This window comes from Cloeon dipterum, chromosome X, assembly GCF_949628265.1.
Source record: "Cloeon dipterum chromosome X, ieCloDipt1.1, whole genome shotgun sequence".
NCBI classification, from domain to species: domain Eukaryota; kingdom Metazoa; phylum Arthropoda; class Insecta; order Ephemeroptera; family Baetidae; genus Cloeon; species Cloeon dipterum.
Genome location: NC_088790.1, coordinates 26048229 through 26117979, shown reverse-complemented (window position 1 = coordinate 26117979; position 69751 = coordinate 26048229). Strand labels below are relative to the sequence as shown.

At 40.8% G+C, this 69751-nt stretch overlaps 5 protein-coding genes across 17 annotated transcripts in view; 2 read left to right on the top strand and 3 right to left on the bottom strand.

Annotated features, from left to right (window-relative positions):
- The window catches only part of LOC135946092 (excitatory amino acid transporter 1-like), an 11803-nt gene extending 3173 nt beyond the window's left edge, over positions 1-8630 (bottom strand). Inside the window, exons 1-8 of one of the 2 annotated variants that reach the window (XM_065494139.1) lie at positions 8471-8630; positions 5264-5387; positions 4890-5207; positions 3332-3374; positions 3157-3271; positions 2004-2220; positions 1718-1951; positions 649-843 (exon numbers count right to left, since the gene is read on the bottom strand). In XM_065494139.1, coding sequence (XP_065350211.1) covers positions 649-843; positions 1718-1951; positions 2004-2220; positions 3157-3271; positions 3332-3374; positions 4890-5207; positions 5264-5373 — 1232 coding nt within the window. In that variant the 5' untranslated portion in view covers positions 5374-5387; positions 8471-8630. The remainder of the gene's footprint in view (positions 1-648; positions 844-1717; positions 1952-2003; positions 2221-3156; positions 3272-3331; positions 3375-4889; positions 5208-5263; positions 5388-8470) is intronic. The other variant, XM_065494141.1, reaches the window with a different exon arrangement.
- Positions 8631-11363: 2733 nt separating this feature from the next.
- On the top strand, positions 11364-14846 carry LOC135947542 (26S proteasome non-ATPase regulatory subunit 5-like). Its single transcript, XM_065496504.1, has 10 exons — positions 11364-11519; positions 11592-11768; positions 11823-11970; positions 12440-12679; positions 12735-12812; positions 13298-13484; positions 13539-13690; positions 14097-14249; positions 14302-14475; positions 14535-14846. Exons 2-10 carry the CDS (start codon positions 11593-11595, stop codon positions 14808-14810), a joined length of 1584 nt encoding a protein of 527 aa, XP_065352576.1. The 5' UTR covers positions 11364-11519; position 11592; the 3' UTR covers positions 14811-14846.
- A 445-nt stretch (positions 14847-15291) lies between these two features.
- On the bottom strand, positions 15292-44686 carry sick (sickie). Of its 12 annotated transcripts, XM_065496502.1 has the most exons (35): positions 44541-44686; positions 44016-44206; positions 38502-38619; positions 37191-37243; positions 31448-31668; positions 30474-30550; positions 29302-29419; positions 29080-29240; positions 28922-29015; positions 27663-28144; positions 26563-26764; positions 24738-24822; positions 23994-24142; positions 23717-23898; positions 23453-23667; positions 23259-23382; positions 22508-22630; positions 22037-22363; positions 20966-21104; positions 20830-20898; positions 20461-20625; positions 20311-20387; positions 20094-20245; positions 19957-20040; positions 19817-19901; positions 19269-19396; positions 18970-19211; positions 18585-18741; positions 18377-18527; positions 17791-18235; positions 17590-17736; positions 17085-17469; positions 16747-17027; positions 16495-16609; positions 15292-16013 (listed from the first exon to the last, which is right to left on the bottom strand). In XM_065496502.1, the coding sequence occupies exons 2-35, from the start codon at positions 44064-44066 to the stop codon at positions 15876-15878; spliced, it is 5742 nt and encodes a 1913-aa protein (XP_065352574.1). In that variant the 5' UTR covers positions 44067-44206; positions 44541-44686; the 3' UTR covers positions 15292-15875. The 12 variants fall into 12 exon arrangements, with proteins under 12 accessions (XP_065352574.1, XP_065352564.1, XP_065352565.1 ...); XM_065496492.1 differs by lacking the exons at positions 44016-44206; positions 44541-44686 and adding an exon at positions 40786-40909 and having other exon boundaries at positions 22508-22627; XM_065496493.1 differs by lacking the exons at positions 44016-44206; positions 44541-44686 and adding an exon at positions 40786-40909 and having other exon boundaries at positions 23259-23379.
- A 1652-nt stretch (positions 44687-46338) lies between these two features.
- Positions 46339-50817, bottom strand: LOC135946447 (uncharacterized). Its single transcript, XM_065494661.1, has 4 exons — positions 50547-50817; positions 50304-50481; positions 50099-50241; positions 46339-47799 (listed from the first exon to the last, which is right to left on the bottom strand). The coding sequence occupies exons 1-4, from the start codon at positions 50599-50601 to the stop codon at positions 47696-47698; spliced, it is 480 nt and encodes a 159-aa protein (XP_065350733.1). The 5' UTR covers positions 50602-50817; the 3' UTR covers positions 46339-47695.
- Positions 50818-58816: 7999 nt separating this feature from the next.
- On the top strand, positions 58817-61501 carry LOC135945943 (serine/threonine-protein kinase pim-3-like). Its single transcript, XM_065493894.1, has 3 exons — positions 58817-59144; positions 59424-59787; positions 60034-61501. The coding sequence occupies exons 1-3, from the start codon at positions 58992-58994 to the stop codon at positions 60456-60458; spliced, it is 942 nt and encodes a 313-aa protein (XP_065349966.1). The 5' UTR covers positions 58817-58991; the 3' UTR covers positions 60459-61501.
- The last annotated feature ends 8250 nt before the right edge of the window (positions 61502-69751 follow it).

Sequence of the window (69751 nt, the reverse complement as noted above, 5' to 3'; positions counted from 1 at the left end):
AATCCTTGTTGCCAATGCATGAACTCATCCCTTAGGATTAAGTTAAAGCCAAAATTAACCTGTTCATTTTTGGAAAAGTGGCTGAAAAGTTAGCACTGTCTTCTTATTTGAAATCCTATTTTATTTACACAACAAAGAGTTTCCCTAATAAAAGTTTTTATACGCTGTTTTACAGAGCTCGACGAGAGAAATCGAAATCTGCCAAGAAAATGTGGTCAAGCGCTGGAAAATTTGAACCTTTTTGATTGTTGCAAATTGTAGAACAAATTGTTTATCGATCAACTACTTATTGCACCCAACAATTCAAACAATTTTCAATTGTCGCCCTGCATCAATCCAATTTTTACTGATTTGCAGACCAATTTCTTATATTTAAAAAAAAACTCATCTGCAATCTTTCAATAAATTGATGGATTTTTCAGAAATAAATGGGCAGAAAAAATTAAACGATTCAAACCCTGCCAATACATTTTCCAGGAAAATTCAATTTATTTTCCTGTTACTAAATAATTCTGCACCAATCAATTTGAGACGGAGCGAATCAAGGACTTTAATATCAATATTTTCTTCCAACTTGTGAACTACGCAGGCCTCTTTCAATCAGCTTTTCATTGGGAAAACGAGCAGACTGATGTGAGAGCAGCTTACCTGACAGCTATGATGCTTCCCAGGGAGAGCGGCACGTTGCGCACCTGCGAGATGAAAATAGCTGCCACGGCCTCGTACAAAGCGGTGCCGTCCATGTTGATCGTGGCGCCGATCGGCATCACAAAGCGGGCCACTCTCGGATCAACGCCGTTTTTCTCCTCTAACGCCGCGATTGCAACAGGCAACGTCGCTGAACTGTGGCAAATTTCAAACAAATGATTAAAGAGGAATGATACTGGAAAAGCCTGGAAAATGCTTGTTGCCAATGCATAAACTCGTCCCTTAGGATTCAGTTAAAGCCTAAGTTGACCTAAGAAGCACTCTAATTTTTTGAGAAAATTGGCTGGAAAGTTAGCGTGCTTTTCAAATGGCAATGGCTGTCTGCTCACTTGATATCCGATTTAATTTCAAAACCAAGAGTTTCCCCAATAAGTGGCATACACAATTGGACAGATCTCGACGAGAGGAATCGGAATATGCCAAGAAAATATGTTCGAGCACTGTACATTTTGGAGAAAATTGGCAAAATTTGAATTTTTAATGTAGGAAGGTCATTTTTTATTATTGCAAATTGTTGAGCAGATTGTTTATCGACCAATTGTTAATGGCAACCAAAAATTCAAATAATTTCCAATTGTTGCCCAGTATCATTCCTCTTTAAATTGTGTTGGGATAAATAAAATTAATTACTGCAGCGCCTAACACTCTATTAGATTAATTTAATACAATATGATTTTAAAAACCACCTTTCAAAAACTATTGAAGTATGAATTTATAAAAAACGATGATATTCCTCTTTTTCACCTTTTTCAAGCAACAATAAACAAAGATTTTTATTTATTTGGCGTTAAAAATGTTAAAAAAACTTGATTGATGTCATTTCTTTCTCAAGAGGGTTATTATAGGTACATTCATAATTTTTTTTTCCATTCCAGTGTTTGCTTAAATTTTAATTTTTTTCCTTTAAATAACAATTTTCTCACTGGTTGTGAATGCCTTCCATATTAAAATTATTCTATATTATAGAGTGAAGTACATAATTCATTAAAAATTGATTGGCCGAGTTTACCTAGAAGCAGTACTAAAAGCTGTCGCCAAGGTTTGCGCCATGTTGCCTATGAACTTGAACGGCAGCGTCCTCGTAAAGACAACGTAGATAATGGGGAGAACGACGAATCCGTGGAAGAAGATACCGATCATGACGGTGAGGTAGTACATGCCCAGCTGGCCGACGATCACGCCGAAATTGTCCATTTCCAAAATCTTGGCGGCGATCAGAAACATGACACCCACGGGCGAGAACCTGAGAAAAATATCAATTAAACTCATAAATTTAATAAAATGAAAAGCTATACCAAATGACCCAGCCGGTGATGATCATCATGGCCTGGCTGACGCACGTGAAGAAGGACAAAAGCGGCTGGCCCTTGTGGCCCATCTTGCCCAGGGTCATGCCCATCACGGTGGAGAACACCACCAGACCCATGATGTTGGTGCCCTGCGCGTACTCGTGCGAAATCTCCCAATCGTGCAGATTCGGCGGAGCTGCGGGGGAATTTGGTGAGAATGCGGCTGAAAACAGTGTGGTGTCCGTGTCCGCGATCAGAAAAGCGCTTTGATGTAAAATTGTGTCCATTTTTTGTATTGCTCAAGAAAAAAATCACAAAATGTATTCTTTTCAGGTCAATTTTGGAAAATGGGAAAATCAAAATTGTAATTTAATGTAATTCACCAGTTGCAAAAACCCTAAGTGTTCGAAGCCGCCAACAGATGGCGCCACCGTATACTTTCGATTTTAAGGCACTTCCGCTGCGATTTCAGACTCAATCTAGCTACTGTGCATTCTTCAATTAATTTGCTATTTTTTGACGTGTTGAAAACCAAAATCGGTTCAGCCAATCCCCGTAGAATCGTGAAAAACTATTTTTTGAAATAAAAAAAATCTTTTCCAACGTTTCTACGGCGAATGGCTGAACCGATTTTGGTTTTCAGCACGTCAAAAATTAGCAAATTAATTAAAAAAAACAATATAGCTAGAATGAGTCTGAAATCGCAGCGAAAATGCCTTAAAACCGCTTAAAACAAAATTTTTAAGAAAGTCTGTGGGTGCGCCATCTGTTGGCGGCTTCAATAACTAAGGGTTTATGCGACTGATCAATTATTTTAAAATTTTAACTTTAAGTAAATTTACTGACAATTTTCACCGACTATTCCACCCCCTATTTTTTCATTTGCAAGTGAGGTATGTATAGTATTAAACTTACATTTTGGCTTTTTTATAAAAATGCCATTGAACAATTTAAATTTCATCGTTTCTGTTTATTTGCTGTGTTTTTAATTAGAAATTGTTTGGAAACAATTGTAAAATAAATCCAAAAAGAGTTATATATTTATCTCTTTTTGGAGAAAAAAAACAGGGCGTGCAAAACTGCAAACCCTTTTTTATGTAGTGTAAAATGAAGACTTGAAAACCCATGTTTTTTAGGTAAGAAATTTTTGAAATATTACGTGGGCTTGTTGGGTCAATTGCAGATCCATCCTCCGTAACTATGGCGGCAGGCAAAGAAGACTCATTGATCGGAGGCGCCGGAGGAATAACTGGAGGCTTCAGGACAGTGCGGTACTGCAAATAAAAATTTAAATTCATCCAAACTAAAACAGTTCAAAAAGGATTGAACCTTACGTGGGCAATGCAAGCATGGACGATGTTCGGCGGAAACATTTTCCTAAAAAAAATAAAACAAAGAGCACGCTTATTAACGAAACAAAAAAATTGCATTTATTTTGAAATTGGATCTCTTTTATTTTACTGCCGGCAACATTATTATTTTTTTTGCATCCCGCATAACAGCACTCGAGTTGTGTTTTCAGCGATGAATGAGTTGCTAACATCAATTGTGCCTCATCTGTCCGCCCTTCGGCTGCGTTTTTTGCTCATTAATGGACTGCAAAGTCGAGTTAGAAGCGGAGAAGAGGTGGCGTCACGCCACGAGAGCGTGAAAACACACATTCATTTGATATTACAGGGCTGATAATCCAGCTGCTTCTATTCCCAGAGAACGATAATTTCGTGCAGATGCACTTGTTGCGCTGCCAACGAGGCTACAGTTGAGCCACCAAGCGCCAACCCAACCACTCCCACGTTCATTTCGAGAGAGAGAGAGCAGCGAAACTAGACCAGCCGGGATAAGCATAAAAAACTTGAAAGGGAATTAACGCGGTTGACTCTAATTTCAACTTGGCAGCCTTTTCGGTCCCACGCCGCCAAACAAATATTGTTTTAGCAAGCTGCTCTTAGTACTCGTCATGAAATTTTCAGCTTTTTTTTCTTCTTGACTGTCTATTTTTTGATAAATATTTTTATTGCGTAAAAGAAGGGTTGCTGCAATAAAAAATATTATATTTTTCAAAGAATTAATAAATAGGACGGTAAATAATATCGTCTCTTATAACGTAGAAGCAAAGGCTAATAATACATATTATTGCTCTTCCGGCTTGAAATGTGCCAAATTGTAAACGTCACTTCGCGCACATTGTCTGGCAACATCAACAATGTTTCGCCATCTCAGAATTCCGCCGTTCATAACAGCCACGTGTGTTGATTCATGCGGTGGTAAAACGCTGACAGTTTATAATTTCAGCTTAAATTATATGCGTTAAGAATTTCCACAATGTACCAAGTGGTTAGCAAAAACTCGAAATTCTTGGAGAAAAACTGCTGGGATCCATTAGAGACAGTGCATTTCTCACACATTTTTCATTAAAATGTTATTTATTAGAATTAAAGAACGACTTTGATGCAGTTTCTGAGCACACCAATCGATTCTCGAGGGTCGAATTAGGTAAAGTGGACATTTTTCGCGACCAAAATGTCCAGCGCGACGTGCGAACTTTTTTCCCGCCAAAACAATATGAATGCGAGAACTATGCGCATGCGTCAGAGCTGACACAGAAGTCATTCGTACAGGCGGTCTCTCTGCAATTAGTGTTCAAACCAGCTCTGATGCATGCGCACTTCTCGCATTCATATTGTTTTGGCGGGAAAAATAGTTCTCACGTTGCACTGCACTTTTTGGTCAGAAAAAAAGTCCTCTTTACCTAATTCGACCCTCAAAAATCGATTGGTGTGTTCAGAAACTTCGTCAAAGACGGTCTTTAAGCTGAAAAATTCGGAACACACCAAAATTACCTCCATTTTTAAAATAAATGAAACTTTGACTCAATTTAAAATTCTTTTTCACCTGATAAGGTCCATGAGTGTGTCCACCGTGGTTCCATTGTACGATTGTCCCGACCTGGCGATGGACTCGGAGTCGCCCGTGCCAGGGTGGATGGTGAGCACGAGGAAGATGCCGAGCACCACCGCGCACACCGTCGTGGTCATGTAGTAGGTCACCGCCCTGGCGCCGATTCGACCTGACAGGCCCAGGTCAAGGGAGCCGATGGCCGAGATCAGCGAGGCCACGATCAGAGGGAGAATCAGGGACTTGAGCATTCGCAGGAACAGCTCGCCCACGAAGTTGACGTACATAATCTCGCGCGGCGTCCATTTCTCCTCTCTGAAATATCCGAGTTTAAAATTAATTTGATTCGAGGAATAAGGGTTGCGAATTACCTTGAAGCGCGAAGGCTGATTCCGAGAACGACACCGCCGAATACGCCGAGGATCGTGAAAATTGTCAGAGCGTTGGTCTTTAACGCTTTCACCACCTTTTCTCGACCCATCTCTAATCAGCTTTCTGAAACAAAGAAAATTCTGTAATTTACGATCAGCAAAATAGATTTATATTGTTAACTATGAATAGATGAAGAGCTTAAGAGGTTTTCAGGATTTTTGATGAAACGTTCAACCTTTGATCTTAATCAAACGGCGTTACTCAATTTCGAGCCTTTAATAAATCAACGCCGCGATATAAATCAGACCGAAAATAGCACGTCTCCGGATCAAATCCTCTCAAACGCAACAAAATAATTTCCTCAGTAAATGGAGGAAGGGTGTGGCTTGAAATTAATACTCCGCAGCTGCTGGCTGTTGCTAAATAAATCTGCTGACCTGAATTTTGTCCACATTTTGCGCAAATCGGCCGAGCAAGCTTGGTTTTTAGCGGTTTATTTTGACAAAGCAATAGCGTCGCACGCTTAGGGTTGCCAAATCCAATTAAAAAAGATAAATAATGTGTTTAAAAATATATTAAATCGACAAATATTAGTCTCGTCTGCTTTTTCATTACATTTGGCTCCATTTCAAAAAGGGAACGGAAGGGAACAGAAAAAAATCTACATTTTTTTAGATTTCTTTAAGGAGACAAATTAATAATGTGACTCATGTAGTAAAAAAAATTACAGTGACTTAATTTTAGTTTTGAAGTGTCTGAATTTTATGTCTAACATAAAAACGCTTCTCCAAAAATATCCCCAATAAAACTTTTACAGCCCCACTTCAAGTCAGTCTCCGCTTCTCATCTTTTTTCAGAACCTTTCTTCAACCGTTCATGATAATTCGAGGAATCGTGATGAAAAGTGGCAACCCTAGTCTTGGCACCTCGTGCGTAACACGCTTGCAAAGCGGGCCGCAGAGTTATTCCCGCGCTCGCTTGGGGTGAAAGGCGAAAATGCGTTCTGCTGCTGGGACAATGCCAGTTGTGTTTGCTCGGCCCAAAAGCCGATAATAAAACACGCTGCCTCCAACAGCAAGCATAATTAATGCTGCTGCGAGAGGGCGGACCGTGATTTGCTTTTTACACAAAAAAATATCACCTAGGGAGTTGCGAACGAAAACGAAAACAAGGACAGGACGCCAAAAAGCAAGCTGATCGATGGCACGCCTGCGTTAATCTACGCTCAATCAAGCCGAGACAATTTCAAAATAATTTGAGTAGTATTAGGTAAATCAATTTTTTTTTAGATTTTTTAAATAAATACTCGTATTCTGTTGTTAGATTATAGCATTTTCACGAAGTGGAAAATGAGGAATTAATTTTACAGTGTTTCCAATAAAAAAATAAAAGCTGTAAATTAATTATGGCATTTGTGTGTCTCAAATTTTCAGTTACCCCAAATCAAAAGTTTGTTCCTTGCAACTGCTCCATCAAAGTGATCGTCTGAATTAACTGGAGTAATCATGTCTGCTTGCACTTTTAAGTTGCGCTTTATTGGATCTTCCTATAGCCGCCTACAATGATGAAAGCGACCTGTTGACCCCCAGCGTCGTCCCTTGCTTTCAATGCCCACTGCCCTATAATGCTCCAAGTTGCAGATAAAACCAGACTAAAAAATTAGAGAAAACGAGAAACACAATTTTTTTGTGGCACTTGGCAACGCAAAAACGGTTGCGAATCAAGACAAAACGATGAAGAGATGCGAGAGAACATGTGATGCGGTTGAGCAATCGCGCTAAGAGGATTCGAACGCACATTATGAATATTGCACACATGTGACATCATCATTTTTTTTTATTCTCGCCGCACGTTCCATCAAAGAGCCTCTTTGTGCTCCGCTGGAATTTTTTCGTTTCTAATTCCGCTTCATTAACTGAGGGACCAGCATGTCAGACACCACCCTCAACAAGACGAACAATAAGCGTCCCTTTTATTTCATTTTTTATTGCTTTTTTAGAGGAATTTAAAATTTAATGCTTGATTTTTCATATAAATACTCCAGGAAATTACTCTTGCACCCAGACAAAATTGTATTATTGTCGGAGTTCAGAGTTCAAAACAAAATTATAGAAGTTTGATCGATAACTGATAACATTTAACCTCAATTTAAAATGTTGTGTCCACATTTGCTGTTCAAAGAAAATCCAAGAGTCCAAAATCAAGTACTGCGTATGAAGAATTTTTCTACAAAATAATTCTTGAGAATCTTCAAGATATACGTTTCTCGCTATAAAAAATTAGAACCTCTACAAATTAGTTAATAAAGAATTGAGGTTTGATATTTAAAAAAGTATATATCAAAATGACATATTCCAGCCCAAAGTTTAGATTACGTAATTTTCTCTACAGAAAACTTAAATTTTGACATTGAAATTAATTTAATAATATTTTTAAACGTTTCCCAAGCATTAAAACTTCGTTTTTGGGTAAAAAAAAAAACAACAAATTTAAGATAAAAATGGGGTGATGCATTTCACTAAAGTACAAAAAGAAAACCAGGGAATAGCCAAAATGTTGGAAATGCTAAATAGGTCCATGATCGAGGTATTGGTTTAAAAAATTAATATAAAATGGTGAAGTTACAATTTGACTTGTGAGAGTTATGGAACTCGGACTGGTTGCAATTTTTATACTAGCCACACAAAATTAAATACCAGAAAAAACTAAAAGAGATCTTGATAACCAAAGAGTTTAAACTAAAATTTAAAGAATGTTTTTTAGGCTTAGCATATGGATGATTTTAATTAATCGCTTGAAGAATAAATGGAAGCAATTTTTATCTGCACTGCGAAATAATCAAATTATAGAAATCTAGTTTGGCAAAATTAAAATAAATTGCCATTTTGATACGTCAGATTCCTCAAACGTTGCTTATTTTGGAAAAATTCTCCTGTTTCCAAAGGAAAAAGGAAATGCACACTAATTGAAAGACCTAATTTTTATCAATAGATTAAATTGATATTTCATCACAGCATTTAAATAAATTCTCAAACCTGCAGAATCAGCTGTATCAAAATTTAAATGAGAAAAAGAAAATTGCGATCGATGAAAATGCATGCTGTCAAGCGCGCGTCTGACCGTTGTTGCAGCACAACTTCCGCGACCTGCGCGCGTACGTATATCCTCTGGCTGAATATTATTGGAAGGGCGATCGTCGTACTTACTATTGCAAATTGGGCCTGGCTGCGAGCGAGCGAGCGTCTGGCTGGCCTGCCGCCGCAAATTAGCAGTCACAACACACAAGGAGAGCACAGCGTCCGTCCGTCGTCGGTGCGTCCGCGCCGATCGCCAGCCAACCAACTAACTAACTAAAAGCTCCCGGTCGCCCGCCCGACCGACCACTCAGTCAGTCTCTCTGCTCTGGCACACAGCAAAAATGCACATCTCTCGAAATACCACCCACCACCGCCACAGCATCCACATCAAGCCGCCGCGTTGCTCTCATGCCAGGCGGGCCGCGAGGCCAATTCATCTCGCGCACGGCCGCGACATTCACGCCCTCCTAATTCCTTTCTTCCATTTATCTGCGATGACCGATCGATCGACCACCCAAGACCGATCGACTCTGCTCTCGGCCAAAGACTATTAAATTTGATAAAGATGTTGAATCGTAAATTAAGCGTCGCTCCTGACATGGGGATGCGAAAACACACCGAGGATATTATTCGCTGCAATGGAATTGTGGTAGATAAAAAAGATGGAAATTTTCCAAAGGAATGTATAGCTCACGATAATTATCAATCTTTGATTTATTATTATGCGTGCAACTCTAAATTTATGTGGTTTAAAGAGGAATGATACTGCAAAAGCCTGGAAAATGCTTGTTGCCAATGCATAAACTCGTCCCTTAGGATTCAGTTAAAGCCTAAATTGACCTAAGAAGCGCTGTAATTTTTTGAGAAAATTGGCTGGAAAGTTACCTTGCTTTTCAAATGGTAAGGGCTGTCTCCTTACTTGAAATCCGATTTAATTTCAAAACCAAGAGTTTCCCCAATAAATGGCATACACCGTTGGACAGATCTCGACGAGAGGAATCGGAATATGCCAATAAAATATGTTCAAGCACTGTACATTTCGGAGAAAATTGGCAAAATTTGAATTTTTATTGTAGGAAGGTTATTTTTTACTATTGCAAATAATTGTTGAATAAATTGTTTATCTATCAATTGTTCATGGCATCCAAAAATTAAAATAATGTTTAATTGTTGCCCAGTATCATTCCACTCATCACATCCAAAAATCTAATAATTTTCTAATTTTCGATTGTTGCCCTGTATCAACTGACTTTAATTGTATTTCCTTTTGCCGTCTTGTGTGTATTTGTCGCGTGGAAATTTAAATTAGCTTCATTATTTTCATTATTTTTTTCCTTTAGGGAGAAGGAGGTAAGCAAGCATCGAGTGTGCACGCAAAGAATCTTGTCTCTGCTGTATTCCTGCCTCCGGGCGTTGTTTCAGGTTCACCGGGCCGGCGAGCCCACTGGCGAAGCTTTTTATCGCCCCCGCCGACCCCGTCGCGCGGAGGCGACTCCAAATACTGCCCGATTAATAGGAAAAAAGCTAATTAATTTTTTCCATTGACATAAGCCAATTGCCGGTGGAAATTCCGAGGAGCCTGTATAGAAGTGACTGAAATTCCTAGAATGCCATTCTCAAAAACGACCAGGTGGTCCCAGAAGACCCGAGAAATGTCGCCCAAGGGACTGGTATTCCTGCTGACCACCGCTTGCTGTGTTCAACTGCACGTGCTTCGCATGCCGCCGGCACACCACCGCTGGACTGCGGCTTTTCCACCAGTGAAGTCACCGAGCGATGCGTCCTGTCCCTGTGGACAGCCCTGGATATTGGCCAGGTGAGCCAAATTAGGTGGAAGAGAGCAGCAATATTTGTTCACCCTGTGAAGTCACGAATTCCGACGATAAAGTACGCGGCCTGGTTCTTGCTACTGCTCATGACCATGCATGATCATGCAGTGGGAAGCATGTTCCAAAATAGTTTAAACAGTAAATATTTTTATTTTCTTTGTAGAGGAACCTTGAAAAAATTGCTAATTTTACAATAGTAAAAAATTTATTATTTGAGTTTATTTTAAAAATAAAATTAAATTGCTATTTTCTTTATTCAAAATAACTTAAGAATATTTCATATTCTACAGTGTTCTTCTATTATTATAAATAAATGCAATCATTTCTTACATATCTTTTTGCACATATTTTGCCCCCAAATGATGTCAGTTTAACAACTTGAATCGGTTTTATAATTTTTCATAATAAAAAAGCACTTTGCTAGAGTAAAAATTCAAAATTTCTACAAAATGTACAATGCTTGACAACATTTTCTTGGCAGATTTTAATTCCTCTCGTCGAGAACAAATTATTGATCAACTGCTTAATGGCAACAATTGAAAATTATTTAAATTGTTGGATGCCATAAACAATTGATCGATTAACAATTTGTTCAACAATTTGCAATAATAAAAAAGGACCTTCCTACCATAAAAATTCAAATTTTGCCATTTTTCTCCCAAATGTACAGTGCTTGAACATATTTTCTTGGCATATTCCGATTCCTCTCGTCGAGATCTGTCCAACGGTGTATGCCACTAATTAGGGAAACTCTTGGTTTTGAAATTAAATCGGATTTCAAGTAAGGAGACAGCCATTACCATTTGTAAAGCACGGTAACTTTCCAGCCAATTTTCTCAAAAAATTACAGCGTTTCTTAGGTCAATTTAGGCTTTAACTGAATCCTAAGGGATGACTTTATGCATTGGCAACAATTAAGCATTTTCCAGGCTTTTCCAGTATCATTCCTCTTTAAGTGCATCCAAAAATTCAAATAATTTTCGATTGTTGCCCTGTATCAACTGACTTTAATTGTATTTCCTTTTTTGCCGCCTTGTATGTATTTGTCGCGAGATGATTCACGAGTGGCATGGAAATTTAAATTAGCTTCATTATTTTCATCACTCCTCCTATCTTCTTCAGCTCATCTCCGCCTCATCTCTGCTGCTTTGGTCTATTTTTCCCATTCCGCCAAATTCAGCAAATGCGAGCGCCACCGTCTCTCAACGGCCGTTTCCAACACTATCTTGCCGCCAAAACATTGGAACAGGTTGAGCAGATTTTCGTAAATTCTTTATTGCTTTTTATACGTGCCGAATTGCCCCGTAACGTGATGCATTCCAAATCGAACATTTGACCTTCAAACTAAGGTAATTGTCAGTTAAATAATTACTGCTATTGTTGTCATGAATTTTAATAATGCCCGCTGATTTGAAATTCAGGATGGATGCGGCCGGTTTTCAGAGTCGAATCGACTCCTACACAAAGTGCAAGGACCACAAAACGGTGCTGAATGAGTTCCTGAACGAGGTCAAAGGACTGAGCGACGAGCAGCGCAGACTAATTCTGCCCAAACTCGACTTTTCCGAAATGTTCAGAACGCTAGTGAAATGGAACAAGTATGTAAACAAACAATTCAAGCCACATTATTTTATTTGATGTTGTATTTTCAGCCCAATCTACGCAGAACCATTCTATGAGTTGGTCAGCCTTGTCTTTGAAAACTGCGAGGCTGGCCGAATTGTCAGCGAAAACGAGGAGTTGCTGCTGCAGTTCCTCACTCACGTCACGCCGAAATTCCAAGTGCTCCTCTTCAGCTTGGTGAGGGAATTTAATTCCATTCTTTTCCCGTTTCTCCTAGTTTGATAGAAAGAACAATGTGCAAAATTGTTTTATCCTTCAAAATACTTTCTGTCTAAATCTAAAAAGTTAAAATCTGAGAAAATCAGCTTATCAAGCGGCAAGCATTGTTAATAATTATAGTCGCCTTACTCGCCTAATTGTTAAATCACGATTTATTTAGGGAATTTGTCCTCATAATTCGCACGCCACTGTATTAATCAGGACAAGAGGGATCAAAATCAAAGGAAAAGCCATTTTAATTTTTTGAGAAATTTGGAAAATCCGAAATTTAACTTTCTCGGTACTGATTTCATTTATTGTGCATTGCCGAGATAAAAACTGTAGCGAAATTTCACAAACAGTTAATTCCTTTAGTAAAATATGCAAAATAGTCTTAATTTTTAATCTGAAAAGCTCTTCTTCAAAGCTCATATTAATTTTTCTCCAGTTGTGTCGAGCCATCTCTGAAGGAAACGTCGCCTGCTTCTCCCAAGTGCCAAACCTGATGTACGAACTGGTGAGGAGCATCAGTGCGGAAGACGCAGACTCCGATTCTCCAGTGATAAATCTGCTGGAGAAGATCATCTTGATGCCTCAAGGGGCGGAAATTGTGTTCAAATCAGACATAGGAAACTCGCTAGCAGAAATTATGTGCGAAATTCCGGAAATCCGGTTTCAAATATTAGAGGTGAACGAAACCAAATTTAAATTCAGTCGGTTTTAGTAATAAGTTTGTCTAACAGCTTGCATCAAGCGCTGCTAGCGGAAGCAAAGAAGGCCTGGAAATGGTGAAAAACTGCCAAATTTTGGAAGAGCTTGAGGTGAGTCCTTTAATAATAAAAAGGATCGGCTAATTTTGAAATGCCGGCAACAGAGATGGCGCCACCTTATACTTTCGTAATAATTTAATTTTTAAGGCACTTGCGCTTCGATTGCAGACTCAATCCTGCTATTGTGCATTCTTCACTTAATATGCTTTCTTTTGACGTGCTGAAACCAAAATCGGTTAAGCCAATCGCCATAGAAACATTGGGAAATATTTTATTTTTCAAAAAATAGTTTTTCATGATTCTATGGCGATTTTCTGAACCAATTTTGGTTTTCAGCTCGTCAAAAGAAAGCACAGTGGCAGAATTGAGTCCAAAATCGCAGCGAAAAAGTGCCTGAATATTAATTTTATTACGAAAGTATACGGTGGCGCCATCTGTCGGCTTTGAACACAGAAGGCTTCTATAACTGGTGTATTAGCAGCAGGAAAATGTGCTGTTTTGTCAGTAAAAATTCACTTATTTTGTTTCATTTGCAGACTGGCTTGCAGGGGGCGATGGCTCACGTGGACCAAGTGGGATTCGCCACCACTGTTGACTGCTACACAAAAATTGGCTCCGCCGAGTGGGGCTATGAAGAGCTGCTCGCGTCTGGAATTTTGTCCAAACTCGAAGCCAGGGTGGTGGAATACGGACCTGGAACCATGGAGGACAAAGTCATGCCCTGTACGAAACGAATCCGACCCTGGGATTTTGGAACTGATTTATTTTCTTTTCTAGCCATCTACATGTTCTTTGGGGCCATTTTCAAGCACTTTCCAGAACGGGCGTTGAAAGACTGTCCAAAGGTGGTGCCTACTGTCATGAACCTGATCAAAATCTCCATTGACAGAGCGTATGTCACGAGGACTGAAATAGAAATGATTGGAATGGTACGAATATAAGTAAAAATAATTTTTGTCCTGCTTTTAATGAGATGTGAAATACTGAAGGAGTTAGGGTTTATCTAAAAAAATGGGAAATTTGCTTGATAGGGAAAAAAACTGGAAATTTAATAAGCTTTCTGAATATAGCCAGTTTTTGACGTTTCTATGAACTCGTGAATTTTAATGATTTTAATGAAGCCATGCACAGACCCCTTTTTAAAATCTGAATTTTTATAGAAAAAGCGCGTAAAACCGGTAAAATTCGACAAATTAGATTTTAGGGCACGTTTAGTAAGATGTAAATGACAAAAATTGGTCGGTTAGGGTTGAATTTTAATGAAAAATCTCTTTTTAAAATAAAAAATCTCAATAATTCCACTTAAAATATGTAATAATAATATTTTGTTTACAGGTGGCAGCCAAGCCAGCTGGGAAGCGGTATTTGGCCACGTTGATGCCTACCAGTGATTCGGTTTTAGACCATCTTAAGAAATTTGTCCAGTCTGGTTCAGCGAGCGACAAAGTTTGTTCTCTAGAGACTACCATGGACCTGATTGTTTTAAAGGTAGGAGCAGTGCAAATCTAAATTAAAAACTGCTAAATGGTGAGATTTCTAGGAGGAAGACCAAACAGACGAAATGCTGAGGTTGACCAAGAGCTGGTTCGAATCCATCTGGATCTCGGTTGAAAAGCTGTTCCAATTTTGCAAGGAGCCTTTTCCCGGTGTCAACAGAACCAGCATTCCGGTCTTTGTGTCGGAAACAGTGCAATGCAGAATTACTGGTCTCAAGGTACGAGTTTTTAGAATATTTCTAGAGATAATTCACTCGATAATTTTTTTGTTCTACAGCTGCTTTTAACCTTGACCAAACTGGCGTGGGGCCGGAACGAAGTTTGCTTGCTGCCTTCTCTTCTCAGCTGGCTGGTGGAGCAGGAATCGTGCAATGATGTGCATTTCTTTGTCAACGGTGTGGCCGACGCGCAAGTGATGCAACTTAAATCGGACGTAGCTCGTGTGATCCTCGCAGACAAGAGCATTCCGCAAAACGTGAGACGGACTCTGACAATTAATCCTAAAGTGCAAAATGATGCTAAGAAAATGCGCTGTTCAAGTGGCGAAATCTAAGATTTGTGAATAAATAGCATGATGAATGTGTAGAAATATTTTCTTTTAATTAATTATCATTACGTCACAATAATTATCAATTCAGCATGATGAATTATTGGACTAAAACGAATATTGAAGAGCTCTTATTTATTAATAGCAGATTGTATTTCATTTCAGGCAACTGAGGGATAGGAATTTTTGATGCATACTATTTTTAAAATCTCACTTGACTTTTGTTTGCGCCCTCCAAAAACTTGTAGTATTTCTGTTGCTCACATTTAGCCATTTTTCACACACTCAAGTCTCGCCAACCATTTTTTTTTTATTTAATTGGCCAATTTTGAGTATATTCTTAGAGTTGAATTTTGAATAATTAAAAAAGGTAGATTTTTACAACTTTTTCTCATGGAACAAGCTGAGAGTGGCCCTTGATGTCGGAATGTGTGCAAGATGTGCCACTCTTTCATTTAAAAAAGGAATATGAAATGAGACAAACAGATTTCTTTATATATATCCATTTCAGGTTGGTTAGTTCTGTTTTTATTTTCAATACAAGCCATCAACAGTGGTGGATTCAACAAAATTATTGAACCTACAAAAAAGGCCATTGTGACTTCTTCCATAATATGCGAATTTCCGTTTAAAGTGTTCACATTCATTATTTAAGTTGCACGACGACGTAAAGGCCAATTCATTTATTCCAATAACATATAATGAGGGTGACGAGGATTAGAAAAATGTACAAAATGCTCTACAAATGTATGGCTGTCCAAAGAATGGCCACGATTTCATTTAATAATTTGTCACAAAATTAGGCATCACGGTTGAGTCACGAAATGTATATAAACAATATTTACATCCATTTTAGGGATATTTAGACCAGATGAAGTGTTATCAATTTTTTCTCTCGCACACAAAATACATATGATAATAATAAATATATAAGCAAAATCTTATCACATATAACGCTGAAAATAATCATCCAAAAAATTCAGTTTACGTACAATGGTGATTTTGCCATTAAGTATTTAGTTCCATTTATCTAATCAAAATAAACGAAGGCGGTCTCGAAACGGGGGTGTGTTAGTCGTGCTCGTCGAGGACAATGACGCTGGTTTCTCGGTGGCTCGTCTTCTCGCCAGCGGCGTCCACCGACAGCTCCAAGTCACTGTGTGGACTAGAATAGTTGGCGGCTTCTTGCAGCCGCATCAGCATGTTCAACTGCAAAAGAAAAAATTTTTTAACACCATTTCATTTCTTTCTTTATTCAATTTGTGCTGGAAAAAGGAAATCAAACACGATTTCTGTAAGAGTTGGTGTAGACAGGGTTGCAATTTCTTTCGCAAGAAATTCAAGAAATAAAGTTGTTCCATTTTCCCCTGTAAAATTCTAAAATTTGCGGTTGGATTGGTCAAAATTTCCTCTACTGTGCAGATTTTTTTAATTTAAATTGCCATTTTGCTGCTTCAATTTCTCCTAAAATTTCTCTGACGATTTTTCAAGTCAAAACCATGGGAAAATAATTAGAAAATTACTGAAAACAGGTGCAAACATTGCCCGCAAGAAACTGGTAATAATGGAACAAATGATTTTTACCACTGCACTGCATTTTTTAAATGCGGGTTTTTTGCACCCCTGGGTGTAGGGAAATATTTTTTATTGTTTTTTTTTATTTTTATTTATTTTTGATGAAAATACTCACAAGTGGATCAGCTTCTCCTCCACTGTTAGAAGTCGACTGTGCAGTTCCAGGCGGCGATGAGGAGGTTTGTGTGGTGGGATTCTGCGTCTCGTATCCAACATCTTCAGGTCTCAATCTAAAAAATAAAATTACAGCGCATGAAGAAATCTCAAAAATCTTGTGTCGAATTTTTAAAAGTCAAATTTAAACATGAAACAACCATTTCTAGTGATTTGGTGTTTTTAAATTCTTCAGAGGGAAATTGGTACTCACTTGATGAGTGCGTCAGGCCCGCCCTGGACGGCGTCGCTGCTCCAAGGGTAGGTCTGAGTGATGAAACGCGTGGGGTCCTCCCAGGGACCGCGCCGGCCGTACAGCTGGAGGCCCTCGCGCACCGCCTCCAGCAGGTAGGGCACCACGGAGTAGTTCCACAGGTCAGTGAACCACACCTGCGAGCCGGCCACCTCCACCGGGCACAAGAGGAACAGGCGAGGCCCGATGGTCACGTCGCTTGAGCTGTGCATCTCCAGGAATTTGTTCAGGTTGTGCCACACCTGCAAAATGAGCCGTTTATTTTAATTAATATTTGTGCTTTCATTTTCAAAACTCACCCTTGGAATCCAATCAAAGATGTTGCACAGTTCCGAATTCTGGACGCCACTCTTGATCTGCAGGTCGAGCAGGCGGCGCTTGAGGAACCTGGCGAGCAGCCCCTTGACCGGCTCCAAGTGGTTGGCGCACAGCACCCACCGGAAGTTGTGGTGCAGCTGCAGGTTGGTCGACGAGCACGTCGTCTGGTTCATCGTGCCGATGATGTACGGCGAGTGTGGGAAGCGCGCGCTCAGGAAGCCGTTGAACATGTCCGACATGCTCGACACGTTGTGCAAGTTGTCCAGGATGATCACCGAGGGGAGATCGGCGGCCGCGTTGTTCTCGCACTGCTCCGAGATGTTGGCCAGGTACTGCTTCAGCTCCTTGCTGCTTTTGTGGTCCACGCTGCAGGAAAAAAAAATTATTTTCTAGTTAAACTTGTCGTGATCAGATGTAAAAAATAGTTTTTATTTTTGTAGAGTATAAAATTAAGTTAAAAAAGGAACAAACTAATTTTTTTATTACTTGAAGGAAGCAATGGCTTCTGGAGTGGCTTCTTTTCCTTCTCGCTGAACCAAATATTGTGCTAATTTGTTGGCAAGGAAACTCTTCCCAGTTCCACTTGGGCCGCAGAAAATTATCCTTCGGTGTTCGCTGAGCATGTTGATGTACCTAAAATAAAATATGTAATTACACAGAAACATAACCAAAGTCAGAAAAAAATACCTTTGGATCCAAGCCTTTGGAATGAGCGTTTCAAAAGTGAGGGCGTCCATGCTGGCCGCGTGCTGGGCGGCCTTGACGCACACCCTGATGGCCACGTCGTCGCCGACCAGGTATCCGCAGGGCAGCAGGTCCGGCATTGACGAGTGTCCGCCGCACAGCCGCTGCACCTCGCCAAAGTGGTAGCCGAAGAGCGACTCTGCTTGAAGACCAAGGCTGCTGGCAGGGTCCAGCCACGAGAGGTACTCGACAAAGGCCTTTTGCACCAGCGAGTCCAGCACCTCCCACGGCATCTTGGGCCCGACGCAGATGGTGGCGATCAGGCACTCGGTCGCGCCCTCCAGCTCCTCCGGCTCCGCCGTAGTCGGACTGCACACGTGTTTTCCGCTGGTGATCACGGTCACGCGCACTTTCGTCCCTTGTGCGTCTCCGTACACGGGATTAAATTCTAGGAAAAATGGTGATTTAAATCAATTTAATCAATTAATTAGTAAATGGTCGGATCTAGACTTTATTTATCAATTTAGCTTTACTCTAACTATAGTTACAATTAGAAAAATAAAATTAATTGAACCTAAAAATCACACACCTGTTGCAGTTGGCGAGGCATTTTCCGACAGAGCAAAGTGTTCTGGATTGTTGTCCTGCAGCGGAAGGGAAGACTGTGATGAAGTGAGCGATTTGCTGGTCACAATCCGCTGCAGTCTCTCATTGTCCTGCTTCAAACTCAGCATCTCGCCCTGCAAACGTGAGATAGTTTCGACGCCTGGTCGAGGGGACAAATTTAATTGTCTCACCCTCATTTTGTGGACAGTGTCTTTCAGAGATTCCAGTTGGTGGGCAGAGCTGAGTGCTTCTAACCGAATGTCAGTCAGCACGAGGTCTTTTTCTCGGAGCTGCCGTTGCAGTTCCTGAACCACGTTTGTGCCCGAACCATCAGCTTGGCTGTAAATGCTGAAATATCAGATAAATTAGAATTAAAATATTATTTGAGCAGTTCTCCGTTAATTTGGAAATCCATTGAACGCGATTTTTGGCGTTCGGGAAATTAAAATCTTTAATTTATGAAAAGATTGTGTTGAAAACAAACGATCGTATTCTTACAAGGTGAAAAAATTAGTTTTCACTATTTTTTTTTTAAATGTTAATCAATTTAATCATCCAAAAGAAACAGTCACTTACGCAGATGGAGATCCGTTGAGTGGGTGTTCTTCATCATCAGCCTCGCTATTGTTTGAAGACTCAACATTGTGTTGATGGTGGTGGTGGTGGTGGTGCTTCTGGGAGAAGAGCATTGGTGAAGCCGGGGCCGACAATTCGCTGGGATTGAGTTCGTTTTTGCCATCCTCGATGTCTGAGAGCGACAATTGGCCCAGCTGATCTTTCTTGTTGCGAGAAAAGGCTTTGCTGAATGAGCTCCTCAGCTGAAAAATTGGAATTTAGAACTAGCTCAAGGCAACGAGCGAAAAATGAATGCCTACCCAGCCCTTCTTTGTTTTCTTGTTCAAGGCCACTCTTCTGCCAGAAGAAGCACCACTGCACGCCGACGAGAGACTGGAAACCGAGTCTATCGACAGTTGACGGTGCATCGGAGATGATTTTTCGGGTTCTGGAAATTAAAGGTTTGGTAACAGACAGGGTTTGCCAATTTTGCAATACGCAAAAATTCACCACTGATTTATTGCGCGAAAAAAAACAGCTGGAAATCCACTAGTTTCCGATTTTCCCGCATTTTTCCGAATTTAAACCCAAAAAAGTCATATATTTCGCACCAAAAACGTAAAAAACCTTTAGTAAATTATGATGAGTTAAACATTTTCGGTCTCTTGTGACTTTTACACTGATTTTTTAAAATCCCTAATTTCGTTCATCCATCATGAGAATTTTTATCTTTCATAAAAACGCGCAAAATTGCAGAAAACCCCGCAAAAATCAGTTTTTTGCAATGCAGTGGATTTTCCGTAAAAATGCAGGTTTTTGGGAACCCTTTACAGATATAGGAGGGTTTGTTTCGAGGAAAAAAACGCACCGATTTGACCATTGGGCACTCCAGGGTCCATACTCTGCTGCCGGAGCATCTCAAGGGTTCCTCTCAGCTCTTGCAACTCCATATCCTTGATTTTCAATTTTTAGAATTTATTCTTAAATGTAAAAAATAGAATTACACACCTTTTTCTCTGAACTAGCAATCATTTGCTGCAATCTCTGCGTCATGTTGGCCAGAGACTGCTCAAATGCAGACACAACATGGGCCTGAAAAGATAATTTAAGTTTTTCGAGCTGAAGAGAAACGTGAATTTTTTTACATTTGTGGATAGTTGGCTTGTGAGCGTATGCACTTTGTCCTGAGCCTCGATCAATTCCCTCCTCAATTTTCGGATTTCATTGGCTTGCTTCTCCTCCGCGGTGCTGTAGAGGGAGGAGGCTGTCGACACTAGACTAAGCGAAGAGCCGTTGACTGCAGGAAAAAATAAAAACTCTTTGTTATGAATTCAAGAGAATTATTTTCATTTAAATTTTTACCATCGTCATTCTTCGCAGGGACAGCCTTCGGAGCAGCGTATGGAGAAATTGTCGAGGGTCTACCAGGGCCGGAATGTCTGTAATAAATATTTAATTTGTCAGATTCTTAAATTCCGTAAATTTAAAAAATAAAAATCATCTAAATTTTACCTATTGGAAGCTTGGGTTGGGCTAGTGGGTTGCGATTCGGCACTGCCAGGGATGCCGGGACCCTTGACCTGGCCGTTGCCCTGGACAGTGTAGTAATAGGGATCGTGGAGAATATCCTCGGAGCGTTGCAGCATCGACGGATACAGTTTTTCCGACTTTGTCGACCTTCGATTAGATGAACAGAGTTAAAATCCCTATCTTTCCTTGGCACAGTATCAAAATGAAAAAAAGCAGCGTTTGTTTTGTTCAGATGGGCGCATGCAGAAAGCAAATAGCGAAGCGAGAGATGAATAAGCCATTTATGTAGCGATGAAATGAAAGCAGATTTGCAAAATAATAAAACGACAAAGACTTGATTGTTCTTACTACCTTGGAAATGTCCTAATATGGCTTTGGTTTTCAAATTCGCAGAAGATAGGATCAATTAGTGTTTGGATTCTTTAACATATTTACAGCAGTCGTTTTATAATGTGTTTCGGTTAATCAGACGCAATTTTAAGCATACCTGATGCTGTTGCTGCGGTTTAGTCTCGAATTCTGCGGGCTTTCTCTGTTTTGGAAGAGAACTCTGGCGTGAGAGAGGGACGCTCTGTGCTGAGACGAGCCCAATGACGACAGAGAGTCTGTGCTATCGGTCAAAGAGTCTGGAATAATATAATTTAAGAAACAAATTAGGCAAAATTCCTGCGCATGAATAGAAAATGGGAATTAATTAAGATGACAATAATTTAATTTTAAAACAAAACCGATCGAAATATCTAAAATGTAGAAAGAGGAATGTAGAAAGATGTCTAGAATATTGTACAAAAAGCATGATTTTTTAATGGATGTTTCCAGGAGAGATTTGATATCGTCCGAGTTTTTTTTAATTTTTTGTGCTTTAAGGGGTGTCATAAAAACCAAATTTAGCGGGAAAAATCGAAGAACCTTTCCTAGAAAATAAATTTGTAGAAGCGGGCCACCGGAGTTTACAAATATCTCAAGTTTTAACCTTAAATTTGGTGTCAAAAGATGGCCAGCAACATTTATTTCCACTCAAATTTTGTTTGAATTTTCCTAATTTGAAAATTATGTAATTTTTGGAATACCCAAACGAGCCATCTTAAATTTTTCTAGGTATATTTGGAAAAATTTCATCCCAAGTGACCCTAGAAATTGTTAGGAAGGAGAAACCAACAGTTTTCGTGATATGGAGAGTCAAAGTTTGAAAAATCGACATTTTTAAAATACGATAAAATAGTAAGAAATTAAAATTCAGATTGTTTTGACGCAAGGAGTCATCCCTGAGGTCAGACAAGGCCATTAAAACATATTAAAATATTTAACCTGGCGTCAGGGTAGCATTAAAAACGTACATTAGAAAATAATGTTTTAAAGATGATAATTTTAATCTGTTTTTATGGTATTGTCTGACCTTAGAAACAACTCCTTAAAACACCAAAATCCTATTTTAACAGACGTAAATTACTAAAAATCAAGGCGTCAACCAGTTATATTCACCCTCTATTTTAAAATATTTGGTAAACTCAGAATAATAATTTTCTACCCTTTGAGTAATAATAAAATTCAGACTCACTGGCATTACACCTGGCGATGGAGGCGTTGTAGGTTGAGCTGTGCCTGAGCCAGGAGTAGGGGCTGCCGGCTTCGGTTGTGGCGCGGCTGCCGTAAATATTATTCGCGATTGTGCTGTTGCCCGTGAGCTCCGAGTAGGTCGAGTAGGCCGTGTCGCTGAGCGAGCCGTCCGTGAACCTGGGCGGCGCCTTGGTGCCCACCCTGGCCGCCGCGGGCGACTGCTGCTGCTGCTGGTAGTTGTACTGCGTCAGGCCAGGGTTTTGCATGCCCATCTCGGCGGTGGCGCTGTCGATGCTCGACTGCTTCGGCAGCGTGTGTGCGTTTTCAGCTGCATTTACGTCACAAAAAGAAAGAAAGAAAGAAATCGGGTTTACAAGAGATCAGGGAGAGGCTAACAACTACGCGGAATGCTAGTGTTAATTAATTAATTAATAATAAATTAAGAATTCCGGTTGCTGGATCACAAACTAACCTCCAAGCATTAAGCGTTCTCTAATGTTTGCAGACAATTTGGATGCTCCTTGCACAGTTAATGAATACGATTTGTAACTACTAGCGGAACCTCTACGGCTAGGAGAATTGTTGTAATCGCCTGCTAGAATCACAGCGCAGAATTAAAATCCAATTCGGTCGCATCGGAGCGAGCGCCTCGCATTGCAAACAAAGTTAGAAATTTCAAGGTCATGCCTACACAGAGGTAAAATTCGGGAGGAATTAATGGGTTTCACGAGCTGGGCTTTTCACTTGAAACATATAATTTTAAAGTGGAATGATGGTGATTTTTTTAACCGACTAATTTTTTCATTATACTTCCGACAAAAGGGCCCCAAAATCCAATTTTGCCTGTTACGCCCTATTTTTTCGCAAAGGAAATTAATTGCTTCCGTGGTGAGAAAAATTATGTAAATTTAATCGAGAGAAGATAAAAAATAGTACTTTTGAGTCTTGAAAGTAACTTTTATATTTTCAAAAATTGCAGATTTTGAAAAAGGGTCCGTGTTTGGCTTCATTAAAATTCCCCAGTTGATAGTAGCGTCAAAAACTGTCTATATCCAGAAAGCTGATTAAATTTCCAATATTCACTATCATTCCTCTTTCACATGACACCTATTTTTAAGACCCGACGTTGTTATTGATAGATTAAAAAGTATTAATTTTTGAGATGCAAAATGGGACAGTTAGTAGACTTGAACAGGCATGAAAAAAACCGTGGATTCACTCACCATTCAACGGAGGAGTATCAATGTTGTTGGTTTGCGTGCCGCCGCTGATTTTGACTTTGGACTGTCTGGTCCGAGGACTGCCGCTTCCAGCCATAGAATTGTTTTTCAAAACTGGGGCACCCTGCTTAAGAGATACACAAAAACAGTTAGGCATGCGATCTGTGACAGTGGAACGTGCAATTATATGTACTTACTTGAGCAATGACTTCATCATTGTTGAGCTTGTTGTTTTTGCTGTTGGAGCCGACGCTGCTGCCGCTGCTGCTGCTGCTCTTCTTGGGCATGTACATGTAGTTGCCGCTTGAGATTCTGGTATTTGTGTACGGGGACATTCTGCCAATGGCAGGTTGTTGGTTTGTAACGGACTCGGTCTGCTGTGAACTACTACGCCGACTTCTTTCCTCTTTGCCTTTTAATATAATTTTAGATTAATCTAATAAATTTCCTCGATTTTTTACCTGATCTACTGGATGACCTCTCTTGACTCTTGGAAGATTTCGCGATAATCGGCGACTTGTTGATCTTCTTGAGCGAGTCTTCGCACAGGTCGGACTTTCCTCTCCTCAGCTCCGGCTTCTCAGTCATCACTTTCCCTTGCGAGTCCATCGGCAGCGGATATTTTTTCCATTGGTTGCCATGCCTGCGTTTGTGGCAAAGTCGTTAGCGAAAGTTCCGCACACTCCACACTCGCGATCACGACAAAAAAGAGCCTCGAAACCACAGATAGAGCCTCACCTGAACGAGGAGGAATCCGTTTGCTGCGAGCTACTCGACTTCAGCTTGACTCTACTACCATGCTTTTGCACATCAGGCACATGCTGTTGGTTATTAAGTTGGTGTTGGTAATGTTGTTTAGAAACCGACTGCCCATATCCATTACTCATCTTGAATAGGAAACGTAAATAGAACAAGTCCAAACCAAAAATTAGAGCTGTTCTGGAGGCAAAATTTTCTGGTCTTGGCAGATTTTTTTTGTCAGTATTATTTTGCTCCAGAACAGCTGTTAAAAAGGTGAAGAGGCTTGTACCTTGATAAACTGGTGTATTTTAAGGATAAATTGTTAAAATGTAATTTTCATTTTTCAATAATTGTGTGAAACTAACAAGGTTTTTTCACCACTGGTTTTAAACACTAAATTTTTACCAATTTCTTGCGCAAGAAACTCAAGAAATGAATTTATTCCATATTTCCCCTGTGAAAATCTAAAATTCGTTGTTGGATTGGTCAAAATTCCCTCTACTGTGCAGATTTTTCTTTTAAATTTCCATTTTCTGCCTCGATTTCACCAAAAATTAATCTCTGACGATTTTTCAAGTCAAGATCATGAGCTAATAATTAGAAAATTATTGAAAACTGAGGTGCAAACATTGCTTGCAAGAAATTGGTTAAAATTGAAAAAAAAATTGCAACCCTGAACACCAATTAGTCAAGGTGCACAGCCACTTCTTGTATTCCAAGGCAATTTTTCATCAAATTTACCTCGGATTGGCGGCAGTCATTACTCAAATCATTCAATGGTGGGTCGGAAACTTCGCTTGACACAGAACTCGAGTCGTCGCCCACGCTGTTAAAGTGATAAGAAAAATTTTTTTAAATAAGCAGGGATTCGCTTATTCCGTGTTTTGAATGAAAGGTAAACATGACGAGTGTCTTGAGGCCAGCGAAAAGTAAGGCGCTTAAAATCGGATTAAGCAACAAAGCAGCTGCCGCTCAAGCAAGCCATAGAGGAACTCTGTCATTTCTTCCCCAAGGATTAAAATTTGCAGACTATCCAAATTATTGCCAGTTCAGCGGTTCAAATTGGCAAACACGCCGTTAATTACCATCCCCTTTTGGAATCTTACGCGGGGTGTGCGAATCTGCGGAGCTTAAATAATTAAACGAGTCGCACGCAGAGGCGCGTCAGGTGTGTGCAGACCCCGAGGGGGCCCCCGGTCGGCCGAGGGGGTGCGTTTCCGCGGAATCAGGGAGCAGGAAGCGGTCGGCGGTCGGCTACTCACTCGTGCGGATCACAATAGTAGCTCCAGCGCTTGATCGACATAGTAGTAGCCGGAGGTGGGCGCCGCCGTCGCCGCCGTCACCGCGTCGGGCCGACCCTTTCGACATGCCCAGCCGACGGCTCTCGGCACGGAGTGTGTCGGCGGGCGAATCAGGCGGGGGACACCGTGCGCCGCCACTCGAGCCAAAGAATTAAAAAAAGGTCCGTGTGTCGGGTCCACCACTCTGACTATTGCTGCGAGTGCGATATAGAGAAGGGTTGGCACACCCGGCTTGGGAGGGGGTGGTGGGGAGGGGGTGCGGCCGACGACAAGACAAACACACATATGACTCACTCCCCTGCCCTGCCCGTTACGTTACGCCGCCGATAATGGGGAGAAACCGCTAAGCAAATATTTGTCTAACATCCGATCCGAAACAAAAAAAAAACACAACAGAAATTAATAAATTAAAAATATCATGAAATCCTTAACGACGCGGAGCTCTTTTATTTTTTGAAAATGATTTCTCGACGGATGGATTTAATTACATTTTTCTCCTCCAATTATTTAAAAAAAAAAAAATCGGAATTGTGGCGGAATATTTTAATGAGGCGCACTGGAAAGCACGTGAAGGGAAACAAGAGCGAGTATAATGCACCCTGCCCGCTCTCGCTCCGCATGGGCGATACCATCAATAAGGGGGCGCACGCGCCGTCTGCGCGGCCGCCGACCATCTGCGATTTTATCACCACCGCGCGAGAGAGCCGAGGGGCGCGATATCAAAACGCACGCAGCTTTAATGTATTATTCACTAAATGAGGGCACGAGTGACACCTTTCGGCCTACACTGGATTTTGCTCAAAGCCCTGCTTCTTTTTCAATTGCAAATTTTTAGATGGTTTTACAAAAAAATTAAATTTCGGACAGTTAAATTTTTTTTCTGTACATGAAACAGGGCATTGAGTATACGACAATCGACTTAAAATCCTTCCTGCCATTTTGCAAATTTTATAAAAAATTTAAACGGCAACCTGGGAATTTTTTAGCTTTTCCCAATTTTCAGAAAGAACGTCAGGTAAAGGTAAAATGATTTTTCCTGCTTCTTCTGTAATGTCCGAAATTTAAATTTAATGTGAAAAATTGACCTCGTTCGGAATCTCAAAAAAAGAATAAAAAATTAAGGGTTTTTGAATTTTGCACACTTACCTGTGGATCAATATATTGTAAAAAAATCCTTTTAAATACAAAACACATTCCACAAATGAAAACCGAGCAGCACGCAAAAATATTCACAATATGATTAGAAAAACCACACAAACAATTACCTGTCTCTGAGCGTCCTCTTCAAATAGAGCGCTCCTTCAGACATATATCCATCATTGTAGTCCGAATCGTTTCCCAGGTTCAGGGCGTCTCCGTCAGACAGATAACCGTTGCCCAAGTTATTAGGGGATCCCATGCCAAAATTATTGCGAAAGAGGAAATTCCGCCTGCCAGGTCTCAAATTGACAAAACCCTTGTGGTGTTCTGCAAACAAAAAGAGTCCCAAATTAAAATTTCTGTTAAAACAAAAACGAATAACAGCACTATAGAAGAGGCCTATGGGACCGAAACACCCGCAGTATGTTAGGAGAGCGTGTGATATTATTTTAATTTACAATTTTTCAATTTGTTCGCCTTCTTTACCTGATTGTTTGCCATTATAAAATCAGTAGAATTAAAAATTTGTTCTGAAGAGGAATATTCCCTCAAACTGGAAAAAATTTAAACCAGGTTTTGGAAAATATTGGGAAATCACCACCAGCTTTTTACAAACAATTGACCAGTTGCATAAACCCTTAGTTATTGAAGCCACCAACAGATGGCGCAACCACAGACTTTCTTAAAAATTTTGTTTTAAGCGGTTTTAAGGCATTTCCGCTGCGATTTCAGACTCAATCTAGCTATTTTGCATTTTTCAATTAATTTGCTAGTTTTTGACGTGCTGAAAACCAAAATCGGTTCAGCCATTCGCCGTAGAAACGTTGGAAAAGATTTTTTTATTTCAAAAAAATAGTTTTTCACGATTCTACGGCGATTGGCTGAACCGATTTTGGTTTTCAGCACGTCAAAAAAAGCAAATTAATTGAAGAATGAACAGTAGCTAGATTGAGTCTGAAATCGCAGCGGAAGTGCCTTAAAATTGAAAGTCTACGGTGGCGCCATCTGTTGGCAGCTTCGAACACTTAGGGTTTATGCAACTGGTGAATTGTTAAAATAAATCGAGAAATAGTCTTAATTACGAAAATTACATATCGATCGATTCGTCTTGTCAAGGAGAGTCTGCATACAACATTTCATCACGATTGGAAAAATTGCCAATTTAAAAAAATAAAATAAAATCAACATAATTTTAATTTCAGATTTCCTTGTAAACAAGACTTACCAAAAGAATATCTAGGCCTGATGAGACTAAGTGGTTTCATAGGGGTGATCAAGTCGTCCTCAGCCTCGTCCGGTGGCTGGAGGACAATTTCAGGGGTTGGAGTGACGTCCTGCATTTTGATTGGCTCGCTCATCTGGGGCGGCTGGGCCTCCTTCGGCGCCGGGGCCTCTGGAACTCTTTCGATCACAGACATGGGGCACACCATGGCCACGTTCTTGGGGTCAGGGCGTTTGTAGTTGAGTGGCTCTGGCATGGCCTTGGCGGTGCCCTTGATGGCGGCCATGGGCTTCGGGATGGCGGAGCACTCTTTGGTTTGCGGCTGAGGAGGAGATTGCTTTTGCTGAGGAACTGGACTGTGCTGCACCACGGCCGGCTCCTTCTTGTGCGTTTTGTGCGCTGTTCGCGGAGAACCACCCGACTTGGAAATTTTAGATCGCTGCTGGATTTGACTGCTTTGTAGAACTACAACTGGAGATATTGCTCTGGAAAAGAAAGGGCGAAAGCCGAGAAATTAATATTTTTTGGAGGTGAAATTTTCAGGTAAAACTAATATTTGCTTAAAAAATACTTAGAATGAGGGCGTTGGGTGTTCCCTATTTTTTCGTTATCTTAAAAATCCACGAAAAACGTGTTTGTTTTCTTATTTTTTTATAAAACAATTTTTTTTAAAATTTGACAAAAAATCCTGTTCAATCGACCTTTAAATTCGCTGAGAACTGTTCCAATTTATTTATTTTGGTTAGTAAAAAATTACGGCAGAAAATTGGGGTTTGGTATTTTGAATCAAACTTTTTTATTGAACCTCTGCTCAGCACAGCGAATAAATTGAGGCCCAATGTGGTCACCTTTTCGATTGAAACGCCAGGCATTTGTATTTCAACTGGCTGGAAAGGTGCGGAAACCAGCAAGACTGATTATTTAGCAATTCTAGCAAAAATGTTGACATAAAAATGTAAAATAAAACGAAATATATCCCTAAAATGACTAAAAAAATTGCAATGGTAAAATACTGATGAAATCACAATTAATTACGTTTATTTTATTTGTATAATCCAGTTTACTGCCATGTCAAAAATAGTATTTTAGAATAATTTTGCGCAATAAGCCACACTGACCTTTAAAACTTGGTAAACGCTTTTAAAAAAGTGCCTGCAATCCATTTATCTTAACATTTATTTTGTAAACGCCCTGAGATAACATGCTTTTATCATTAAGTTACAAAACAAAAAGCCTATATAGTTAAATTACGGTTCACTTACGGAATGCTTGATATGCTAGTTGAGGAATCGCTTCTCTCTGAGCGCGCAGAGCTGAAGCCGCTGGAAGAGCTTGTACGTTTTGAGCCGACAATCCCTGTTCAGAGTAAAAAACAAAATTACGTAACTGCTTTTACAATTCGAAAACAAGCGAATCAAACCTTGTTTGTTCAGTCTTTGAGAGTTGGTTGTGGAAGAACTATTATAGCTTCTGGTAGTGTTTGCATTGGCTTTCTTAGTGGGGTGGTAATCGCTGCTAACAGGTGAATTGTTATTGTTGAGGCCGGCCAGGCCGACAATGGACGGAGGTCGGAGACCGCTTCTGCAACGAGAGCCAGTTTAATATACACTCGCCGATGGGAACGCGAGTTTAGATTCCTTACTTCTGGTGTCCTTTTTCATTGTGGACAGCAGGTTTCATCGAAGGAATTAGAGATGTAACTGAGCCGTTGTTGCTCACGGAGGTCATGCTTTCAGGTCTGCTGCCAACTCTGCCTGGAACTGTGAGATTGGGGGGAAATTTAGTTCAAAGAATTGTTAGAAGTAATAAGCGCAAAAACAGTGGGCGGAGTGGCGTCGGGAAAATCGCGAAAAAGCGCCCCGGGACCGATCTCAGGGTTGGGTACCCTGAAAAAGGTTGTCAGGGTGGGTGAGATGGTAGGGCTCATCGAGACCTTTCATTCAAGACCTTGTGACATTTAATCCATCAATCCGTCGAATTTTAACAAAAATAAAACCAATTTTTGCCTGTGCTGAAGCCGGAAAATTAATTTTAATTTTTCTATGGACGCGAATAACCTCCAAATCGGTCTCCAAACCGGCGTCAGGCCTGCGTGTGAGATGGAATAGTAAAGATCGCATTTTGGGTCCATTAGTAGAAAAAAATGGCGAATTTTCTATTTCCCGTGTGTTGTTCTTATGGGGAAAGTTAAAAAATCATGTTTTTCAAACTTCCAAATCTATCTAGTCTTGGAATTTTGCTTCAATTGGCTTGTAATTGGCCTAAAAATGTTCCCTGATAAATATCCCACATAATGATCTTCATTCGAAATCTAGCCAAGCTGGATAGGCTTGCTCAAGAGAAAGATTTAGACTTTTCCGAAAATCTGACATTAAAAATAATCACAGTAATTCGAAAAACGGTCTGATTTTGGAAAACCGCACACGAGGGGGCGTGCCCCACCAAGGGGCATCGACTGGTTCAAATATCACCGCCCACCGGCCCATAGGGCCCGGGGTGGGCCCCGAAAACCAAAATTTTGTAATGTCACTCAACACGTACTGTATTTTCACATAAAAATTTAGAAGTAATTTAATAAAATAAGCCAAGGTGTGATTACACAGTGAGAAAATCGAGCTACTTCAACACAGAAAACCTAAAAAAAATATAATATTATGCAGTGTGACCTACATATAGGCTGCGTTTGAACTGTCGAGCCACTTATTAAGAAAGGCGATGATATAAGTGATTAATTAACTCTGGTTAACCGCAGCGGTTTTACATTTAATTCTGGTAATTTAGTGTGAAATCATGCGCGGCGCTCGCGTTACTCACTGGACGTGTTGGAGTTTCTGAGGCTGGCGGGCGTCGGGATGCCCGAGCTCCTCTTTTTGTTCTGCGGCGATGGCATCCTGCAATTAAAACACACACTCACTCAGTGGTTTGCGCAGCGAGTTCGCTGGGATGAAACTGGTTCACCATAAAAATCGAAATAATAACGTCGAGAATCAAACTAGATCGCTAGTGAAGGGTAAAAAATGGGATGAATCCGTCCGTGCTTCAATTGAGATCGTGCGAGCGTGATTGAATTTCAATTATATTTACGGGAGCAAACAGGTTTAAATTAAATTAAATAAAAATGGCTTTCCAAATGATGCGGATTTTTCTGGAATTTTTACTAATATTCTAAGCAAAATTTCGAAATTTTTGCAAGTTAAAAGTGGAGAGTTTACTTAATTAGGCAATGACATTATTTTTATTTACTGAAAACATTTTAAAGTAAAAATTTGTACTTAAAACGTTTCCTTAAAATATGTATTAAACAATTACAAATTTATTTCTAATTGTAAGCTGGGAAAAACATTTGTTTCATTGATTTATAACATCTATAAACACAACAAATGCAAATATGGAGCTTAAAAGTTTCTGTAATGGTAAAAAAATCAAAACAAACACTAGTAAAAATTGTCCTTTTACGATTTTACATGAAAAACAATGTTAGAGAAACATTCCGGTGATTTTCTTCGTCTTTTTAAACGCATCAGAGTGGAAAAATTTTATATTTTAAGGCCTCATCAAATAACAGTGTTAAAAATGGTGTTTTTTTTTTTCGAAAAACAAATAAAATATTCTTTTTTAACTCTCCGCCCTTTTTTCCAAACTCTGACGAGAGCAGATTTTTCCTTATCTAGACAAAATTGAGGGCGCATAGCTCACAAACAAATTACACTTTCATGAGACGTGTGGTAATATTATTTATCAGGAGAGAAAAAATGCAGCTTTCGCGCAAAAATGTGGACAATGCTCACTTGGAATTGGAGGAAGTGACAGGCGCTGGTGCTGAGTCTGCTGCTTGTTGCTTCTGCTGCTGCTGCTGCTCGCGTCTCTGCTTCTGCTTGTACCGGGACAGCGAGAAAAACAATCCGAGGATGCTCTTCAGGTTACCCTCGCACACGTCGGTGGCCGTTACTCCTTCGATTGCCACGCCGATCGACTCGAGCAGCGACAGACACGAGATAACATTCTCCAGCTGCAACCAAATTACACGTACCTACAATTACCATTCAAAAGCAGCAGAAGGAAATCACGTTGATGCGTGTTGCATAAAAAGTGCGAATGTGTGTCGCTGCAATGGTGTGTGAATCACTGTCGGCCTGACCGACGAGGAAATATCGCACGCAACCAAGGTGCAACACGCCACACAGTGTCACCTTGGACTGCTTCGTAAAATGCTCGGGTGGCTGGAAATTCGAGTTTATTTTCCCAGCCAGTGTCAACAATCAAACCGATTTCAAAACGTTGCTGACGTGTCTTTTTATCGCCAAAATGAAATGGAAAGAGGATTGATACTGAAATATCCTGAAAATGCTTGTTGTGAATGCCTTAGGATTCAGGTGAAGCCAAAATTGACCTGAGCAGCAGTGTACATTTTTTTAGAAAAGTGTTTCATAAGTGGGGAATGTCTCCTTATTTGAAATCCTATTTTATTTCCCAACAAAGAGTTTCCCTAAAAGGTTCCACACGGTAATGGACAGATCTCGACGAGAGGAATCGAAATCTGCCGAGAAAATGTGGTCACGCGCTGGAAATTTTGGAAAACAATTTAAAATTTTTGGCTTTTTACTCTTTTTTGTTTTTGCAAATATATTGTTTATCGATCAACTGCTTAAAATTCAAATTATTTTCAATTGTCACCCCTTTAAAAAAAGACAAAACAGGACAAAACGTATTTCGCCTTTGAAAAGAAAATTTTGCGGACCTTTTGAATATCGATATTCAAGAGGTCCCTGTCAAAAATCAAAATTAATCGATTGGAACCGTTCAAAGGATTTGAAGATCAGATGATTTGACATCAATGAACAACGAGAAGAGACAATTTTTCACGGCCATCGATCCGTTCACGCAGGGTATAATTAGACCTGTGCAGGCTCAGAGTATTGGACCACTTTCGGGGCCAACAACCTTTGAAAACCCAAACTCATCGTTATACTGACAACAATTTAAAATTTATTTTCATCCACGGAATAAAAAATTAAATCGATATTGGCATGTGATCCAAAACCCAGTAAATTTTCGGTTCACGCGGAATATAGGTTAAAACTGGATTGTGCAACTGGATCCGAAGACGCGGCTGCCAAGGCAGATTCCGAATCGGATTATTTCTCGAGCATCGGAGCGTTTATCTTGGTCATGCAGTCCCTTAGGCGTTTACGCCGGCGTCCCGTGCATAATATCGTATATACATGTATAATTACGGCCCGATTTGAGTTCAGCGACAAGGCGGACGCGGCAGAAATTCATCATTTCACGAACGAGGCGAGCGTTTATACGTATATATACAGATAGTGTTTTCATTTGTGCATACCGCGCGACGTGAGTACACGAAAAGGACAGTTAGTCGGAGAGTAAGGGCAAAAATTACACTTTATCGTTTTTCTTTCTCTCTGCGGCGCGCGCGAGAGGCAACGCGGGTCTCGGCTGCACAAGTGGAACGATACGAAAGAGGCCAGCAGAAAGGCTTTATTTTCAAATTGTTCTCGACTGGCGCCGCCTGCTTGAGGAAAAACGCCGTATTATTTTAGTTAATTAGCACGCAGGATCAGTTCATTCTTAGCATGAATCACTCTTTAAGTTGGGATAAACAAGGGAAGGAATGCGAAGAACTGAGGCCAGATTTCTCTGAACCATGTGACAAATGAATTTTTTATGTAAAATGGGGAACCTTTAAAGAAATGCACACGCAGGAATTTAAAACAAATATTTATACGATTTATTGCGTAGAGTAGAGCTAAAAATGCCGAGATTTCGGTAAAAAATTAACATTCTCTTAAATTCAGGGTTGCATTTTCATACTACCCGGTTTTTACAATTTAATTTTCACCAATTTCTTCCGCAAGAAATTAATTTATTCCATTTTTCCCCTGGGAAAATCTAAAATTTGCGGTCGGAGTGGTCGAGATTTCCTCTACTGTGCAGATTTTTTCTTTCAAATTGCCATTTGCTGCCTAAATTTCTCCAAAAATTTATCTTTGACAATTTTTCAAGTCGAGGTCGTGAGCAAATAATTAGAAAAATATTTAAAACTGAGGTGCAAACATCGCATGCACGAAACTGGTTAAAAAAACCGCTTTTTACCACTCACTGCACTTTTTTTAAACACCCTGATCAAATTATTTTAATGAATTTTTCTGGTTCAGATTTGACGTTTTCCGGCGTTGAATTTCCCCACAGCAGTGTTCGAGAGTGCGAAGCCGAATTCGATACTGCGGATCATTTATTTATGGCCATGCTGTATCAAAGAATCCGTAAAAGTGAGCAGAAAAATGCCGCCAATTTCCTGTTCCACACGCGCCTGAGCAATTTTGGCTTCTGTTGCCGCTTTTGATGCGATTTAGTCCGAGCGGCGAAAAAAAACAAGCCATCAAAAAATGCTTTTGCGTACGCCCTCTTAGCTTTTACGACTGGCATTTCGGGATAAAAAGGTTTGCAACGGCAGACGACGGGCAAAACAACAAAGGCCAAGGTCGTTGTTCGTGCGCGGATTTGAATGTGGGCCGCTCAATTTTAAATCTAGTGAGTGCATAATTTTTTTTAAAAAAAAAAATACCGTTCAGGAAGATTGTATACACGATGCCCTGGTTCTCTGACGAGAAAATCTTAACTGCCGCACATTTCTGTTCATTAAAATTAGGGAAATAATGTATTTGGTAATGAAATTTTATCATTTTAAAATGAAAATTGTGCTGATAATTAATTTATTTTGGATGAGGGAGATCTGGAGTACCTAGCTGACTGAATTATTGCGGAAAATCAGGCCAGCCTTAAAAAGCTCTAATTTACAAAAAATAAATAAAATTGATTTTTAGGTTCGGGATTGATCTTCATTACGTTCCAATTTGATTTTTCTGTCAGCTGATTATCCCGCCAAGGCCGATTAATCAGAAATCAGGTAGGTGACAATAAGTCATTAATATTCACGGAACACTTAAATATTTTTTAACAATACAATGTCACCCTAACAAGCCGACAACTTATAATATTTACTTGGCAAGTCCGATTTCCGCTGCTCGGCGTGTAAAGAAAAAAACAGTTTTCACTCTTACCCAGAGAGTAAAAACGGGCCAAAATTAGCGAACACCTGGCCAAACATGAGCACGACCGACGGCCGCCGCAAACGATTTGCGAGCGGAAGAGGCGTCGGGGGAAAATTGCACACAAAATTGCTGGCGGGCGCGGAGGATTCGATTCACTCACTCGTCGTCCGAATTGACAAACAATCAAAGGGAAGCAGCGGCCGGCTCGGCTCGTTCGTTCTCTGGCAGGGACGAGAGCACCAACCTCGCAGCACCGCCGGTCGACACCAACTAACTGCGCTGGCTGGCTGGCGGAAAGCAACAGGAAGAAAAGCTAGGGGCCCTGGCTACGTCACTGACACACACCACACTCGCCGCTGCTGCATCTCACTGACTCACTCCGCCCGCTCGCCAGACACTATTAGGGATGTGACAGATCGGCTCTTCTTCGATTTTGTAAACATTTCGCATGAATTGCATGCTCCAGAGATAGCCATCCGTTTATTATTATTATTTGATATATATTTAAATATTTGTGCAAAATCCCTTTGAGAAAATTAACCATGTGGTCGAAATAAATCATTGTTAATTCTAAAACGGGTGGATTTTAAAATCTGGTCGTGAAATTCATCAATTAAGGACAGGGTTGCATTTGCTTACCACCCAGTTTTTTTCACCACTGGGTTTTTTATTTAAATAAAATTAATTTATTCCCTATTTCCACTGTGAAAATTTAAAATTTGCGGTCGGGGCGGTCAAAATTTCCTCTATTGTGCAGATTTTTCTTTTAAATTGCCATTTACTGCCTCAATTTCTCCAAAAATTTCTCTCTGACAATTTTTTATGTCGAGGCTAATAATTAGAAAATTATTAAAAACTGAGGTGTAAATTGCAAGAAACTAAAATTGAAAAGACGGTTTTTTTCACTGCGCTGAAATTTTGTAAAAAAAATGAGGGGTTTTTGCAACCCTGATTAAGGAGAAACGTCAAAAGCAGAGCGACAAAAAATGTTTTTTTTTATTTAACAATTATTTAAATTTGAGTGGAGAATCCGGGGAATCAATAAATCAATAAAATTTACGACCAGCAGTAAAATAAACTCTGGGTTATTTTAAAAAGTAAATAAAAACACTTTTGATTTTAGCACAGATTCAATTTTTCACTCCCCAAGAAGGAGAAATAAATGACACAACTGCCGGGAGGAAAGGCATGCCGTGTCGCATAATCGCGCGCCTTATGCCAATTCTCCAGCTCGGACGCCGCGTCACACTCATTCATCTTTTTGCCGGCCGATTTTCCGCTAGTACCGTCCACGGACGACTGAGTCACTCCTTTTTTTTAAGCGATGTTGTCTTACACGGGATAGGGCATGCATTGTTTTGGTTTCGTCACAGGAAAAAAATCATTTCAAAAAAATTTGTTAATAAAATGAGAAAATCAGCTTTTTGCTCAATTATTGCTTACGAAATGTGACGAAAATGCGGGGAAGAGGGTGCGCGCAACAGGTTGTTTCCGCACGATGCGTCACAGCAGCGCATATTACGCAATTATTGCCGTAATTCGCCGCTCGCCCACTTGTTCGCTATGGCAAGGGCGGAATTGCCCCTCTTGCACCACAGAATCAATAACACAGGGGTGATATTGCGCACACTGTGAAATCTCCGCAGCGAGCGACCGAATTATGAACAATCTTTGAAGCGAGATAAGATTCAAAACTTATGCAAAGAATAATTATCAGCATGAACAGGCCCTGCCAAAACCAACATCGATTTTCTCCAATATGTTTGCGCACAGTGATAATTGGCGGTAAAATATTTGCGAAGGCAAAAATTACAACTTATTTTTTTTTAAAATTGACGAGTTTATAAACTAAATTATTTCCGTGATTTTTTTTATACATGACGATTTTTTGTCAAGACTTTCAAGAAATCTGCTACTGAAAGGTCTCGCCATTCCTCATTCCTCAGTAGTTGTTATAACAATCGAGAAAGACCACCTCAGACGCATATTTTTAAAATTTCGCTTTATCACTTCAGGGCAATTATTACAAAGGCACCGACATCATTCGCGCGGACAAAGCGAGAAAGGCAAAATGAATGCATTTTCAGCTGCATTCACAGTTGAGCGAGCGAATCGCAAGTCACGCAACCTTAAAGACCTAAAAACACACGTTGTGTGTGCTCGTGATGTACATTCGCGTGTAATGCGGCGGTTTACTAACAATCAGCTGCTTAAATCGTTACAGGAGCGATTTAATGCGTTCAAATTGGCTCCATTAGTCACGGCTGCAGTGCCATCCGAGGCACCTGCGAAAGAGGAAATATAATTCCGAGGATGTAAACAATAAAACGAATCCCTCGCTTGGGCCAATTTTGCCTCGGGACGTCAAGGCTTTTTGCCGGGAAATTGGTCTCTCTGATCGCTTTTGGTTCGCGGATGTGATTACATCTGTGAGAATGCTCCAAGAGATTATACTCACCATTTGAGTTGGGTTCTTCGGTTTCCGGTTGACTTTAGCAATTTTCCGATTTGCTGAAAAAAAATTTTATTATTATTTTGATTTTTTTACAACACGTCTAAAACGAAACCGATTTGATTCTTTGCATTCTTTTTAGAGCACTAAAGGAAAAAAATCTTTCCTTCTATTTTTCAGAATTCAGATGATTCTCGAATAAATTAACTTAATTTTGGGTATTTTGATTTCCCCCAAAAATTTTCAAAGGTTCTCTAACGGCCAGTTACAATTTTCAGTAGAATTTTGTGAGAAAAACACTGGAAATTTAATCATCTTTCTGAATATATGCATATTTTGATGCTTCTATCAACTGGTGAATTTTAATGAGGCCAAACACGGACCCCTTTTGAAAATCTGCAATTGACCGGTTGCATAAACCCTTAGTTATTGAAGTCGCCAACAGATGGCGCAACCACAGACTTTCTTAAAAATTTTGTTTTAAGCGGTTTTAAGGCATTTCCGCTGTGATTTCAGACTCAATCTAGCTATTTTGCTTTTTTTAATTAATTTGCTTTTTTTTGACGTGCTGAAAACCAAAATCGGTTCAGCCATTCGCCGTAGAAACGTTGGAAAATATTTTTTTATTTCAAAAAATAGTTTTTCACGATTCTACGGCGATTGGCTGAACCAATTTTTGTTTTCAGAACGTCAAAAACAGCAAATTAATTGAAGAATGCACAGTAGCTAGATTGAGTCTGAAATCGCAGCGGAAGTGCCTTAAAATCGAAAGTCTACGGTGGCGCCATCTGTTGGCGGCTTCGAACACTTAGGGTTTATGCAACTGGTGAATTAAAAAAAACTTTCAAGATTCAAAAGTACTATTCTTTTTATCTTTTCACTATTCAATTTTCATAATTTTTCTCACCCCGGAAGCAATTAATTTCCTTTGCTCAAAAAAGGGCGTAACCAGTAAAAATCGAAAAAATTTGTCAATTAGGCTAAACTTTCATGAAATGTAATTTATAAAATAAAAAACACTTTGTTTAATTTTAAAAATTTTACTTCTCATTTTTTTTAATCGCTTTAAAATATTTGCTTTTCCAGAACGAATGAACAATAACAATGCAAATTTTCATCACACAAAAATAAAACCTCCTATAATCGTGTTTGAGCGAGCGCCAAGTTAAGGTTGCTTGACCTCAATTGACCTTGACCGTGCGGCCAAATGCGCGTCTGATTTTATTCGGCCGATAGTATGAGATGTCATGAAGTTTGATCTGATAGTGAGTATAATCCTGCTTGCTTCCTGCTCACAGGTGAACAAACGACACTTACTGACAGCTTCAACAATATCACAGAGCAGTATGCCATCACAAACGTCCGTCTGCAGATCTTGGATCCTGCGCTTCGAGTGCACCTTCTCCAGGTAGTGGTTGGCCCAGTCGATGTAGATCTGGGAACAAGACACGAATACTTTTAGCCTGGAAAGAAATTATATGTGTATTCATTTCTTTTCTCTGAACAGTTTCATCTGTGTGTTGTGTGTATTATGCAAAAGAGGAGCATGACGCAAAGCCATTGTTTCCAATGTCGCGCCGAGATGGAAAGAATAAATTACAATAGCAATTTTTAGGCAGCCGGCCAGCCCAGTTTCTTTCTCACTGCGAGCGAGTGAGTGAGTGAGTGAGCCCAGCAATGACAATGAGAACCAACTTTCGTTACTTGCACTTTTCATACAGAGCACGCCAACTCTTGGGTTTGAGCGAAGGCCAACCCGCGAGACGCGGGCGGGCGGCTCAGCCGGTTGACAAACATGATTCCTCCTTAATGAAATTCGCAGAAACGGCGCTACACTTATTTTCTTCGACCCTGCCAAAGGCTAGCTCTCTCGGTATTTGGCGTGCGAGTGAAATTTAGGAGCAAGGGCGTGTTTCGGGAATTGTTACACTGAAATATCGCTCAAGTAATTATTTCAACACCTCTGCAGTTAACAATTTATGTATACTCGGAATTTTTTTTCTCTTCAAATTAAACTTAAATAAAAAAGTATTCCTCAACAAAAAAATCCATTTATTATGCCCTTGGAAACATTTTTAAAAGTTAGACACTTCTCGTCTGGTTGTGAACACGAAACAAAATGCGTGCTGCGATTGTCGTTTTTTTTTTGTTGCTCCGCTTGGCTCAGGTAGTTGTTTATTTAAATCTTTTTTTATATTGTGACTTAAGAGGGAGAATCTATTTCTCGACTACTGTTTCACGGTTATTAAGAAGAATTTTGGCTTATACTATATTGTATTTAAAGCTCCGTTTGGTTCTCGGGAGCGTTGAATAATGTGGGAACTTGCCAGAAAATTTAAATATACAGTTTCCGTCTAATTTCAAATCCGTTCCTGCTAAATTCTAAATTCAGAATAACGCAACTTTAAAATGATTTAATTTCAGTGCCAGGTAATGCTACCCACCCACCTGCTGAGGTGACGCGACCACCAGTTGACCTAACATATTCAGAACTTGTAGAAGTGCTAGATTATCTCGTAAAAATATTGCTTGTATATTTGAGACACGAAGATATCTACTACGAGTAATCCGCTGCAGAGATTTTAACAGTCTGAATTGGAATTATAAAACGCTGGTACCCAGTACAACTTCGTCTTTCTGAATTTACGAAGCAGTATTAGCAAAATTGGTGGACATACTGAAGGTTGAATCCAGAATCACCTACTTCTGATGTACCAGAGCAAGGAACCATGGCTCCATTTTATTTATGAGATTATCAATTAATCAAATATAGCGAAAAATGCAACAAAGTTCAATTGAGATCGTAGGGATGATGTAGTATTTTGTGTAAATAAATGAATAATTGAACTTGTGACAGTTTTAATTCATTTATTTATTTTTCCCAATTGAAAATTAGTTGTTCGCTTTCTTTGGGTCATGATTATATTTTAAAACTCACTCCCCACGCTGCCATTAAATTTTCAGAATTAAATTTCGGCAATTTCTGTATTATTTGTGGAATTATATCATGGATAAAAAGTTCAAAAACAGTCGAATGAACAATAATCCGTTGAAATAATTAACATTCACCTCAGATTGTTCCCATCTAATAAGGCGTTAGCATTAACACGTCTTAACGACCATTATCAACACCTTAAGAATGTAGCGCTAATGGCCACGGCGATGATAATTTCTAGTCAAAAGCAGAGGATTCCTCACAAAAGACATTCATCTGCGAGATTTATGTCGTGGGTTAATGGGGAAACCCGGAGTACCGTACTCCGTCAGAAAGATGGAGACAACCTAAACTTAAAATGCGTCCGAAGAAAATGGAATCAAATGGGTGCTAAATAAATAAATTTAAAACTCTTATTAATCAGGAAATTAGAACTAAAAACCCAGTTCAATTTTCACTCGCATGTGGCTGAAAAAAAAAATTAAAAAAAGATCCTGCTGCTTGCGGACAGAGAGTGGCGACCCAGGGGCTATCTTGCAGAGTGGCGCGGAAGAGGCCAGGCAGCAATAAAGATTGCAGGCCGTCCGCCCGCCGGACGAAGGAAGGAAAGGGTTTATAAAAATGATGAGAGGCCAAACAAACAGTAGGCTATGCGTCTGGCAATACCTGGATAATGTCCATCTGGCGTTCTCGCTCGTCCTGCTTGGGTGCCATGATGCACGCGGCCACGTCCAGAAGGGACATGTTTTCTCCAAGAGAGCGACACCGTCTCGCACACTCGCTGGGCGGCTGCAAATTAACGAGCGCGCACACACACACTGTTGTGTTGTGTTGTTTTGTGTGTGCGCCGCCTCGTGCTCCTCCACACCCAAGACTCGCCGCCGCCGACGCCGCGGCTCTCTCAGGCAGTTCGTTAGTGCGTTCGGTTAAATGTACAAATTTATTTATACTACTCATTCGGTCGAAATCTGGACGGAGCGGCAGCGAGCGTGAGTCTCGCACGCGTGTTAAAAATAAAGGAGATGCTGGCTGGAGCTAATTTTAGCCTCCATCGCCTCCGAAAGGAAGTTTTGAGGAAAACACGCACTCAGCGCGCAGTATTTATCGTATTGGAAGTTCAACACTATGCTCTTAAGCCGTTTTAAATAATGTTCCATTTTAAAATTAAATAAAAGAGACAATTTTGAAGTTATCTATATATTTGCCGACATTCCTTGCTTTTGCTAAAATTTAAAAAAAAAATCCAGTTGCGAAAGCGTATATTAATGTTCGAAGTTTTAAGCTGCAAATAGATGGCGCCAGCGGTTACTTTCGATTTAAAGGCACTTATTCCGCTGCGATTTCAGACACAATCCTGACCAGGGTTTGCAAAAAGAAGCATTTTCCCGGAAAACCCACTGCATTGCAAACAATTTTTGCGGGGTTTACTGCAATTTTCCAAAACACATGCATTTTAATTGAAAATCAAAAATTCTCATGATTCTGACCAAAAATAGATAATTTTACAAATCAGTAAAAATGTCATTGGTTTCATCGAAAGATCGAACATTTTTACACTAACCGTGATTTTCCAAAATTAGTGACTTTTTTTGCGCGAAATGTGACCTTTTCTGGGTTAAATTCGGAAAAATCCAGCTGGTATTTTGCCCAAAAAACTAGTGGTGCATTTTGCGCATTGCAAAATTGGCGAACCCTAAATCCTGACACTGTTAATCTTCACTTTAAATGATTTCTTTTGTTATGCTCGAACCAAAAATTTGTCCAGCCAATCACCATAGAATCGTAAAAAAAGACATTTCTAAGGCGAACGGCTGAACTGATTATTGTTTTCAGCACATAAAATGGAAATCATTAAAGCGTTGCATTCCCAGCAGCAGGATTAAGTCTAAAATCGCCCTAAAATTGAAAATAAACTGCTGGCGCCAGATTTAAATACTAAAAGAATGGTAAAAATAACGTCAACCGATTTTTATTATATTTTCGAAAATTTAAATTTCTGCCAATATAATTTTCCTATAAAAGCCAGCAGAACGTAAATCTCAGAAAGAATGCGGCCTGCGAGTTTTCATTTCTTTATCCTGACGTTCAATTTTGAAAAACGGTTTGGTGTCAAGAGGTAACCACTTTGGAAGAATGCCATCTTTTTAGTGCATATTACGCCACAATGCCTCTGGCCTGCAGTTTCCTCAGGCCATTAAAAACCCTTGTGACATTTCACCTAGATTTCCCCAGTACTTTGAAAATTTATTTATAAACACTTAATTCTTAAAAATACGTACAAGGATAAAAAACATTTGAAAGTCGGAAGAAGAACGATATTTTCTTAGCTATTAAACTAAATTGTGATTCAAAGTTTTTCGTTCGATTCATTAAATTAATTTGTATTCATTTTCACCTTTTAGAATTATTTTGGATGCATGCCAAACGGATTATTGAGTGATGAATGATTCAAATAAATTTATTTCAGTCTTTCCCTGTTGCTGTCGACAAAAATAGCGAAATTGTTTGTCTACAAGGGACTTTGAAAAATTTAACTAATGTAAGGCGGACAGTGAGAAGCGTAAGTTTGCTTTTCTCTTTCCTTGAAGCCACGAGCGTGAAAGAGATCAATTAGTCTTAATTGAATCACGGGGCTCCGGTCAGTTAACGATGATTTATAAGCCTTTGATTAATTCTCAGAACCGTGCACTTGAAAAACTTTTCTAGCCCCTTGAAACCTTAATCCTTTTTTTACCCAACAATTTCAAAAGAAAATTTTTATTGGTAATAAAAATGTCATCTTAAACGGCATTGCTTCATGACCCGAACAAATTGTCAAGTCCCATGTTTTTTTAGTCTAAACCCACGATGAAACGTTTAACCCTCAATTAACACCCGCCTCTCAACATGTTTGGCGCCAGTTAACCAACCATTTTTTTTTGTGTGTGTGAGCCGCCGATACGAAAAGTGCTTTTAATTGCCTGCGAGAGCTTTTCTTTGGTACGTGATTAAGATGTGTGTCGAGAGGGAATATAGGCGCTTGAAAAAATAAATGAGAGTGCGTGCTAGTGCTCCTCAAGTGTGCGTATAATGGGAAGCGATCTCCAGCGAGACGAGAAATTAACCGACAATGAGCCATGCCAGCAGACAGAAGTCTTTCACACGAGAATCAAAATTGAGAATCTTATGAATATATTTACCCTTTTTTTCCTTATTGTTCTGACGAGAGTTTTGCCGGAAAGAGAAAGCAAATAATAATGTCATACTTTGATGTTAAGAAAGGGAAAATCCGCGGCACTAATCCCTCGTGAACAAAAATTATTTAAAGAGGAATGATACTGCAAAGCCTGGAAAATGCTTGTTGCCAATGCATAAACTCGTCCCTTAGGATTCAGTTAAAGCCTAAATTGACCTAAGGAGCGCTGTAATTTTTTGAGAAAATTGGCTGGAAGTTTACAAATGGTAATGGCTGTCTCCTTACTTGAAATCCGATTTAATTTCAAAACCAAGAGTTTCCCCAATAAGTGGCATACACCGTTGGACAGATCTCGACGAGACGAATCGGAATATGCCAAGAAAATGTTCGAGCACTGTAAATTTTGGAGAAAATTGGCAAAATTTGAATTTTTACTGTAGGAAGCTTCTTTTTTATTATTGCAAATTGTTGAACAAATTGTTTATCGGTCAATTGTTTAAGGCATCGAACAATTCAAATAATTTTCAATTGTTGCCCAGTATCATTCCACTTTAAAAAAATCAGCAGAGCTATAAATCACGATTTTATCAATTTGTCAAGTATCAGGCGGAAGAGTTCAAAATAAAACCTTAGTATTTTATCACAATTTGAATATTTACCTTTAATTTTTAAAATTATTGCGGTGAAATTTTAATATAAAAATTTTTTGAATGATACTCACTTCAATAGTCTCCTTGGCGGTGTATTTCTTGGTTTGCTGCGGTGATGCCATCGTGATATACGTCCTTAATTAGCAATAATTTCGCGCTGTGGCCAATTAAATTGCGTAAATTGCGAGGCGGAGGCAGCAGAGACAACTGCTGCCTTTCATCCTTGGGGCCTTGAGAGGGCCATTACAGCCGTTTTAGAGACCTGAAACAAGAAAATTAACCATGGGAGTGTTTGTTTCAGTCAAATTTCAGGATTTTATGACTGAAAAGGTCAGCAGGGCCCGATTAAAAAGGAGTTTTCTTTTCAAATATCTCGATTCTCCGTCGTTAAAAGCCTAAAAGGGGTTGAACACCCCTTGAAACTCACGTTTTTTGACACAACACGACGGTATGGGTGACAGCCTGGGATAATTACTAGCGCGACTGTGCTCGACGGAGCGAAAACGGCACATGCGGACACCACCTGGGCAAAGGTGCGACCGACCTGGCGCTCAGGTTGCGCAACCGGCCGCGAGAACCGTTCGACGGCGACTCACCTGCGGTCGTGCTGCCAGCTCGATCACTTTTTCGGCTCGATGTCGGCACCGCCGCCCTTCATGCCGAATTCGGGATTCGCACCGCAGATAATTTTGACACTTTGACAGTACGGAGGGCGTGGCCGCCGTGTTGTGTATGTGCAGGAATGAGCAGGTCGAAAAAGAGCAAAACATGGGCGTGCGTTTCAGAGTTCATGGTTTTTGTAGATTTAACTATACTCAAGTTCATAAGAAGTTTATTTTTTAAATTGAAAATTATGTTTTCAATGTTTTAAATATGATCTAAATCAAGATTAAAGCCAGTGTAAGCACCGACACGTCTAAGTACTTGATAATCACCGATCATCCGTAGCAAAACCCGACTTAATTTGATTCAGTGTCGCTGCTAAAGTTGTACAGCATTGCCATAACTTATGCAACAAACTACCGCGCAGACGGGAGTGGAATAATGAATGAGGTCTCCTCCCTTCCAGATTTACTCGCACTCGCGTCACATGTTCACGCGGCTCTGCTTGTTTTGAATGTTGAACTTCACTCGGTCACTCGCCTCTCTTTGAATTTTTAATTGATTTTCGCTTGCGCCGGCCGGCAAAGGCAAAGACAGTAGTCGTTCGGTATGTTTTGATTTCGTTTTATAAGGCATGACAACACTATATCGGCACAATTCCGACGACATAGTAGATGGACTTTTAAAGACTCTGATGACGAGACAAATAAAAATGACAGGGAAGATTATTCCGTGGCTGCGAAAACAGGGAAAACAGCATGAAGTGTAATTCCTCTGACAGTCATTGATGAAAAAATGGACTAACTTTTGTTCTGAAAGGGTTGTTTTAATAATTGTGTAAATGTGTTTATTTGAAAATTAATTTTTGTTCTTTCAAAATGTAAAATTTGAAAGAAATTCGCCCTGATTCACCCCGTCAAACTCTCTATTTACTAGGGTTCAAGTCAAGCTTAATTGTTTTGAAAGCAAATTTACGAAACTCATTGCTGGGTGCTTAATTAGTCATCTAATTAAGTTTGAGGAATTCATCAAAGAATACAATTTTGCCATATTTTCGGAGCAAGAAAACCACAGCCTTGAATTAAAATTAAAATAATACATAATTTCAGTTGCGCGTTTCATAGTTTTTTTTTTTAATCAGCTTTGCTGGAAATTTATGTGAAAAGCTTGCACTTTTTAAACATTTTACCTCCTGATTTTCACTTTTACGTTGTAAACACAGTATTTATTTATATGTTTATTTTATAGATGTTTATTCTCACTTAAATACAAATATACAAATACATCAATACGACAAGTCAGAAGTAGAAAAAAATGAAGTGAGAAAGGGCACCATTCCTGGCAAACAACTTGATAAAACCTTGCTCCTAGGAGCAAAGTCGGAATGAGCCCAAACTAGAATGTTCAACACCTTAAAAATTTGCGAACACATACGCACTGCAAAGCGATGGGAACTGAACTATTGAACAAGATTTAAGTGTATGTGGCATTTCGTTCCAATATTTCACTACTCGGAAGTCAAAAACATAATAGTCAATTATAATACAATTTTAAAAAGAAACCCTGCAAAATCCAGAGCCAAATTTAAATGCGGCCTTTTACATCAACCGTTTTAAAAAATCTGATAAGTAATGATAAAAATATTTGAAAAATCCGCAAAATTCTTTGAATTATTTTGCAGGCTCCAATTTTTTTGGTAGCTTGAATTTTTTTTAAAAAAATGTTTTTAATTTTTTGTTGAGAAGTGAATTTTTCCCACACTTTTGTTCTTTATTCAACAATAAAACATCATTCTCAATTTAAATCTGCTCAGATTCATTTTATTAGTCTTGCGAATTTAAGTACAAAGTCAGTGTAGTTTCAGAAATAAGGCAGTTTGTGCTTGTACAGATTCAATCAGGAAAAGTTGCCAAAGGATCGAGAAGGCTGCAATCCAATCAATTTATGCTTCAATCTTTAAACACCAGCTGTATTATTAAATTACGCAGAATAATGCAACATTCAAAAGGCGGTAAGTGCAAATCTAATTTCACATTAATATCATATTTATCAGAATAAAAATATGGTCGCTCAGTAAAAAGTGAGGCACAAAATTTCATATTTAAAAATCTCGGTTTGGTACACAAGAGGAGCATTCCATTATTTGCATTTCAAAGCAGGATATATTATTAAAATCCTAGTAAAGAGTTATACTAGAAAAATTAAAAGGAAAATACTCCTCACAGTTGGCTTTCTTTCTGCTGCTACAGGTTTTTGTACAAGATTCCAGATAAAGAATTAGACACTTTTGAAGTCCCACAGGACGGACATTATTTTCCAATTTCACCAGAACGTCTTATTTTTAATTTCCTAACTGCCTAAAAGCTGTTCATCTACAACTAAACATAGGCTCTATTCTCTAAATGTGAGTGCGGTTAAGTTTGTTTGTCACACTTTGTTCCATATTTTGAGACTTGGCTACATCTAACAGTAATAATTGAGATTCGAGAACATCGTTTTGATTGTGAGAATTGTAATGCACACACGTTTAGCGTCGAGTATCGGAAAACACTGACAGAAGGGCAGAATGCACAAAAGGCCGCTGAAAAACAGGGTTCCGAAAACCTCGGCGGGCTGGCTTCAACTGGTTTAACCCGGTTTTAACCATTTTTGACGAACACTACTTTGTTTTTTGGGTCAGATAATTTTTGAATTTTATGCTGTGTGAAATGAAAAATCCAAAAACCTCGGGTTTTACTCTCGGAACCCTGCTGAAAAATCTCAACCATTGTTCAACAACAGAGGTGCGTGGGTGGTATGTAGATAAATTAAGAAGTAATCATCGTCAATCGGTGGTGAAAATAAATGCATCGTTTTGTACTAATTACACGGTATAAAAAATACAACCTCGCAGCGTAGAAAAATAATACTGCAACAAAATTCGTAGTCCAGCCCTTTTGACACTCAGTCACAGCCCTGGGAAAGCAGGCTCTTAAGCATACAACTAATCAAAAATGGAGGGATTAACAACAGTACAATACATATAACAATAAAAGGTGCGCCTAAGAGACAACAACGTAAATTACAACTTGAGGGTGAGTGCAGACTAGCAGACAAATCGGTGCTCGCATCAAATCATTAATAGGATAGCTAAAATCACTTGGTCGAGTTAAACCTCATCCATCATCTTGATTTTTACAGCCGAGCTGGGGATGTAGCTCTTTTGCTCGGGCTCGTCTGGAGGGTTGGTCAGGGGTTCCTCCTCTTTGGTAGCTGTTGACGCATCAAAATTATTTAATAAACTCCATTCAAAGATCAAATATTATTTAAAAATTGAATAGGAAAATTGGAAATTTTTCATTTTCTTTTACAGTCAGGTAAGGAAACCATTTAAAAATTGCAATGTTTCCCATTTTTAATCGGTCAAAACTAAACTTCGAAACTAGGGCTGTGAAATGTAGACGATCAACTATTTTTTGTGAGCCTCCAATCGTTGCGGGACAATTTCAAGCCACTTGAACCAAAGTGAAAATTAAAACCTTAAAAAACGTCTAAATTTACTCAAAATCTGTAGATAAAAAGCATAATTTTGCATCGCTAGTTATAATTTTTCAGGAAATTTTTAACGCAAAGAGAATTAAAATTATACTTTCTTTGTCGCCGTTTTCAGTCCCTTCAACCATCCCCAAACCACCCCTTCAAACAATATCCCCAAATGAAAAAAATTAAATTAATATTCCATTTTAAAATATTTGCTAATACTATCGTAAAGTTTTCATCTTTTTCTTTGCAATCGGATTTTTTCACTTTTTATTGATAGGATTGGTTGAAGGGTTGATTGAGGGAACAATTGGAATACATTTTAACTTTAGTCCTTCCCCGTAAAGGATAAATGATCCGCTGTATAATTTAGCCCAACAATGTCTATTTCAAATCGGGATTTAAAAAAAATCGTGCTTTTGGAGCATGCCTGCTTGTTAAAGTGGAATGATAGAGGGCAACAATTAAAAATTATTTAAATTGTCGGATGCCTTAAACAATTGACCGATAAACAATTTGTTCAACAATTTGCAATAATAAAAAAATGAACTTCCTACAATACAAATTCAAATTTTGCCAATTTTCTCCAAAATTTACAGTGCTCGAACATATTTTCTTGGCATATTCCGATTCCTCTCGTCGAGATCTGTCCAATTGTGTATGCCACTTATTGGGGAAACTCTTGGTTTTTAAATTAAATCGGATTTCAAGTAAGGAGACAGCCATTGCCATTTGAAAAGCACGGTAACTTGCCAGCCAATTTTCTCAATTTTTTCGTTTTTTTCCCATATCGGTTGCGAACATCTCAAAAAGGAAAAACAGAGCTTGTCGCCATTTTTTATATGTCATTTTCTATTGAATGAGCTACATTTTGACTATTTAAAATTTGGAAAATTTGATTCCCTTCAATATGTGGTTTTTTTTAAATATTTCAAAATTTCGGGACCTTCCAAAAATGGCGTAGGGTATAGCGATCAACGACCGTTCTAGAGTTAGATATCGCAAATATTGTGTTGCGACTGCTTTGGTGCGAGGCTTAAGGTGCAGTGGGGGAGAAGGTGCAGTAAGGGTGCACTGCTTGTCGCACACCTTTGTACTGCCACCTGGCGATACAGGTTAAATGCAAAGTAGTAGGACAGTAGTGGCGAGAAGGCGCCACAAGGGCATAATCAGTGGAATATTTTAAATACTGATTTTTTCAGCTTATCTCTAGTAACAAAAAAGTTAGTCTTATTAATAAAAATGACATTTTCAACGCCCCAGTGAAATAGGCAATTTATGGAATTTCATTCTGAAATTTTCAGGTCTGACTATTAAGGTAAACTAGAGCAACATCTATACCAAGATTTAAAGACCTCCTACCAAAACGGTGTCTTTTTTTGAGTTCATTCATGCCTGTTATAATTGCACAAACTTTAAAAAGGAAAATGTTGGCAAAAATAGTATATTTTAATAAAAGAGCCTAAAATAAATAAATTATTAACTTGAGTTGGTTTCTGGGACATTTAGTTTTTAGTTAGAGTTTGGCTTGAATTAACTTTGGCATGAGCTTAAATTGTTTAAAATTCTCTGATTTGTGCTCATGATGTAAAACCCATTACTCTAAGTAAACCAGATATTTAGTTGACCATAAAAGCGCAGCCTCATTCATTTCGTTTTAACCTATCAGGAAACGCCCATAATAAACGGACGGAGTTCGCAAAAAGCCGCATTTTCCTGGAAAACCCCACCGCATTGCAAAAAAACTGCTTTTTTGAGTATTTTTACTGAAGATCAGTTTCCATTACCAATGGCTACAAAATTGTAGTAAAAGCCACTGGTTTCACCAAGAGACCGATAGCTTTTTGTCGCGAAATGTGACCTTTTCAGGATTAAATTCAGAAAACCCCAAAACTGCTGGGTTTTTTTCAGTTAGCGCATTGCAAAATTGGCGAACCCTTTAAACACCAGATCCAAAAAAGGGTCACACTGTTCACAGCATTTGTGGCAAATATATACGTTCTAAAACTAAATAAAAGAAAAAGCAACTCACAATAAGCAACAACGCCTCCTTGGGTGTAAGTAACTCTGCAGAAATTGTACATGGGACAGTTGCTGGAAAAGCAGCAAACAAGTGTGAGGATGATCAGCAGAACGCACAGGCTGATGACAATGATGCTGACAATCATGACCACCCTGCAAATACATATAGCCGGAATTTGAGCACCTCTTGTTGAGGTCATTGAACCCGCGCTTACTGTTCGTCAAAGTAATTGATGATGGAGCCGTGGGGACAGCATCGCAGCGTCTGGTTGGAGGCGCAGCACTCCGTGTAGTAAAAGGGCTGGTCCTCCTGGGGACAGGACAGCCAGTGGACACCACTCTCGTCGTCCTCGATGCCGTTGGCGTAAAATCCATCACAGATTTTGCTTTCGACTGTAATAGTAACCGGAAAGAATTAGTAATTGACACAACTCATTAAAATTTTGGGATAATTTTACCTGATTTGAAGGCGAGGGCCGCCGACAGGAGGGACAACGTCGTGGCGGTCAGCATGTTTGTTTTCTGTTTGTCTGCGGTGGCTGCTGCTTTACGTGTTCATCGCCTTCTGAGGCAGTCTGGGCGACAAGCTGCCGCGGGGTGTCGCCAAGTGGCGAAAGCCTCGCTTCTTCACCCCTTTTCGCCCGCTTCGATCTGCTTGCTCTACGTGTTTTTCCACTTGTCTTGTTTTTCGTGTCCGCTGACTCGTAAATCGCAGACTCGCACTGAAAGGGTGTGCCCCCGCTCTCGTCATCTCGTCTCGCGTGTGCTCGCGGATCGCGGAATGAGCTTCTGCGCAGTGCTGCCACCCGTCGGCCAGCCACAAACTAAGATCCGGCTCCGATGGGAGTTCAAAATAATTCTGTGTTATTGCACATTCTCAGGCAAGGTGTACATACACTACTTCACGTGGTCGGAGCACGTGTTTGAAAATACAATTAAGATATTATTGGTTGAGAGGAGGAAGCACGTGCTTTCGCGATTTTTGCGCAGTTACAATCGATTATTCTTTTTGGAGGTGAGGCCAGGACGGCCAGGTGGCCGTGCCTTTCTCGTTATAAGTGATGCGCGACAACGACAGCAAATGGCCATGGGCCGGTCAACGGACGCCCTTGAAATTCGGGTGCTGGTGCTGAATGGCACCACAGGCGCTATCAACGTGTCGTGTCCTGATAATGCTGGTGGTGTAATAAATGCTGGGAAAACAATGCGAAATTCGGAAAGTTACCGCCTCTAACAATAAGTAATGTAACTCGACTGCTTCAAGGTTTTAGGCGGTTTCATTTTTGAGACGCACTTTTCGCACTTTTCAATTAGCGCAGTTGTGTAATATTTTTTTCGCTCAGTATGTGTTATTAATTTGAAAACCGCCCGTTGGCTCGCAGCGTAAAGGCTACAGGAGGTATTTTCGCATTTCCGGACTCTATGGTAAAAGATTGCAAAAAGTGGCCATTTTCACCGGTGGCTGACAATATTTTAAACATGAATTTTGATAATGCTTAACAGTCCGGAAGACATTTTCCTCCTGCACTTTAAATTTTGACCCTTTTTACCGGTGGCTGGCGCAACTTAGCCCACGGAATCTAAAATTCCTGCCGGATGGCTGTGACCTTTAGGGATGTTTCCTTCGACCGGGTTTTTGGTATTAAAAAATACTAGATTTGTCGGCCGATTTTTTCATGAACACGAAACCGAAATGTTTGGCGTCGAAACAGCCGAAATCAACCGCCGAAAAGGGGGGCGTAATCGAGGGAATACAATATGGTGGCGCACCACGCCCCCTATGAGCGGCGAGCAGTGCCTGCCATGTCTGTGCCGCCATATTGCATTCCCTCGGTTACGCCCCCCTCTTCGGCAGCCGATTTTGGCTGTTTCGACGCAGAAAATTTCGTTTCAAAAAATCGGCCAACAATCTAATATTTTTCATACTAAAAAACCCGGTGCCAAAAAAAGAAGGAAACATCCCTACATGATTTCAAGCTGCATATATGTAATATTTCAATTTTTGCAACAATTCTTCGAATAATAATGGAGATTAAAAAATTATAAGAGGCAAATAAATCAAATTGAAGTCTTCAAATTTATATATTCTTGTTTATTCTTGCTAGGGTCGAGTACATTGAAAAAAATTACAAGATTTTGAAAGCAAATTTTCACTCACGTTTACACAAAGATTGTTTGTTTACATTTTGTAAGATTTGTATTACAAATCATCGACTTCCGGTAGATAAAATTGTACTCAAAAATGTTTCCGCGTATTGCTCTCTCGCGGTTTTACCCTTTATCTGAGAAACGAATAAAACGCAAACGAAAAAATTGCGTTGTAAAAAATCCTTTGATTCGCAGTAATCTTCGAGCAGTGAAATAATTTCAAAGAAAATCGCACAGCGCGTGCCAACTTTGGTAAGATGTTTACAAACCATACTGTAAAATTGACAACACGACACACAATCATTGAGGAATTCGTTCTCCTTGTCGCCAGCCGCGAAAATGCGCACATCATTCCGTGATAACGATTTCGAGAAACAAAGTCCTCTCCTATTATCGCATCCGTAATCTCATTTATGCAAGTAATTGCGTGGACCCACCAGCTTTTTATCTCACACTCTCCAAAATATTGGCATTCTCGAGGAGGCCGAGAGTAATTGTCGCAATGACTTGGTACTTTACCGCGAATGAAGCTTTCTCGTCGAATTCTCTCGAGATAAGAAAATAGGTTCGGTTTCTGCAAATTGACTTAGCAGATAAAATAATTAGTTGCTATCTGACAATGAATGAGGCAATGGAATGTCGCATTTGCGTAATTGAAAAAGGTCTATGACGTTCCAAATTCTTTCCTGAACACGGAGACTTTCTTCAGGTTTTTGAGAGGAGAAAAACAGAAAAAAGTCCTAGACGCATATAAAGAAAGTCACTGTTTGGCAGGAAATTAAGGTTTTGTCTATGAAAATATTTTGAATACGAAAATAAATTTTGTGCCTTTGTTTACAGTCTTGAATTTCAATATTTTTAACGCTAGAAAGAGTTTCTTGTTATTGTCCATTGCGACTCTGACGTAATCTTTACCCAAAATACGACTTATTTACATTTTTACAGCATTTTGTAAACATTGATCCAAGGTCCATCAACACCTTTTCCGTTTTTACCTCAAAATCAAGCACAAAAAATTCAATTTTTTTAATTTAGAAAATGAAATTTCTCGTGTCGTAAATTTTTTGTCCAATTCGAAATTGGATGGTGCCAGCGTCATGGTTTTAATTATTTTTTTTATTCAAGGTGCAACGCTCGTGACGGGGCTGGGTCTGCGATAATGGACTGGCGCCGCGGGAGCGCTCGGAATTTTTCCGCGAAAAGTGGAGCATGGGTTTAATCCTACACACACTCGCACTCTCTTTATGTGCTGCACGCTGCGTGCATGTGAATGGTTTGTTTGGATTGGCGATGTGTTGGGGATTTTCCTGGTAGCGGTGACGTCAATTGAGACACACACGCTGATAATGCGCGCTGCACCGTCGCCGAGATAGATAACGCGCTGTTCAAGTAAAAACGCTTGCAGTCCTGGCGCCACACAACCTTTTTTTTATCTGGCCGCGCGCGTCATCGCCTGCGCTCCATTGTCTTTGCGCGTTTTTCGCATGAATTTCGCACTCTATTGCTTCGCCGCGACGCAGGGGCACCGTCTTATGTCGTCAAAAAATTTATTGGTTTAATTACGCAGAGTGACGCACGTGAAAAATAAATTGACGTGCCTTCAAACTCGGCTCGGCCAAATTAACGATCAAAATTTATTTTTTATTTTCAGCCGAGTAAATAATCTTCTATTTATAAAAGAAGATGGTAGTTGTAATAATAGTGCAAGCGGAGAAATTCGAAATCCATTAATTTCTAACGTAACACGAAGGAAATTTATGAAATTTATTATATTAAGAAAAGGAAGACTTTCAGAACCGCTTACGTAACCAAAACATTATAATTTAACTGTTGTCAATAGCGTCAATCATAAGAATTTGTTAAGATAACTCAAGGAAATGTAACACGTTTTTAAAAATTTTATATTGATGGTGTGTCATAAAAATATTAAATAAAAAATACAAGACAAATATAGCATCAATATATTTTTACATCAGTTTTTTGTAGCTCTTTTCATTATTCAAACTCTAAAACCACGAGCAGTGTTTTATTTCAAAACTAGAGAGATCCTAAAACGTCATCGAACGTAATTTTGCTTCCCATGACTCTCCCGCAACCGATTGTTTGGTGACTATACTTGTAGCTAAAGAGTTAATTTATCGATTTACCCTCGCGAAATCACGTTAGTTGTTAATTCAAACTGATTTAAAAATAAGAAAGAAAAGATATAGCAGCTCGATGAGCGCTGATTGGCTGACGCAGCAGCTCGCTGTGAATGGATCTCCTCTGCTGACATGCGCGTTGCGTCAGCCAATCAGCGTCGAGAATTTTTTGAGCCGAGCTATTATCTCCGATTTGCGTGGTTTCATCCGCAAATAATGTATCAGTTATAAATAAATCAACTTTTATACTTAGTTTCTTCGATTATATAACGATGGACACGCATCAGTAGCAAAATGAAGAGTGATTTACGAGAATCATTTAACATCATATGGGGTTCTAATGGGAGCTAAAAGGCGTTCGGCGAATTTTTGGACTCTGCTTATCTCTCTTTAAGGTCTCTAAGTCTAATCAAAACCAGCGGGGGCCAGATTCTTACGAAGCGAGAATGGCGCGAAAAAACGGTCACGTGAAAATTCGCGAAAAGAACCAGGTTTTCGTCAATATTGTGACATAATTTGCATTAATTGTACTAATTGTATCTTTCGGATCGTAAAAACAAACTCTTGACACTCGTACGGCAACCCAAAGAGAGCTTTTCGTTTCCCACCTTCAGACGCCATCTTGTATCTGCGCAGTGCGAACCAATTTTATCGCACATCTGGACCCCGCTGATCAAAACCATTTATTTTTCATTTAAATATTAAACCGATCTGTTCTTGTTATGAATTTTCATTTTCTTCCTGAAGTAAATAATCAAATAATTATTTATCACTTAATAAACAAAGGTACATAAATGTTTTGAGACGGTTGATAGTTCCCTCAATCAGAATTATCGAGAAAAAACAGCATATTATAATCATATGCTGGTGGCTGGCAAGGTTGTCGCTGGTTTCTCGGCGGTCGCTGCTTCTTCTTTCTTCTGCATAGGTCGGATAAAAAGTGCAACTTCAGGCTTGCGAGCAGGCTTGCGTCAATGGGCAAAAAATGCCGAGGCATAAACCGCCAAGGAAGGCGCGTGTAATCAGCATAATCACGCTGAATTTCAGCCAGCTTTGTGCGCAGCAAATTTCACCGCTTTTTTGTGTCGACTCACGCCGATGAGACGCGAATCCGTTTCTGCAAACACTCGCAACTTTGTCCTGTTTGGTGATTTAAACCGCTCAACGTGAAAATGCAAAAGCCTCCTCCGCCTTGACGTCAGGCAAGCTGGAAATTTTGGATGCGATCGAGATTTGCGGCAAAATCAGGCACGAGCGGAATAATCTGCACGATTTTGGCCTGATTTTTACATACCGGATTTTCCTCCACATATGGTTTTTGTTGTTTATTTTCGAGCTTATAGGAAAACGATCAAAGAAAAGGGGTTTTATTTTTAATTTCATTTTATTTTCACGAGGAAAAAACAATTTAAAATAATCGATTCTTATAGATGTTTCCTGGCGTATTAATCGATTTTAGAAAGGGGTTAAAATTGACTGCTCACATATCAGAATTAAAAAAAAAAATTGAAATGATTTTCCCTTTCCAATATACTAAGCAATAAATAATTTATCAGTGAAATCTGCAATTACCATTGCTGGCGAGGAATTTAAATTGCACGAACAGTTGGTATTTGATTATTTTATATGTCGGTCAACACCATCTTCTTCGCAGCTTGAATTTTACTTTCAAAGTGCAAAATAGAAAGTTTGAACAACCTTGCTGAAGGTGTACGCAGAGTGTAATAAAACGTAGATGCACATCAAGCAGGTTAGTTTGGAATTTCCTTAGGCACTTCGCGCGCCGCGACGTGTTACAAAATTAATTATTCAATCGTGACGGACAAATAAAAAAAAAAACATAACGTATAATATTATGCACGGCGCTTCTCACTGCGGAGAAATGTTGACTAAATCTGAGGTATTTAAAAAATGGGCCAGAGATGAGAGATGAGCAAATATTCTAATTGATTGATTGGTTTATTACCAGTTAAACGTTTCTAACGGAGAAAATTTAGGACAGATTTATTTTCGAATCTCCATGATGAATTCCAGAGCATAAATAACGTTTAAAGACCGTCTTTGACGACGTTTCTGAGCGTACCAATCGATTCTTGAGGGTCGAATCAGGTAGAATGGATATTTTTTCCGACCAAAAAGTCCAGAGCAACGTGGGAATACTTTTTCCCGCCAAAACAATACGAATGCGAGAAGTGCGCATGCGTCAGAGCTGGTTTGAGCACTTGCAGAGAGATCGCCTTCTTTGTCAGATCCAGCCAGCTCTGACGCATGCGCACTTCTCGCATTCGTATTGTTTTGGCGGGAAAAAGAATTCCCACGTTGCTCTGGACTTTTTGGTCAGAAAAAATCTCCTCTTTACCTAATTCGACCCTCAAGAATCGATTGGTGCGCTCAGAAACTTCGTCAAAGACGGTCTTTAAGTTTGAAATGAATTTGTTGAGTGTCATTTAAGGAATGTAAACAAATAATCGCATCAGGTGCAAAGTGCAGCAAGGAAACCCGCGGACGCAGCAGAGGAATGGCGAAAGCAGCACGACACCTTTCGGCAAGCCGCGTCGTTTTTCTGCTTGGAATGACTCAAGCGTATTGCTGACTGCGTGAGTGTCGGAAATTAAAATATTTTCATCGTCGTGCTGCCGGGGCATGTGCTCTCGCCGCTATATTATTGTTGTCATGTGATAAGGCTCGTGATCGAATGAATTTATCGGAGGCATGCCCCTCGGCCGCTCGCTCGTCACCAAAGTGTCAACAAAGCATAAGCGTGCCATCGCCGCACCAGTTACGCAAATAAGTTAATATAAATATTTTTTACTCTTTTATCGCGATTTCAAAAAGAAGCAGAGTGGCCTCGGCGCCATCCTCTCGGCGCAGCTGCGCCAACGACAAAAAAAAACAAACAAAATAATAATAAAATCTGGAAATGTTAAACTAGGTCTTGGAAACACGGCCGTTATAATATTGCGCGTCTCTTTTTCGTGGATAATCACACAGATTGTTCGCCTGATAAGTTCGGGCAAACACAACTATCAAAATAAACAAAATGCCACGGCCCTTTTCATGGGAAAACGATGAGTAATCAAAATGAGGGAGAAATAATAATAATTACTTTTATTTTCGAGACGCCTAAATCAAATCTATATTGATTTATCAGAACCTAAATTCCCTAAATTCATATTTGCTCGCCGATAAAGTCGTTGGACAAATCTAATTCAATGGGTCTCTCCAAACAACTCTGTTAGCCTTAGACCTTCAAACCGCACAGATAAATTTTCGTTTGTTTTTGTTTTCATGTAGCAGCGGCAGAGGAAAACGGAGAAATATAATAAGGAAAATCCCGCACCGTGGAAATCGGTGATATCAAAACAATTTGTTATCAGAAGAGGAAAAAAGGCAGACGTCAGTCGGAGCGCCAACCGCAGGGTACAGCGAGCGGTTCGCCGCAGGAAAGGAAAATTGATAAGAGGACAAGTACAAGGAAAGAAGAGATATTCAACATAAATTACATTGTATAATATTTCACGATATACGGTTAGTTGTAGAGCAAATTTGATACTCAGGCCGGCAGAAAAACATTTAAAAATGAAACTGTGGCGCCAGACGGTCCCAACAAACAATACATATTTGGTAATTGTTAATAAAAAAAACATACAATTTGTTTTGTTGTTGAAAAAAAGGTTGGGAGGTTTGTCAATATTACTAAATTTAACATAAAAACAGGACGTTTAGAAACGATTGCTTTGATTTCTGGCAACATCTTAGACTTTTCATAACAGCCCATTAAAACGTAGAAAGAATTTAAAAACACGACCAGGAGAAAACAGCAACTAACTTAGAAAAAATTAATAGTGAATTCTTTCCGGGAGTAAAAGCGTCCTATGTATTTGTTGTCAAAACAATACGACATAATTTTGCTAGTCACCCCTACAAAAATAACCATGAATGTGCTCAAGCAAAACAAGGAAAAATCTGCAAAAATATTACAAAGTAAAAACAAACACACGGCCAAGCCACGTTATGAATTTATCGTCAATGTTTCCCTGCGAGCAGGATGCGAGGAGCGCAAGGAAAACCCGGGGTTTTTCCTCCTAGTTTGCGTACACACGATACACGATTTCCCCTCGCGCCGTTTGTTTGGGTGTGCTGCCGTGTCGGCTTGGCCCGCCACAGCCAGCGCGCCAAACCTAGGTGCACGGGGGGAGGGGTCGCAGGGGGGCGGCAGAGGGGGCCAGACGGCGGATGCAGGCAGGCACTGAATCAGAGCAAAGCGCGCGCACTGCTGCTGCCGGCGCGGCCGCCGCCCCCCTCCTCCTCACTCCCCTCCGGCGAGCAGCCGGCTGTTACTACGGCCGCCGCCATAACAGCCGCCCTTTTACTATATGGTTCATCATCCTACATTCGAACAGCGCGGGAGGGGAAGCGATCGGGTCTTGCCTGCCGCCACCACCGTCGTAGAGAATTCGATTGAGCGGCAGTCGTGTAGGTTGAGCGGTTGGAGTCGCACGCGTCTCTGTCGCTCGCTCCGCATTCAACCTCAGCAACCAAACAGCAGCCAAGCGGCGCACAGTGTCTCACGTGCCCACCAGTTCAGTGTCAGTGTCCGGTCCTGCGTCCACCATGACCTACCGCGACCAGTTCGACCGGCTGTACCGCGTCGGCCCGTGCCTCGGCAAGGGCGGCTTCGGCGTCGTCTACGCCGGCCTCCGCAACGACAACCTGCCCGTCGCTATCAAGCACATCTCGAAGCAGAAAATTTCGGACATGGTCCTGGTGAGTGTCCCCGTTCACTTGAAATTGTAATTCGGCGGAAAATTGGAGAAAAATGAAATTCGGTTGGGTTTTAAAAACGCACACGTGACCTCTCACGGGTCGCCCACATGGGCGTCTCGGGTTCAATCTTTTGGATGCTGCACATCATTTTAATCTGGACCTACTAAAGTAATGATTATTATTGCATAACAACAAAAATGTTTTTGTTTACATTCAAACCCGGATTTAAAGAAAAATAAAAACACGGTCTAAATTTCGCCCTTTTTTTGTTTTGCTCAGATGGGACACCAGCGCGTGCCCATGGAGGTGTACCTGCTGTCCAAGGTGTCCAACCTGCCGGGCGTGATCGGCCTGCTGGACTACTACGAGCGGGACGACAGCGTCATCATCGTGATGGAGCGTCCTGAGAGCGTGAAGGACCTTTTCGACTACATCACCGACAAGGTGGTGCTGAACGAGTTCCTCGCGCGCGACTTCTTCCGCCAGATCGTGCACACCGTCCTGCAGAGCCACAAGGCTGGCGTCATCCACCGCGACATCAAGGACGAAAACATTTTGGTCGACCTCAAGACCAACAAGCTCAAGCTGATCGATTTCGGGTCCGGCGCCCTCCTCAGGGACACCGTCTACACCGATTTTGATGGTGAGTGTTATTTTATTTTATTTTATCGCCGCTCTCGGCTTGACACAGAAACGCCAGCCTGGTAACCGCGCGCGCTCACCTACCTTTCTCCGGTGGTGGGGCCGCATTCCAGGCTGGCGCCTCGCGCTCCTTCGTTCGTTTGCTCGCTCAAGGCCTTTTTCGCACGGTAAACGCAACGAGAATCGCGATCACGCCAATTATTTATAGTAATAAAATTAACCCCGTGTTTTCTTTGCGTGTTCTCAGGTACCAGGGTGTACGCTCCGCCCGAGTGGATCCGCTCCGGCAAGTACTTCGGCCGCAGCGCCACCGTCTGGTCGCTGGGCATCCTGCTGTACGCGATGGTGTGCGGCGACGTGCCCTTCGAATTGGACGACGAGATCCTGCGCGCCAACATCGTCTTCAAGAGCAGAATGACGCCCAACTCGAAGCCGCTGAGGCTGAGCGCCGAGTGCATGGACCTGATCAAGCAGTGCCTGCGGCTGAACCCTCGCGAGAGGCTGGACATCGACAAGCTGCTGCTGCATCCGTGGTTCCGGTGCCAGCTGCCCGAGTGCGAAGACGAGCTGATCGCGGCGGAGCCGGCGTCGGCCGAACAGGCCGACGAGGAGGTGCAGTACGGCCCCCTGCCGCCGCTCAGTGTCGCCCTGGGAGAGGAGGCCGCTCCTTGACCTCACGGACGCTAGATGGACAATTGATAGGGGCGCGGGGCACGCACACCACACGTGCCTCGCTCGAGCTGCTTTTTTTCCTCCTCTTTCGTTCGGCGAAGTTCGCCACCGTGAAGGCTGTGCTAGTGTTTTAAGACCGAGTCCGTCCGCGCCGAGCGACGCCAGCGTGCGACCCCCGGGCGCCGCGGCCGCACGCGCGGACGGCAAAAAAAAACTCTGTGATCGACCAGGAACTGAAACTTCCGGTCCGCGCCGATGGCTCTGCGTGTGTGTGTATATATTTCGCGTGCGTGCCAAGAGCCATCGCCCAATCTACTTAAGAACGAATTCATTCATTCATTAATCGTCGTGCGTAATTTTGCGTGGGTTGATACATGTAGAATGTTTGTATTCCTTTCTTCGATGATGATTTGGTATTTTTTTTTTATTTATAAACGCGCATACGAAGCTGATGCCATAATGACTGACGACTTTTGCTCTAGGCAAAATGTGTTCTATAAGTTCCTTCCTCCTTAATTTATTATCGTGCATGTTTACTACACAAAACACACTTACATACGTCATGATTGAATGCAGTTTATGCGCAATAACTACTCTCTCGTACATACACACACACACACACACTCACTCACTCACTCATACGGATCGTATACCGCGGGCTGCCGCGTGGCGTTTCATGCTTTTCGAACCAGTGATCGGTAATCTCTAAAAACGCGCGGCAGCCCCGTTGCACCTTGGACAGGTGCGAAATCCTCTCAGAACTCTCATCACATCGCTGAGTATCTAATTTATGTGTACATTGTGAATAATATAGTGCGACTTGGTGTAAATTATTATTACGATTTAAGACAGGTGCGAGCACATACCGAGATTGACTGTATTTTTTATACAAAATGACATACTACAACAAAATGTGTAATTATAACGATCATAATTATTATGTACTGCGCAAGGAACATTTTGACGAAGTGTAGAGCCCGCCGTCGAGCGGGTGGCTAAATACCAATAAATGTCAAACCACATTTATTCATAATGAAAACAAACTGATTTTCCTTCAAAAACAAACCAACCCAGATAGAAATTCCAGCAATCTGAGCAATCTGCCTCGATTCGATGGCGAATTCTTAGCGACCTTGAGCCCAGGGTTCAATGCCTTTCCGAGGTACATACTTGAAAATTCCCCACAGCTTTAGCAATTTATTGAAAATACATTTAACTGCGTCGTAACTTTCGAGTCGCGTAACAGTTTCCTGTACATTCCACAAATGTAACCAAGGGGGAAAAACAATAGTCTGCCCGAAGGTGGAATATCAAACGGATAAAAGTGGCGAATCCTTGAGAATCAAAGGTCTCTGTGCGAGGATAAGCAGCAGCCGGCGGGAGGGGGGATGCACCTGGCAATGGCCGACCTTCCTCTCCCCTGAATTTTGCACACTCAGCGCAGTTCTCAAGGTGAACCGCGCGCGAGCGCGAGAGAGAGAGAGAGAGAGAGAGAGAGAGGCGACTGCCCCGTCACAATTCACAATCGCAAAGCAATGAACTCCAGCTTGAAGGCAGGCGCCGTGAGGAATTTCTGCCGCGCGCGGCGTCCTTTGTTGCTACACTGGCCTTGCTCACCGCTCCCCACACCCCCGCACCACCCCCGACGCCAACCTACTTTCTGGGGTTTTCTCAGAAAAAAGGCGCGAAGGCAAAGGCACCCTGCCTCCCCAGCAGCATAGCGACAATAGAAAAAAAAATATACCGACAGCTATGTTGAAATAAATAACGCAGCAGCCAAGAGTAGAATGTAATGACCGTTCTGCCTTCTTCCATCTCTCCCGAGTTTTTAAATAATCATTGACGCGTCAGCTTGGGCTTGTTTTTGTTTGTCCAACTATAGATGAAAATTCATTTAAGGCGAAATTGATTTTAATTCTGTCAAAATGTCGATGATTGGTTATTATTTTTTTCCCAAGTTTACCTTTCCACGAATTTTTATCAGGCTGTCAGAAATGACATATTCCTTTACAAGGTGCAAAAAGAGCTTAATGTCAACAAAGCATTTTTTTTATTTTTACGAACAAAAAGCTACTTGGCGTGTTTGTTGCGATCGCTCGCTTGTTTGTTAGACAAAAAGGAATGCTTGGATTTTCGCTGAGAACAAAATTGGATCTTCACGGTTTCTCCTTAGAGCAATTTTTACCTACTTTGTCATGTACAAGGACACCTTTTCACTTTAACAACAAACGAGACCCTCAGGTGGAATTTTAAGGGGGAAGATGCTCCCGATTTCACCCGAGCTTGCCAAACAAGGCTTCAGGCCACCCGGTATATAGAAATCGTTCTTCCCAAACAAAACATTTTGTCAGCCATGTTTTGGTCAAGAAATTCCTCAGATTTTGTTGGTATACAAAAGCAAAACATATTTCTTCACAGGAAAAAGGTAAAGAAGAGACGCTTTACTGTCGAAATTGGAATTTTCGTTTCTCAACCGCCTGCTTCACAATTTCATTGGGGGAAAATGCAATTGCTTTGACAACTATTACGCATCCCCAAGGGTTTAAAAATTACGTAAAATCAGCAGGAGTTATTATTCAACAATTTGTAAATGAAAACGGCGTGGAGATTGTGGAGAAGTCGGTATTTGAGGCTCGAAATCGGTTGAGCAGCGCGTCGTTGGCGGGCAATGACTTTTCCAGCTCAGCGAGTGCAGTTGTTACCGCGTCCGACGGTGCATCCTTTTTTTATTCCTCAGCTCGCTCTTTATTCCACTCAAATTTTTCGTCAAGGGAATTTCGAAGCCGCCGACTGGATCGGGTGCGGAGGAGAGGAAGGGTAATTAACGAGCGATTTTCGCTCTCTTAATTGGGGATCAAACGAGGAGCGAGCAAGCGCTGCCTGCACACTTGAGTTACCCTGAGAATCATCATGGGAGGTTGTTTTATATATATTTTTTATTTTATTCTTCACTATACGAGCGCAACCTCTCCTGCAGAAAGGCAGGCAGGAAATTTAATACGTGGCAGAAATCATTTTCACGCACCAGAAACGATTTAATTGGCTGCGGCTATATAGCGGCTAATTATGAGCCGAAATATCAAGTTTTTCTAGATCTGTTTCAGAGATAGCTTTCTTTCGCTGAGCTCTGTTAAATTGGCGCGGTGAACAGCTAATTGCGCTGTCGTAGTGTCAGATTAATAGCATTATCTTGTATTGCAATTATGTTTTAAATTATATCATCGCTTTAATTTTAAATTTAAATTCAAAATCTGAATCCATCGGTTTCCTGTTTGGAATTTAAGGACGTGCTTCAATTCCGGCATTCTCTGTCTAATGATTCTCGCGGAAATTTGCAATTTGGACGGAACCAGGAAGGAGAGCGAGCGCTCACGTGGTCGTTCACTTTGCATAACCTTCCGCAGAGAGGCAGTTAAACTAGCAGGAACCATGAGCACGCGCGGCCGTTGCATCTAGGCCGTTTAGCGCTCAAGGTCAGGGGCGAATTTTCCAGGGCTTTCCTAACCGATTTTTTATTTTTCAATAACAGCAGGAATAATATTTGGATCACGCACCCCAATTTACCCGAATAAACAGTAAACATTGTTAATTGGAAGGCAAATAACAGGTTAGAAATAGCTTTCTGTAAACTTTTTAGTCAAACTGAAAAGGTCATGTAACGAAAAACAGTCTTAAGAATTAAATTTAAATAAAATTTCATTTTTGAAGAACAGATTTTATGTGAAAACAACACTGACGCAAACTGCTCCAATTTTTTTTATATAAGTGATTCTTTGCGTCTTATTGTTCAGATGTTTGCCAGAATAACAAAATATTTAAGAATATTTCGTATAATATAGAAGTGGAGAAATAAAGGTTACAGTTATTTTCAGAATAAAAATACACCTACTTGCCCAGTTATTTTCTCAACTATCAGCCCGTTTCCCAAGCTAAACCCTGATATTTCCCAATTTTTTCCCGCCTCACTCCGCACGCAGGAGATGCGGTAGAGAGCTGCCTGAAAAATGACTCAATTAGGCTAGAGTTTGTATGCGCGCGGCAGGTTTGTTGTTGTTGTTGCCTGGCGAGTTTATACACCTCGCTCGGCGGCGGCGGCGGCGGTCATTGAATCAGGGTCCGACCTTCCACGGCGGAGACGCCGAGAGAGCAGCCTCGCCAGCCTCCCAGGAATGCCTTTCATCTTACCTCCTCCTCCCCGGCATTCTTTTTTCTCCATGAAAGGAGAGGAAGGTTGGTTGGCGCGCTTTTGAGCCGCACGGCAACACTCCGGCCCGGCCGAACACTACCCTGCCGCTGACGCCTGCCTGCCTGCCTGCACGGAAGGTCTCCACGTCTGAAGGCCACACGTGGGGCGCAAAACGGCGGGAAACGCGCGCAGGAGGCAACGGCCGGCAGGTCCTTGGAGCCGCCGCCGCCGCAGTCGGCGTCGTTTCGTGCCGCTAATTTTCGCCATTCTCGCGTCTTTCCGAGCGAATCGCCCTGAAGTTTGCACGTGGGAGCGGCGCCGCCACCGCTATACGTGCAGCCTAGCAAATTGGTTCAATCGGCGTGCCTGAGGAGAGGCGTGCGGAATGCAGCTTTCCGTTGGCTTTCCTGGAAAAAAAGGGAGAAGCTCTCAAATAAATAATATGAAGTCTGAGAGGAGAACCAAACAGACGTTTTTCCTTATAATGCGCGCGGTTTGTTTTGATATTTGATACACCGGCGTACAAATCACGGCACTTTAAATTTCTTTGCGTTAGGGGCTGGATGGAGGGTAGATGGAAAAACTGAAGGCTTTGTTGCGTCTGCGGAGATTGCTTTTAGAGGTTGGCAGTCGACTTGTCTTGCTTATAGTAATTTTATTAATTTAAAATGGTATTAAATTTATCTTTACAAATTTTTATTTGGTCTCTTTTCAAGCGCCTAACAACAATTTTCAAACCAAAACACCAAATAATCTGTTTTCTCTCTAGCTATTTATTTTTCAGTTAAATACCGCACCCGTCATTCCAAATCCGCATATTATTGCAGCGGTAGGAAATGCAGTAGTGGTCGCGGCGCGACCTCATAGCTCTTGATTATGTGATTGCAATGAAATTATTGAGGATGTTTACATATAGAGGAAGGTTGGAGAGGCATATACCTGCGCGCTATTTGAAATTGCAAAACAAACTCGTCGCGGATTACGCGTTTCAATGAATGAGTGGCTCACTGACCACCTCTTATGGGCTGTTGGCCTCCATTAACAAGCAGCAGCGAATCGTGCGAGTCGCAAATCCACCTGTCGCCTCTCTATGACAAGAGCGGAAACAAAAAGCAATGGCAGCGGAAAGTGAAATTTGTTCAGCAGGGAAACCACTTCAGTTTTTAAATGGCTGAAAGGGGAAAGGCAACTCAGCTGATAGTTGATTGTGCATATGAGGTTCTTCTAGCGAGTTTTCTCTTTAGAAAGAATTCAAATCCAGACTATCACCGGGGGCGCGCAGATATGACGTCTTGTAGAGTACGGCGGGAAAGTTAAAAATGTAAAATGAAATTGGCTTGGAAAATTTATCATGAAAATATCTTCAGCACAATGAATAATTTTGTTGTTATTTCTTTATTGGTGAATCGACCATTAGATGGCACATCAGGCTGATGGAAATGTAACAAAATACGCGGGAATGAAATCATTAGGTCGGCACGCCTCTTTTTCGACGCTTCTGATTGGCCGCTGGGCTGTCTCCTGATTGGCTTCCATTGTTTCGACGCCATAATTGACTTCTGACCGGCGGGAAGCAACACAGATCGCAACCCGGCCCCCCGGTGATTCTTATAAATTTATATTTTCTCTTTGTCCAAGGTTTAGAAGAATAAAAATACTGTCTCTGTGAATATCAACCACCAAATATGATAATTTTTGCAAACTTCTAGTGAATTCCTTGACCAAACTTTCCCCACAGTAAAAATATGAAGCGAAAAAGATAAATTTCCATCAAATAATATATTCTATTTGGAAATTTTAACTTTGAATATAAACATGTCCCAATTTCCCATGCATGCATTGACGTCAATCAACACTGGGTAGGGAAATTTAAATTTTGCTGCCGTTCGAGTTTCCACGAGTACGTATATTTTCCGCCTGTCAGGACGCACGTAGCCAAAACACGTCGCAAAGTGGAAACGCAGCCGGAATTTCAGGGAAACCAGCATCCGCCGCCGCCGTGCTCGCGAGCGAGCAGCGGCAGCGCAAAATGTGAAAATTTTACAGCAGTCGAAAGGTGCGCGTGCGAACGGGAAAAATGTCCATGGACGCGGACAGGAAATCATCGTGACGGAATTTTCAGCGAACCGCACACGTTGCATACCAATTCGCTAGCGACTCGCGTCATCCCGACCGACGACCGACTTTCGCGAATGGGACGCGTGTGCGGACGCACGAACACAATATATTCGCCAGGCAGCAAGCAGGTTGTCGGCCCCCGAAATCGGTGGGCGCGCGGGAAGCGAGCGAGGACCTCAGCTTCCGGACGACCACGTGAAGAACATATTTATGTATGAGAGTTATAAGACTCTCCTCTCACATTGATGCCCAGCGAGATGCACTCCGAGTCTCTCTCTCAGTGGGACCGACGCTTCCTAATAACTGCAGCGTGGGTAGGGGCGGGAAAAATGCTCCTTTTAGGGCATGTAACAGAGCTTGGAAGGCTTGGGTTCCTCGAGAGGAGCATGACGCCCGTGGAAAATTGAAACGTTCGAAATTTATTATACTTTCGCGTGGGATAATATGAAAAGGTAAATAATGGAAGATAAGACTGTTTGTTTTTCTGCGAGGGAATGAACTCTTAACTAAAAATATATTTGTGTCATGTTTTGAATTTTGACCGAAGCGTTTAAAGACACTTTTATATCTCGTTTTTAAGGTTGATGACTTTCTTTGCTTTGGATTCTTCTTGAAATTATTAAAAAAGTCTAAATATTTTAATATGTTCAACTTGAAAATAAAATTTCCCGAACAAAACCATTTATTTTCCTTTTGAAAATCTTACAAATTTTTATTATTTAACAAAATTCCCTATATTTTCAAACACGAGAAATTTGATCAAAATCTCTTCTGTAAAAGGCTCAGGCATTTTTTCGAAGTTTTAAAGAGATCATAATCAATTAAAATTCTTCTGATCTAACCGCAAATCGTTATTTAAGGTTTCTATCTTGTTCTACAACATATTGGTCGATTTTCGAACTTGTTCTCGATTTTCAAACCTTTTTCCGCGTCACTGGGTGCAGTGTTGTTGTTGGGTGCGTCTGGAGGAGAGGGATGCCGCCTGCAACCCGAGTGAAAAAAACACGCCGAGACGCGCTTCCCGCCTTTTCTGCTCGTGAGAAGAACACCCAAATAGAAAATAATTTAACAAAGGAGAGGGGGAGGAGGAAGCTGACGGCGGGATGAATTGTTTTGGAAAGATGTGGAGCGCGAGAGAGAGAGAGAGGCAGAGGCTGTTGCCGCGCGGCGATCTCGCTCTTCTCGGGTGTCTCATTCGCACCTGCTTTCTCTCTGCAGGACCCCTATAACATATTTTTTGAATGAAACAGAAAGCGTCATTCCCATGGAAGAGAGAAAAAGAGTGCATCTGTTTTATTCGATGCATGGCAGCAGCAGGTATAGGCTTGAGAAGCTTCAAGGCCGCCGGCAGGAAGAGGTCAAAAATCTGTCTCGACGCTGCGGGGGAGCGGCAAGGAAATAATGAACCAGGCGGCGAGGAGAATGACTCCTTTTGAAAATTTCGCTCGGAAATGGTTTTGTTCGGACCCTTGAGTGTGTTTAGTGAGCCCATTCACTTGTTTGCCTTTGCGGGGTACATTTTGACGTCTATAAAGCATAAAATGTGAATGAATTGGCCACACAAGAGGGGTGAAATCTGTTGGTGGCATGTCGAATTCCAATAATGAAGCTAGAACTACGCGTTTCGCCAGTCAACCCCCCGAGCAGCAGTAAACCTCTCGAAATCGCATCCAAAACCGCATTTTCATTGACAATAAGTCAAGCAGTTTACGACGCGGAAAATGAAATTCAGCGAGACAATTTGGTGTCTTGCATTGCAATGCACGTTTTACGTGTTGTCAGCCAAATAATAATAGTAAAACAGCCACCCCCGCTCCCTCAACCTTCAACCCCCTTCAAGAGCAAAAAATATTTTCACTCCGAAGGTCGTAAAATGCCGAAATGGCCTATCGCCGGGAATTAAATTTCCAAATGCGCTGCTGCACGTGGCTGGCTGCGTGTTTTTTTTTCCTTTTGCCGTCTGTCTTTGGGGCACCCCGTTCGAGGCCGTGAGAGAAGAAATAAAAATGCCATAACACACGCGGCGTGAGTGGAGTGAACGAGTGAGTGAGTTCATGGCATGAGAGCAGCGAGCAACCGTGTGGATGATGATGCTTTCTATCTGTATCATTCACGAGTTAGCGGAAATGGTCTCCCCCTCGCGCCGCCGCCGCCGCCACTATTATTCCGCCCTATAAATATCTTTTTCTTTCTTTCTTTCTTTCTCACCCGGCGACGGGGCAAAGAGGCGAGGAACAAAGTCCTTTATTCCGGGCCAGGAGCAGCCAGAAGGATCGTCTCCTGCTCCTGCAGCATGCGTGTGAGCCGAAAATGCCACGCAGGTACGGGGCGCGGGGCAGACACAATCTTCTCTCGCCGCGCGCCTAGAAACAGGCGGGAGAGCGAGTTTTTCGACGCACGGCATGGGAACAGCCAGCGCGCGATTGCAGCCACGCCACAACAAACGCCGCCACCACGTGGCCGGCCTTTAATTCAATGCCAAATAATAAGCCGGCTCGCATTTTTCTCCGCATCCATGCAGAAGTTTGCATGATTTCAATTCAGGGGCTTCTGCATGCATATGTCTGCTGTTGCATGAAACGTTCTGCTCCATTCCACTCGAAATCACTCCAGATATTTTCAGCTCATTATTTCTTACCGATTTTTGGGCTTGGCCATACCAGCAGGCCGAATTTTACAGAATTGAGCCTCATAAATTCGTGAGATTCGTGTTTTTATTTTTTTTAATTTCTAAATAAATGGCAGAGATGGAATAAAAATTAGTTAATAAATTCCTGAACATCGCTAAAATATTTAAAAATCCCTCCTTTTAATTCAATTCAAGCAAATTTCAATTAGAGCAACAATCAAGAAATGGGCTAATGAGTTGGTTGATCGGATAATTAACTAGTTTACAGAAAATTTTAAAAATATTTTTAACCTTTATTAAAAAACTGTTTAAAATTTAGTAAAAGGTTAGCCAACCGAGGTTGCCGCTTAAATTCTTGAG

What these genes read in the sequence shown, in the direction of transcription:
- LOC135947542 (XM_065496504.1), top strand. Translation starts at nt 11,593, where the DNA reads ATGGATGCGGCCGGTTTTCAGAGTCGAATCGACTCCTACACAAAGTGC. An exon ending in AAATTTTGGAAGAGCTTGAG is followed by an intron (nt 12,813 to 13,297) that starts GTGAGTCCTTTA and finishes TTTCATTTGCAG; the next exon opens with ACTGGCTTGCAGGGGGCGAT. An exon ending in GCAGAATTACTGGTCTCAAG is followed by an intron (nt 14,476 to 14,534) that starts GTACGAGTTTTT and finishes TTTGTTCTACAG; the next exon opens with CTGCTTTTAACCTTGACCAA.
- LOC135946447 (XM_065494661.1), bottom strand. Translation starts at nt 50,601, where the DNA reads ATGCTGACCGCCACGACGTTGTCCCTCCTGTCGGCGGCCCTCGCCTTC. An exon ending in GGCCCTCGCCTTCAAATCAG is followed by an intron (nt 50,482 to 50,546) that starts GTAAAATTATCC and finishes TTACTATTACAG; the next exon opens with TCGAAAGCAAAATCTGTGAT. An exon ending in AGGAGGCGTTGTTGCTTATT is followed by an intron (nt 47,800 to 50,098) that starts GTGAGTTGCTTT and finishes ATGCGTCAACAG; the next exon opens with CTACCAAAGAGGAGGAACCC.
- LOC135945943 (XM_065493894.1), top strand. Translation starts at nt 58,992, where the DNA reads ATGACCTACCGCGACCAGTTCGACCGGCTGTACCGCGTCGGCCCGTGC. An exon ending in AAATTTCGGACATGGTCCTG is followed by an intron (nt 59,145 to 59,423) that starts GTGAGTGTCCCC and finishes TGTTTTGCTCAG; the next exon opens with ATGGGACACCAGCGCGTGCC. An exon ending in CGTCTACACCGATTTTGATG is followed by an intron (nt 59,788 to 60,033) that starts GTGAGTGTTATT and finishes GCGTGTTCTCAG; the next exon opens with GTACCAGGGTGTACGCTCCG.
- sick (XM_065496491.1), bottom strand. Translation starts at nt 40,863, where the DNA reads ATGTCCCTTCTGGACGTGGCCGCGTGCATCATGGCACCCAAGCAGGAC. An exon ending in TGATATTGTTGAAGCTGTCA is followed by an intron (nt 37,244 to 38,501) that starts GTAAGTGTCGTT and finishes ATTTTTTTTCAG; the next exon opens with CAAATCGGAAAATTGCTAAA. An exon ending in CTCAACGGATCTCCATCTGC is followed by an intron (nt 18,742 to 18,969) that starts GTAAGTGACTGT and finishes CTGATATTTCAG; the next exon opens with CATTTACAGCCAAGCTGATG.